Below are 72089 nucleotides of genomic sequence, written 5' to 3'. Positions count from 1 at the left end.
ATATATTTTATTTTATAATGCATTTTGAAAACTAGTCACACAAAAGAAAGGCAAAAATGCTTACTGAAGATAGGTATGTTACAAAAGAGGGAGTGTTCTAATCTTTTTTCTCCACCGTGTGTTAAGTTGCTCGAACAACTGATAGCTAAGAAGTTTCGTGACGTATAAAACGCCATAAATATGTACATCTTTTAAATCATAAATTTGCTGACTTTTTCGTAAAGAAATTACAATTAATTTATTCTAATAATGTTCTAGAGGTTTAAACTATATTGGCACGCTAAAAATTCAAGAAAAAATTGCAATATACAGCTTCATTTCATAGCTTAAAATGACCTCTAAATTATCTTCGACGTTTTGGACCAAAAATGACTCTTCTAATAAATCGATAATTTTTTTTAAACGTAAGGAAGCTTGAACATTTTTTTATTCAATAGTGAAAAAAATATATAATATAATTTTATGATAATTTGAAATTTGTAGGCGCTTATAAGTTATGAGAGGAGTATCATGTTTGTGTTATACTCATTCTTTTACGATCACTGAGTCTCGTCAATTCACATTAGGAAAGTGTAGGTTTCGTGATTCATTCTACGACAGGTACGAAATGTATAATTTGAGTGAGATAATAATAATAAACTTCGTGGGTCATAATTAATACGCAAGTCTTAAGAAACCAGTTCTTAGAAAATGCAATTCAAGGAGAAGACGAATTAAATTTTCGAGAACTAATCTCCAGATTTTTCAGTGAAACAGATTTTAATAATTGCTGTATTTATGGGAAGAGACACTCCATACACAAAGTAAGAGATTCTTTTTAAATCCATATTTTGATTTTTTTCAGACTTTGTAGCATACCTTCTTTAGAAGGGGAAATTATCACCACTATAACTGATTAAATAATGAAAAAAAAAAGAAATAGGATCACACACATCAACTTTTTTTCCTTTTCGAATCCCTATACTCAGTTTTTTCTTTACACAGATCCCTTCTTTATTTACGAATTGCGCAACTATGATTTATGGAACACATTTTACTTCATACATATAACCTTATTGCGCTGATTTTTACATCTTTGAAACACAAATAACATCGTTAACACTTCATCTACCAGTTGAATAAATATTAAACTGTAATTTTTTAAAATAGAATATACACATTTATAGTCCAAAAATAATGATTAGTATTTAATTCAGGGTATTGCCAATTGCTAACTATATATTTTTACCACCTATTGGACAACTTGTGGATACCACGCCAAAAAAAGTGTTGTTCTTTTGAGCTAGACCACACATCCAACCATTTTCTAAAGAAGTGATGCGCGGCTGAGCGATGCAAAAATGTAGTAATAGGTCGGAGCTAAGTCTGGTGAGTAAGTGGCATACAAAAGTATTTTCTAACCAAACGTTCCAATTGTGTCCTTGAACAGTTTTGCTGTGTATGATGGTGTATTATCATAAAGAAAAATCACTTTGGTGTTTCCTTTTTTAATATTTCATTCGTTTTTCATAGAAAACTCTATTCAAATTGATAATTTGTTGACGGTAGTTTTCAGTGTTAACAGTTTCGCCAGGTTTTAGCCTCTCATACTAGATCACATATTTCTGATCCAAACCAAACTCAGAGTATTTCTACCGTCAAAATTGCCACTTTTGAATATTTTAAACCACTCAAAGTAGTATGATTTACCGAGAACAGGATCACTATAGACACGCATTCTATGCGGTTCTGCAATAGTTTTCTTCAAATTATTTTTTTTGTTAAAATCGTAGTTTTCCACTTTCCAGGCACAAAATTCGGCATTTTCAACGATATTACAAATGTACTCTTGTATAAAACTTGTATTGTGGAGAATGTAAAATCTTCTTTATCAGAAGTCAGATCAAAAGGAAATGGTAGAATAACATCGTCTGACGGTAACTAATTTCACATATTAATTCCGGTTTTATATTTAATAGAATCCCTCTTGATCAAAATTTAAATTAAACCGATCCAAACCAAATTTTGATTTAAGACCGGTCCTGACTGAACTTCCTTTAAGGACCAAATTAGTTCAGTTCACTAAAAATCATAACTGTCTCAGACCGATAAACGATTGTAAGACCGAACTCAACACTAATATATACAAACATATAGACCCACGTAGTTTAATCAAATTTCACTAATATAACATTTCCTCCACAGCTTATTTGAATGAAGTACATAGTATGTACCTCTGCAAATTTAACTCATGGTGGGTGTATTAGAAATGGTTTTTAAAAAAATGACATGATTGACAGCAATTAGTAATTGTAGAAGGGGAAGCAAGCATTTGCTCTTTCATTAATAGATTAATCATGATCCATCTTTAAGTTGTACAGGGTGTCCACGATAAATTGGAACTACTTTAAACTTCATCCAGATCCATAATGTGGATATTCGGGGTTAAATCATACTAACATAAAAGGTTGCGTGAACAATACACTATAACTTCCACCACAATTGTTTTGACAACAAACAACAGTCCTCATGGAACATGCAAGGAGAGACGCCATCCTCTAATTGGCTCGCACGGGACACAAGCCCTCTGCTATCTACAAGCTTCTTAACTACCCCAAGACCACGGCGTATCGGGTTTTCAATGCCTGGGAGGTTGAGGGGAAGGTCTGCCACAAGGCCCACAACATGAGAAGTGACCAAATCCGCACTCCCCGCTTCTTTGAAGGTCTCCGGAAGTCCATCAAGGCTTTGCCGGGGACTTCCTTGTCCAGGTTGGGCAAGAACCGTGGAGTGAGCAAGCAGCTGGTCTCCAAGGCTGTGAATGAAGACCTCGGGCACAGGTCATACCGAATGGCCGAACAACACATCCTCATGGCATCCATGAAGGCCACCAGGCTCACCAACGGTAAACGGTAAATTTTGTATTTATATAATTATAAAAAAAACAAAGATTTGTCCAAAAGGCCCTTTCCTAACAATAAAAAATTACAGGCCAGCAGAAAACTGATCAAGTTGTTATTTTTATTTTATCACACAACCTTTCCTCGGGAAGAAACAGGGGTAGATAGCCAATACTTCCTAACTATGTACCATTATTATTCTATAATAATTAAGAATTATACACAAGTTGTAAAACAAGAGCTAATTCGAATTCAACCAATCAAAGTTCAGAATATTCATTAAGAAAAAAAAATCAGAAACATCGACAGCTAACAACAAAATAGAGTGTCAATTTAACAAAAGCTAATTCAAACTAGAATGGGCACTCGGTTGATGCAAAACCTCCGTCTGAAATCAAATTGAGTTATGTATGTCAAGGTTAATAGAAATACAAGGTTAACTAATAACGCGTGTACAAATGATGTTTGACTTCCACTACCCTTTTTAATATTGACGTCATAGTGTATGAGTTGTTGAGTGTTTTATCAAAATCTGTTTTTCTTGCCACCAGTCGGTACGATACATCAAATTGAAAATTCTAGCAATAGTGACGTCATAAATTGTTATTGGTCGCGTGTTTTCTCAAAATCTGCCATCTTGGCCAGCCCCAACTTCCTGGATATAAATTAAGGTGTTGGGAGGGGCTTTTAAATGTAACTTATCTGACAGTAGGGAAATTTCGGCAAAGTAAATGATGCAACACCTGAAAAAAGAATATCATTAAATATTTGGAGCCATGCAAAAAGACTGAAAATGTTTTTTTTTAAATTACCCAATGTCTTAAAAAAATATGAAAATATGGATACTTATAATTTGTACGTTGAATTTATAATTTAACATTTTCTATATTATATGTATAACTTCGAGGTATAGATTGGAGTTTGTGAGGGTACCTTACTATTAGTTTATATAAGGGTGGTGGGGGAAAATATTTAGGGGGAAGGGGAAATGTTTGGATTAAAATATCGTAGAAACTGTTTTTCATATTTTGAAATGAAATATTTTCCGATTGACGTTTTTATGGTTGACATTTTGTCGGTTGACGATTTGTTTGTAGATGTTGTGACCTTCTACCATGCACAATATATTGCACATTTTTTATTTAGTCTGTATGTGACGTATTTGCACCAATCACTGCAACTTAACTGAGAATGTCATAGGAACATGCTTGGTTGTTTTATTGCTAAATTTCAGACTGATCTCAGGGGCGTTCGCAGAGGGGGGGAGGGGTAGTATCCCCCCGAATGGATAAATTTTAAAAAAATAGCCCCATCCTAAAAAAAAAAAAAGAATAATTTATGGGTTGATTTTCTACAAGAAAGGTCATCAATTTTTATTTCTTTTCTAAAAAAAGGTTGTGGAAGGAAAATAAAACCAGCCCCCTCAAAAAAAAAGAAGTCCAATGGACTCCCCTGGATCTGCAGTAGTACAATTTTGGATTTGTTATATGATAACACCAAAAACATACTAATATGAGATATGATAAAAGGTTTTTAGGGGTTAAGTAACTTTTAGGGGTCAAGCCCCCCTAAAAAACAACACAAAAAGCTGTAACCTGTTTTGGAAGGAGTTGGGAATAGCCATAATCTTCCTTAGCGATTAATATTTTAGTGAGAAAAAACAATAATTGAAAAAATAAGAGAAATAAGATGCAAAATGAAAGTTCAGGCTTTGATTTAAAAAAAAAGACAAAAATTCATCTTTTATCGAAAAAAGGAAGTTCAAAATTATTCACAATACAAAAAAATCTATTTAACAAAAAGAAAGATATCAAGGATTAACAATTTTTTTCATTTTATCGTATAGGGGTGGCAATAATTAAATATGGCATCTCTTGTTAAGGTTAAGCTAAACCAGAACTGTGATATCTATATTTACTGCTTAAATTAAGTTGTTCCAAGAGTTAAAACTCATTTTAAAAACTAAATAAATTGATAATCCTTATACTTTTAAGCGGCTAATAATTCACTCTAATATATATCATTATGGTTATTTAAAGATATATTTGTCCCTAACTCTGCAAAATATAATTGACCAACTGAATTCCAGACTGCCATTGACAACGGACTCAATACTGTCTTTGGTCCTTTTCTCCAGTATTTCATGTCAAGATTATATAGAGTTGAAATGTTTGCAATGAAAAAAATGCCTTTAAAAAGTAGAAAAGGAAAAATAGTTCTTGAGTGTGATTTTTTGTCTCTCTGATGAAGAATTTACGGAATGTATAGTTTTTTCACGAATGAATACTCTATAATTCAATTATCGCAATATATGGTAGTTGCTTAAACAAAACAAAAAATCTTAGACATTCTAAACATTGGGGTCGTTTGTTAGTGTCTTATTTTAAAATGAGTCGTTATATTTGAAAGGTTGGGAACTACTTCTCTAAATAATAATATACAGTTGGCAAGAAGGAAAATACTGAAGTCGAGGTTGAGAGTGGCTAAAAAAGACTTTACGTGGAAGACTGCTGAGTTCTTAGAAATAAATTAACTATCCCTCTGTTCATTCATCCGTTTAATGGCCGTCTAATGTGAGATTTTACCTTCATAGAGACATTTAAGAAGAGAAAATAAATTTGAAAAGGTTTCAATTTTCGTAAAAAGAAAGTGTAATATGACCTCCCCTGTCATTCAACTGACCATAAGGAATATGTCACGTAATCTACTTGACAGGAGGTTTGATTGGCATTTTATGATATTTAATATCAAAATGTGGTATTTACCTTTTCTTTTTTATGAACATAATAGATATTATTAAAATGGCTTTTACATAGCGCAATTAGATACATGGGCAATTGTAGGGTGAGCAGGAAAGGACATTTTCTTCATTATATTTGAAGATTTTTTTTTTTTTTAAATGAATTTATTACATTTATATTCTTAAACGAATTGCCATCATTTTCTATCAATAAATTAATCCTTTGTCTGTGCCTCAATTTCCATTTAAAGTATTTAAAATTCCTCGTCACAATAAAGTAATTATATATTTACAAATTTTATTTGAAAGACCATATCTTAAATCAAAAAAAGATTCTAAACTGTAGCTCTAATTCTTGGGTATTCTAACTTAGTCCACAAATTTGAATACACAAGCCTATAATTGACTCAAATATATTCAATATACGAAGAAAAAATATGTATAGGCATTTTCTCCTTTTTAGGATATTTGTTCAAGATTGTTTTTATGTTGACAATCCACCTCTTTAAAAATCTATCCAATTGCGGGGTCCGCAATTGATATCAGGGGCGTATTTATTTGTAGGGTGCGGGGCGTTTAATTAATTTTTTCTGGTGATTTTTTTACTAATTTTTGACTTGAATTTTCCTAATTTTTTTTTAATAAGGCCATGGCATGGGCTAGACGGTGATCAAAATTAGCCATCAGGCCAAGTCATTCAAAAAAAAAAAATTGCCCAGAAGACCACAAAATATAAATTACCGATGTACTTGGTATAATAAAGTAGGGGTGTCCGCAGGATTATTTTTTGGGGGGCTGGTTTTTGAAAAAAAATTCAGAGAAATTTAAAAATTATAATTTTTACTCTGTTGCATAAAATAGTCGAATGACTTTTTTTTCCACAAAGTAAATCTTTCTTAAAAATTCCTTGATTTCGGGTCTAAGCCCCCCCCCTGCAGACACCCCTGTACGGAGACATTTGATTTGCTGTGACTGGAAGGGAACCCCCTATGCAATACCGTTTTATTCAATCAGACCAAAGACACAAAGAGCTCTACGGAATATGTTAAATAGATCGGTTGGTTCTGGAATTGAAATTCTGCTCCGTGCTTAGAAATGTTAGAAAACCTTTCCAACTACACAGGAAGTGAAATATTGCAAAAATTTGTCTTTTAAAAATACATTTGACTTAAAAATCACCCGTAATATTTGTTTTCAATTTGTATTCGAGGTATGAAAGGTTGACACAAGGTAATACTCATTATTTGAGAAACAAATTGTCCGTGTACATATATGTGGTATTTAAGGTACGATATTACGTAGCCTAGCGGGCTCGATTCAGGCCGAGCTAGCGTGTCTTTAGAGCCCTGACTATAGCCCCACAAGCTACCACCTACATGTGCCGCTGGAGGGCGGGGATTTTGGGAAATGTCACCTAAGTCCTTCCCCCTAAAACGGGCCCCTAATGGGATATATCTGGATACCGACTCGTTGAGCATAAACAATGAAGGAAATTCATTTAAATGATTGATCAAAGGATTATACCAGGGGTTCCCAAACAATGCCCTGGAGCGTTCATTGATTTTGATACCAATGTGATTGATATATAAAACATGATGAAAAACTTATTAAGACAGTTATTAAAATTCATATTATAGCACTGTATCTAACAATTCACGAATATATACTAAATAATTCATAGTCACAATGTATTGCAGTTTGTTGTATTAAAAAAATGATACTTAAAAAAATCAGATCGTTCTTTTATTGCTTTTCTAAAATGAGTCACTATATGGAAAAGGTTGGGAACCACTGTATTAGACACAAGTACGTTCTATTTATATAATTTTCCCTGCAATTGAGTGTCTCCAGGACTACCGTCTACGCCTTCAGCAAGTCCGAAGCGTTGGAGAGGGAGAAGGGCTCTATAATAAAGGCTAAACTGGACCTGGAGGAGTTAAAGAAAACAGCCAATGCAAATTCCTTAAAGTCCATGAGGGTCCATGCAAGAAAACTTGGGTATTCACACCAGTCTGTCCAAAGATCTATTAAAAAGTGGGTGGAAAGAGCCTTGTGAGGTTGGAGAGGCCACTTTTGACATAAGAATGAAAGAACCCCATTTGCTCCGTTGTAAGAATCTATTGAATGAGTCTTTTGAATTCTTTTTTGACACGTAACCGCCCTGATACCAACCCCACGAAGACCTGCAGTGACCAACATATAAACACCGGGGCCACAAAGCCAATTTCAGACAGCACTGGGACACCATGACAGTGGACTACATCCGCAGTGGGTACCAGGTCTTCCGCAGCCACCTGTAAGCCATCATTGCTACATTAAGAATTAGAGAGCTCAGCCACACATCTATTTATAGTATTAATTTTGTTTAAATTCAATTATTAATTAATCAATTATATCAAATTGAAGTTAAAAATTTGAAGTGTTCAGATTTTAATCGACCACTCGGTAGATCTAGTTTTTTTATTTGTTTGTGTTGTCGAGAAACAATTTTTCATTTTCTTGATATCCTCAATAATGGATTTTAGGCCTCTTAAGTAACTTTGCAGTCACTAACTACCATCTCTTTATTCACTTTTTAATTTACTACCTCAAGCAAAGCCTATTTTTAGGCATGATATATATGCATACCTATATCTATATATATATATACCAAATAACAAGTTTTAAGCTAAAGAATTTTGTTTTTAGTATTGCTTAAAGTATTTACTTACTGAAATGAGCAATGCAAAAAATACATTAATAGGACTCTTTTCAATTAATTCGCTGAAAATACGTAAAGTAGGTATTTTGATACAATCTCCGTATTATTCCATTCAAGACTCAAGGATATTGCAACAATATCATTAAGGATCATAAAGGTTACCGTTTGGTAGAATTGATGGGATAAAATTTTGACAATATCCTATCTATGTATATCTTCTTAAGAAATATATTTTCTCATATGAATGTACATAGATTTGTGGCAAATTATCATCATTAAAAGAGGTCAAAGGTTCTTTGATTGAGAAGAACAATTATGATCAAAGCTATTTAACAATGAGATATTGAAAAACACCAACATTGATAAGATGATTTATGACGTTAGAGGGGTAGAGTTTTATGGGAATTTTTAGTGGAAATGAATTTGGTTCTAAAATATTTATGTACATAGGGATAACCCCATGTTTTAAATGCTTTTAAAATGTCTCTAATAATCACACATCAGCTTGAGTATTTATACATTTATGACTGAGGAATAAATTTAAATTTCTATATTGCAGCAACAACAACGGGCACAATGTTCTGAACAACAGTGATTATTTAAGTTTAAAAAAGCTCTTGCTAACAGATGTAAGCATTTTCAACAATTATAGTTAAATAACAATTGCATAGTTGTACATAATTTGCTAACTATATAATTAACAACGGATTTTGGGCGTTTTTATGTTTATTTTTAGAGTAAAGGTTACAAGATTCAATAAAGGCAAGGACGTGTCACATTGTGTGTATGTATGATGGCTTAGTAGTGTAAAAGTGAATTCATTTATTTAATTTGCCTTTTAAATGTTTTGTTTTAATCCTACAATATTTTATTAAGATAGAGCGGCGTTACCTCAGTAACACAAAAATGTAAATCATATCAAGTCAGCTGTCAATGTTTCTGCTTCTTTTCCTTTAATCATTGTTCTAATTACTTGTATAAAAATTGAATTAAGTTAAGCTATGAGCAATAGAGACTATATAGTCAATAGGAAGCCCTCTATACAGTTAAACTCTGACTTGATATCATATTTTAAACGCAAATAGGAAGTTGAATTTCATTCCACAAATTGAAATTTCTTCGTTGCAACTTTTTTTTTAATGTAAACTTTGCTTGAAGCTTGGATAATTCACCCTTCCAGAATGTTTGCTATCATAATGGTTATTTAAAGTAGTGCTTAATTTTGCTCTGTGAGTGTGCAAACAATTCGTCCCGGACGTTAAATAGTCCTTATAGGGACTGAAGAGAGGTTGCCCCAATGTTTCTACATCAAACACTTCATATTATTAACAATTATAGTTGGATCATAATTCCTTAGTCGCGAAGAATCGGCCCAGAATTTGCTAACTACCAACTGATGTTGGGTTCTTTTATGTTTTTTTTCTTCCTTTGCACTAAAGGTTGCGTGTTACAATACAAGTTACGACATGATAGACATACATAGGATTGTAAAATCCTTATTTGAACATTTTTAGGGAGAGAACATCTAAGTATAAAGTTTTCACTAGACAAAAAGTAACACTGGGGATTTTTTGCAGAGGTATTAGTGTAAGTCCGTGTTGGTCTCAGAGTAGAATTAAGGAACGACATCGGAATAATTCTTGCCTATATTCTGAATATATAAGTGTTTTTCCTTCTTTTAATAGCTCCTCACAGATTATTTAGTTAAACGCCGCGACAGCAGCTAAACTACTCTTCTTTCAAATATTACTCAAAATATCAGTGTTATTATGTTACTATTTTTATTCATAAAAAACCTTTGAGCAAACTTGATTGATGTTCTTTTTGATTTGATGATTAAATTATGATTTAATTGATTTGTTGAATTAACAACATCCTCATGATGATATTGGAAGAACAGGGAACATGTTATGAGAACTTATGTTATATACAGATACAGTATATTTAGCGACCATAGATGACATTTGTGCTAAAAACTTTACGAGTGGAACATAATATTAAAAAAGATAAAGAAAACGTATAAAATAATATGTAATTTAAGGAGAAAGTTATCCAATCAATTCATCTTGAGGTGTTATATCATTATTTTAATTGACATTCAAGGAATAGGAGCCTTATCCTTCCTTTATCTTGCAAAGTAGTATTAAAAATCGCATTATACATATCAGTGCTACCACTCGTAGGGAATATAATCTGTTGTAGGAATTGAAGAAAAAGTGTTTATTACACCGGGAGATGTATATATTTTAATATTCCTTTAAATGGACAGTTGGAGTCGCAGTGATTAAGAATAACTAAACATTATAGTATTACATTTGCCCCATCTGACATAGGAATTTTCTTTGAAGTCGAATGCAATATGTATATTTCTTTCTCTAGGCATAACCGAGACGTAAACCTATTCAAAAGAATAATTTATTCCAAGTGTGTTGTCTATTGAGCTACGTCGATTTTTTGTCTTCATTTGTTTTTAAAAATGATTTTTTTAAAAGCAATAATATCTACGAAACCTCCTAGTATATAAATACATTATTCACAGAGAAATGAGTTTTAATAGAGTGGCTTGGTAGTTCTGGTTTATTGATGATTTAAATGGATTTTTTAGAACGGAACATTCGGATAGTTAGATATCTGCACCTATTGTTTCAATGAATAAAATTTAAAATGAATTAATGTCTTAGTTAATGTATTTATTCATATTAATCGATAAACACAATTATGCATGACATAATGCAAGCAGATTTTGAGCTTAGGGAAATATAGGGATTTTTAGTTGGAGCCTTGCTACACACAGAGTTTGTACCCAAAACTTGCAGAAGCATGATTAAATTACGAAAAAGAAGATTTTCATAGAATCAAGAAAATACACCTAAAAACCAATTTTATATATGTTTAAATACTATATTTAGTTATATTTTTTATTAAATATATCTTCTTTTACAAGCAATAACAACCTCGACACGCCTGGATAATGAAAGTTGTGCCCATAGCGTCCAACACTGTCATGATGAGGGCTCGGAGCCTATCTAATTTTGTAGAATCGGTACAATAGACATTATTTTCCAAAATACCCCTAACTGCAAAGTCCAGGGAGTTTAAGTAAGGGCTGGAAGAGACAGGTCAGTTCAAATGGAGATACCAACAGTCTTGTAGTATTATTGGCACAGACATGGGAGCAGAGGAGATCGCACACGCATTCCCCTTTTTGCCGTTGCTCCATAATATGGATTCAGAATTTTCTACACGCTACATAATATTAATAAATGGATAACTAGAAACCTGTATTGCCGGGCTGAATCAAGGGGAGTAGAAACAAAGGATGAATGAAGAAGATAAGAGACAGAAAGAGAAGAGATGAGTGGTGAAATAAAGAGAACGTGAGAGATATAGAAAGAAGGAAGGGAAATGAGGTTTATTTCGGTCAAAAAGAGCCTCTTAATGACCTGGGAGGACCAAAAAAGTATCATAGCAACATGCTTGGTTATTTTATACGTCTACTTCTATATTCCAGACTCTTCAACCATTTTTGATTCGATGTGTAATACCATCAAAACAGACATATAAATATAAAAGCATTTGAATTGTATGTATATGAAGTTATTATTTAAGTTTTATAACCTGTTTATTTGAGCAAATGTAATCAATAGAGTGTGTTGTTTGTCGTAAAGATGGTTATCTCTTCGCCTAATGCACCAATTATATAAAATTCGGAACATAACTTAAATCAAAATGTTGAGAATTAATGTATATAAGTAAAAAATTGAAGGTATAGAAGGCAAAGTTAAGTGTTCTATTTATAGCCAGGTTAAAGAAAGGAGCTATTTTTTGTATCATTAATGGCAAGTCAGCGATAATTTACATACTAAATATGTGTATCATGCTTACAAGGAGCCAATGTATATTTTTGTAACTATCTTTCTAGAAAAAGTTATCTAGGGGATTAGGGATATTGTACAATGCTCATAGATATGTAAGTCTTTCGCAAAAACCCCATTTAAGAGTTTTGATAGAATATACCTAATTACATTATTTTCTAGTTCAATCTATTTTTAAATATATATATTTTCGTTATTAAAATGGTAATTTCAATTATATTATTTTTCCCTCTTCTTCTTTTCCTCCTTTATTCATTCTCCCTTCCTCCTATCCTTCTTCTTAATTTTTTTTTGCAAATTAATTGTAAACAGTTGTAGATTTAAAAAAAAAATTCCTCAAAATATTTAATTTTTTGTGAATGGCTTTGGATTTTTGAAATTTATTTCAAAAAAAAAAAAATTAATATTTCAAATTTTTCCCAAAAAAAATCCTTTTTTGTGAATATCATTCCTTTTTGAAAATTGAAACTTTAATTTTTGAAATTATTTTTCCAAAAAATTTAATTTTTAAATTCTTTATCTAAATTTTTTTTACAAAAAATTTTATAATATTTTTATAAACTACAGTTAATTATTTTCCCATATGAATCAATTTTTTGTGAATAGCTATGGATTTTGAAATTTATATATAAATTTTAATATTTGAAATGGTTATAAATGGCAATTATTTAGTTCAAAATTATGAAACAGCGATTATTTCACAAATAATATGCAAATAAAAATACAGCAGATAAATAAAAAACTAATATCAAAACTCCTATTCAACTCGAATATGGCAATTTTGTTATAATATAACCAAATGGAGACGAAATATCTTCACACTATCACACACCATTTAATATAGAAGTTTTGAATTTTTATAAGAAATAATTAGAATCTCAAACTTTAAAGTTTGGTTTCTCCGAAACTATATCATCAATTGATTCGAAGTTTTACAGGATAATTTAGAAATGTGTCAAGATTACAACATGACAACCTCTTTTGATATCTTTGGTTGAAGTACTAAAGAATTGTTGCGACTTAACCTTTAAGTGTCCGACAATCTGAAACGTCCGACGTTGCGTAACTTACTATATATATATATATATAGTATTGTTGTTGATGGCCAGTTTGGGGTCTTAACCATCCAATTTTTTGTAATAATAAGGACCATTTTTTCATTATAGTAAGGAAAATAGTAAACTACTATTGGATGTGTAAATGGAACTAACTGTTAAAAGTGGTTAAACCTTACTGTCTATCAAAAATAACTATATCCTGCTATTGATTTTTTTTTTTGTATATTAAAGCCTAATATTTTCCATATAATGTTAGACATTATTACTGATATAATCATATTTTAAAATTTAAATAATAAATTAATTATTGCAATGGACAGAATAACATATTTTTCTCACAAGTTCCTAATTTTTTTTTTACCTAATCTATCCAAAAATAGATATATTTTTACAAATCTAACTACATGATACGGATTTTTAATGCCTATTAATAGGACATGGGTAAACTATAGAAATATATTATATGCAAGGGTGTGTGATAGATGTAAGTTTGGGAGTACCATAAATATTTCATTTTATTAAGTGAGTACCCTAGGTGGACACTCGACACTTGTGCACTTATACTATATTGATTCGAGAGGTTATGTAATAGGAAAATAACACTCTTTCTAATTGTATGTATCTCAGGCACTTGCGGGTTTTTTTAATTTTTTTAATCAGACGAGAAATGCCATCGCAGCGAGATTCAAGGCTTAGGGTATCAACTCTTCTTCGTGCGGATAACACTCCAATAGAGGTGGCCAGGCTGACGGGAATGGCTCGTAAGACCATATACAATGTTAAGAAGAGACTAAACCACAACAAGAGCATACAGAGGAAGGAGGTCTCCGTAAAAAATCCCATCATTAATGTAAATGCCCTCAGGAACACCACTGATCTAGTTCCTGGAGGGTTACAAGACCACAACAGCCATGTTCATCGACTTTTTTAAGCCCAATCTACTCCCCTAAGTCCAGTTAAATATCTCCATCGTCGTTTTTAAGCAAGATACTGCTCATACTGCAAAAATTACTCAGGGCTTATTAGCCAAGAACATTGCTTTCCGGGACAATTATATATTCTGGATGTCAATCCCCTCGACTTTTTCTTTCGGGCTGCACATCGAGAGGAGGGCATCTGTCACCCAAAAGCTGAAGTCATCTCTTGACAAGGAGTGATCTGCCATGGACCCAAACTTCATTTGCAGTACTTGCAAATATTTTCGGAAGAGGCTTATCGCCATGTGTGAGGACAATGGCGGCCGAATAAAATAAATCAAATTGACATTGGCTTTGTATTGGAAAAAGATTAATAAAGATATTTGTTAAATGTATAATTAAATAATGGCAGGCCATTTTCTTTTTCTTTCTAAATGGGTAAGTTTCAAGTTTCTACCGGGTACATATATTTTATATGATAAAATAGATTCATTCTAGAAACTATAATTAAGATTATTATTTTTCCGCAAGATGATACTACGAGCTGTTTCTTTGTTTGTTCCTTATCCATACCCCATTGGCCGTTATTGTTTCATCACGTCAGTGAAAACACTATACAAAAATATTGGAAATATAGTTTCCCTCGTACGAAATTGTTTTCAACTATCTCATCTATAAAAAAGAATATTTGGTCATGGCCCATGGGTTCATAGTTAAGACACGGATAATCATATTTTCATTGATTAAATAAATTCAATACAAATAATGTATAATCACAAATATTCTATGAAGCATATAATATTATGTAGCTTCATCATCAAGCTCCAAAAACTGATTAAATTTACTCCCTTGATAAACAGTGTATGTAACAAATCCTTTTTTGGATAAAAAGTTAGATCCTTTTATGTACATGAAGTAAATATTATTAAGTACAGTGTCCATCAGCAAATCCTACCGTTTTTGACAGGAAGATTTAAATCAACTTCATCAAGAACAACATGTAAAAAGTATCTGGAGCGTTTCTATTATTTTTGTTATACCTTATACTATCAAGAATAATTTCTCAAAATATCTCCTTTGCAGTCACCATGGCGTCCAGTCGGGCCCTGAAGGCCTTGCATACTTTAATGACATAGTTATTGTACATATCAGCCAACTCCTTCTAAATGGAGGCCTTCAGGAAGTCCACATTGCTGTGGGGAACGCTCGTACGATCCTCCATATTCCATAGTCCAGTGGCGAGCAGAGCAGTGATGAGAGACCACAAGTTTGGAGGCCAAAAATCGGTGAGGTTTTCTTTACACCAAGTATGAGTTGTTTTTTGCCCAGATGCTTTTTTTTTCTTCGTGTTGGTTGATATGAAACAAAGACTTCACAGCTGCTTTCATCCCCTCCTGGTACTCCGTAGCTCCCAGTATGAGCCAAACCGGTGGTCAAAAAGTCTTCAGTGACTATCTTGTTGTGTCCTCTACTTTCTGTCTTCCTTACAGAAAGCTCAAAAGATCCATTCATAATATCCGCGACCTCCTTTACAAAGTACAGGGGTTGGAGAATATCTGCAAAATGTCCCTCATTGTCGTAATTTGTTGACTTATCGCAGCAAATAATATAACGTATAAAAGCTGATCAATACGAGACTTTTTTTAAACCAATTTGGACCAATCTTTTGGTCCAAATCATGGCCGTGTTAATTTTGTCAGCAATTATTAGATGAAATATATTCGTCAAATAATGTTGTTTTTTTCGTTTAAAAAAAAGAAGAAATTAAATTTTTTTAAGCAAGATCAGCATTTTTTATTGAAATAATTATAAATTCCTTAAAAGTAAATAGCCAATGGCCCCTTGGCTTTTATATTTTGGCATCACTGCTATTACATGAAAATTAATGGAGGACACTATATTTGAATATTTTTTGACAAAAACCAATCTTTTTTCTCTTTTCAACAAAAAAAGACAACATTTTTCGTTTATGGGACTGGATGAAGTGGGTGGGGGTTTTTAGTTTTTTTAATACCGAATTTTACTATAAGGTCGGTCCATACCGAATTTGTACCGAGTTAGTTAGTTGTTTTGCTTTTTTTTAATTGGTCAGATGGAGCCGCACTGTATAGGTATAAGTAAACATATTACTATTGCTCCATCTGACCTAGGAATAATGCCCTTGAAGTCCATATCTACAATCTATATTTTCTTTTCTAGGAGTCACCTTGCACCGAACCTACACACATTGAGCTATAGAGAATAATTTCTCCCAATTGTTTTTCCATTGAATTTCGTCACTAAAGAATTAATACGTGAGAATTATAACGATCATAATTATAACATACATATTATATTAATAAAGTCAGAAGAACTCTTTTCATCCATCAAGGATAATTTTAATTATTCACACTCCCAATCGGTAAGTGGTCTGTTCTTTTTTTTTCATTAATATATTTAATGCAGATAGACACTAATATTATCTGGTGCTAGGCCTTTTCTTTGGGGGGGAATATTTTTTACAAATTTCCCGACTGATATTTCATTTTTCCCCACTCTGATATGTGCAATTGTATTTTTGAAAAAAAATTAGATCGGTTCTTTTCAATTTCCCTCCAAAATAATAAAAAAGGCTCACTTTCAATTGAATGATGTTTTCTTTACCATTTTGGATCCCTTTTCCTGAGCAGTATCGAATTTAGTTTAATGACTAAATAACTAGAAAGTAATATTTACACAATAATATTCACTAATAATTAGTACTTTTCTGGAAAAATATATATTTTATTGTTAATTAACAATTTATTTTTTAAGTCACATGAAAAATAATCAAAAATTCCGAGTGATATCCTATTTTTTCTGACCCAAGTACTCAAGCCCTTGCCCCCACATACAAATCACCTATATCTACCCATAAAAAATAAAAAATTATGTTGTCTGTATGTAAACACGTCCTAGGGTTTCTCTCCCGAGGTCCTGTGATCTCGTTTTTCCATGATTTGTCTAGGTTTTACACCTACAGGAAATCCTGCATTGAATAGTTTCATAACATAAGCATCCCTTTGTTACTTTAACTACCTCTGCAACGAATTTGAACGTTGATTATGTTGTTGCCTCTGTGTATTTGTCTGTCACCAGGATTATGGCAAAACTTACGCAACGATTTTGAGCAAAATTGGTACGAAGATTATATATGGTAAAAATGACAGGTTTTGAACTCTACAGAGTCCCAATCTAGTTATATATGCATTCTGAGGTAAATATTAGCTTGCAGTTCGGGCTCTCTATTTCACAAATCTACATTCTCCAGCTCCACCAAGCATTATTTCTTTCATTTCTTACCATTGAAGTTTTTTATAAGGGGTCTAGAGTATTATGGAATCTAAAATAGCAGGACTCTTGGTTTCCATAAAAAAAAATGTTGCACTATTTGTGATAATGATATAAATGATAACCAAGAATATAGGGGAAATTAAAAAAATTAAAAAATTATTCAATCTGCAAAAATAAATACAGAGTGGTCCATTCAAATCTGAACACTTTGATTTTTAAACTTCAACAAGATATAATTTATTAATTCACTATAGAATTTCAACAAAATTAGTACTATGAATAGATGTGTGTCTGAGCTCCTTTAATCATAATCTTGAAACTGAGAAGATGTGTCATTTTCATAGATGGTATAAAAGTGGCCTCTCCACCCTCACAAGGCTCTTCCCCCTCACTTTTTTGATAGCTCTCTGGACAGTCTAGTGTGAAACCCCAATATTTCTTACATTGCCCCTCATGGACTTGGGTGGATTCGCCTGGATTGTTTCCTTTAACTCATCCGTGTCCAGTTTGGGTCATTGACAGAGCCCTTCTTCCTCTCCAACGTTTCGGACTTGCTGCCCGCGTATACGGTAGTCCTGGAAACGGCCAACTGCTTGGAGTGCGCGAATGGAAATTCGTCAATCAGGTTCAAGTCTCATTTTCTCGACTTGTATGTAATCTAGAGAGCTCAAGTGTGTTTTGTTTTGTAACCAATTGTTTATGCTTTAATATATCGAAATATGAATTAAGTTCTATAATTCAAACTTCACTAAGTATGGAATTAGTAAAGATGTTAATGGACCACCGAATATTTAAATCTTTCTCTATATATTATTTGATAGTGGGATTCTATAATTTAAAAATTTGTTTTCTGGGAATTGAGGAACTCTTCTATGTACCTATGACATTGAAGTATTTCTTTTTAAAAAAAAGAGTATTTTTGATACATTTCCTACTTGTTATGCGTACTCAAGTGGACAAGTGATGATGATAACTATGACATAAGAACTGGAATTTCATCTGGACTCTTTTGTTCACTATGCAAACAACTAACTACTTCATTTCTTCTTCCTCCTATCAACTTTTATTTCATCTTCAATGATAATAGTCATAAATTAATTATTATTATCTAGCGGAGTTGTAAATCTTAGTTATAGGTAGAAATGTTTCGGTCCTAAAATTTTAGCCTCTTTATTTTAAGGATGCAGAAGCCGTGCCAGAAAATAATGTTTGCTAAATGACGTAATCATAGACAGCAACGGTGAACAGATGATTCGCAATAGGACGTTTCCCATAATATAAAATTCTTCCATGTAAATCGGATCATGATTAACTATATCCCGAACAATAAGAAAAACATTTAACTCGGTTATTTAAATTTCAAAGGGATAGTTTGAGACATAGCTCTAATTTAATTACACTACTTTAAATTCAAAACAAGTATTTACAATGTTGGACAACCGGAGGAATGCCATCATCGAATTTGCTTGCGTGGAATTCAGCCCATCGTACATAAAGAAGATGATCAGATATCAAAATAGTAAAGTCTACGACGTCTATGAACACTGGAACGAGGAGGAGGTATAAAGGAGAAAAGCCCACAATTATTCGAGTGATAAAAAACGCACTTCCATATTCCTCGTAGGCCTAAAACGTTCCTTGAAATCACCTCCTGATACTCTGATTAACGCTATTACCAAAAAAACTCCAAGTAAGTCGTGTATCAGTCTCCAGGGCCATAAACACTGATCTGAGGATGAAGCCATACCGTTTCTACAAAAAACATATCCTTACAGACAAAATGAAGGTCACTCAAAATGCTCATGGAAGAAAACTCCTGAACGATTTGAAGTCCCATGGTAACCGAATTATTTTTTATTCCAATGAGATTGGTACTGGGAACCCCTTTCTGACCAAGTGATAACTTGGATGAAAGCTGAGACCAATGACCTAAAGTTCCTGGTTCATCAAGACTCGACCTCCTCTCACAAGTCATTCAAACCCCAAAGCTTGTTTAAAGAAGAGAAAGTGTCATTTAGGCACCTCGACATTAATCCCTCCAACTCTCCTTAAATGAATCCCATGGATTACTTCTTTTTGGAGGAATTAAAGAGAAAGATCTCTGCTAATTCACACAACAGCATCGACTCCTTGAAGACCTGCTTTGGGCCTCTTATCGAGCGAATGATTGGTGAAAAATGGGAAAAACATTCAATGAACTTTTTTCTTTTGTATTATTAGAAAGTTTGTAAATAAATTTTCAAGCCTTTTCTTGCTTCCCTTATTGATCAGGATGCAGTTAAAGGTAGTCATGATTAACCTACCTAAACGACCCTGTATATATAATAGCATAAATGCATCTTCCCACTAAAATGGGTCTTCCTTCACTTGAAGTACTTTGTAATTCATTTTTTCAACTCTCATTATTGTAAAGAGGCTTAGTGATCCCAAGCACCCATCAATGCCTAAAGTTTGAGAGGCCAAGTCAAAGTTAAAACTTCAGGCTTAAGACTCTTCGAGTGACTGGAAATTTGGATGAAACCCCCTTTGCTTTACTCCTGGAGGATTATGCAGCAGGCTGATTATTGAGTCTATCCGTAAAGAAAAAAAAAGGTTCCCTTTTCCTCAAACTTCTCAAAAAGATTAAGTTATTTTCCCAATCAACTTATTGAGGCATGTAGGAATCCTGGACGTATCTGAACGTTCGAAGTAGAGGACAAGTACGACTTTAGAAATGATTGGTCGATTTTGTTGAAGTCGATATATGCACCTCTTAATTATTGTGTTAAACAATCTTTGTGTTTTATATGGATCCTAAACCTGTGACAACAACTGAGGCTCTTAATAATAACAAAAGGTTGATTAATTGTCTGATAATTTCAAATTTTGGGCTTAAAAAAAAAATGGAAAGAAGATCGGACTCCAAGTATACGTTAATGTTATGTATCTACATAAATATTCATTTGGACTTATTAATATTTTAAGAGCTTTTTAAATCAGCCTCAACCTTTTTATATTTCCTATATACATATGTTGTGCAGAAGTTGTAATTTTCATAAGCAATTTATACAAATTGCAATTTCTTCGTCTTAAAGTGCCTAATTTAATTACAACATTATAACAAGCAAAGCTATTAATTGATACTATCATTTTACTTTGATCTATTTTCATGACATGGTTATCATGTATTTATGACTTATGAGTCAAATACCTGGGGGCATTTTAATTGTACAATGTGCCATATAATACTGATATTTGAGTCATTTGTATTAAAATAGTGGAATATTGAATTGTTACATTATTATCATATCAATTACCGTAAATCCTTCATTTTAATTAATCTATATCATTTTTTGGTTGATAATTGTACAGTTTACTTCTACAAAATCGCAAACTTGTACAAAACATATAAAGATATACATATTTTTTTTAAGAATTGAAAAAAACTCTAAATTTATAAAGGGTTTATAAACAAAAAATTCTGGTTTCCATCCACAAACATTGCATTAAAAGTCAGGGCCAATATTCAGTTAAAATTACGCCATTGGATCCATAATTAAAGAATGTACCCGTATATGATTACTTATATTATATGTTTATTTTATATATATACATGCAGAGGTGGCCATCGCTCGAGGGCTGAATCAAGGTTAATATAAAGACAAGATTAGACCATCATGTTATCGGGATTGCTAGAATTTTAAATTTGATGTATCGTACGGACTGCCGAGTAAGAAAGTAAGATTTTTGATAAAAAAACCCAACTACTAATACACTATGACGTCAATATTAAAAAGCGTGGTGGATGTCAAACATCAGTCGTACACCTTGTATTTCTATTAACCTCGGGCTGAATAGACCGGAAACAAAGAATGAAGGTAGAAGAAAAAGACAGAGAGGGATGTAGAAAGATAAAGAGGGAGAACAGAAGACGGAAAAAACAGAGAAGGAGATAGATCTAGAATTAAAGAAATAAGGAAAATGAGGTTTTATTCCTGTCAAGGACAGGCTCGTAATGACTAGGGAGGCCCAGAAAGACTGATTTTTTCAGTCATTTTGTATTCCATGTACACAAAAAACGTACTTATTATGTATAAGATATTATTTAAATGAATAGAAGGCTTTATAAACTGTTATAGGGGTTCACCCCCCAAAAAAAGGTGATAGAGACCAAAGTTAATAGAAATACAAAGTTATACCAGAACGCGTGTACGACTGATGTTTGACTTCCACCATGCTTTTAATATTCACGTCATAGTAGATGAACGGTTGCGTGTTTTATCAAAATCTGTTTTTCTTGTCCAGGAGTCGGTACGATACATTAAATTGAAAATTCTAGCTATATTGATGTCATGGACTATGAGTTGTCGTGTGTTTTGTCAAAATATGCCTGTCTTGCCCAGCAGTCGGTACAGTACATTAGATTGAAAATTATTGCAGGCCCGATTACAAGATGGTCTAACCTTGTATTTCTATTAACCTTAATAGCGACGCCAATGTTCACAAAACAAGAGGAGTCAGGAGGATCAAATAAACGGAATGATCTCACCATCAACACCAGATTTGAATCCACGTCATTATAATTTTTGGGGGAGACATAGAGAGGAAGTCCTTTAGAATCCCCCACAAAAATGCTATTGAATTAAATGGTTCCATTCTATGAAATTGTCAAAACATGCAGGTGCTTCCAACCTCGTTTTGAGGCATGTGTCGCCAAAGAATTTTGAATCTATAACATTGTATCATTGCCAGATATCACGTAATTATGCTCAGAAATTATTTAGCGTAGATCGGACTTTTTTGCTTATAAACCCTGTAAATAAGTGCAAATATCTTTATCAAATGTATGTTTCTTATGTAAGAATGAATGTAACTCTTTTAAGAATATTTTATATAGCATTATAACAACATTAAAATAAAATGAAGTCATTATTTCTCATTATATTATTGCACAATTGTAGGTGCACAGTCTTTAATTGATTCAAAGAGGCTAACGGTTCAATTTGTTGTTGCAAAAAAAGATAAAACAAAAGCATAACCTTAAAATGAAGTTAGCATATGATACATAATTAAGAATTTTGATTTTTTTATAAAAATTAGCATTAGGCAAACCCATACTTATGCCTAAAGTCATGGGGAGATTCATGATAATTTCTATCACAATAGCCATAGCATATCAAAGGATCATAACTTTCTTCAACAATACAACAGAACGCTTTCATATGACGTCAATATTGTTAATATCGACCATTTTGGGGGCCTAAACGACCAAGTTTGATTGGCTTCAAAACACTTTTTTATTACTATTAAGAAAAAAAGTGAACTATTTGATGCCAAAATAAGACCAACAAATTAAAGGACTTAAACTTTACTGTCTATCAAAAATCTATCCTTCTAATGCTTATTTCAATGATATATTACAGACTAATATTATGGATATCTGTGGCTCTCTGCTGTCTCTGATTGACAAGTTTTCCTCAGAAATGAGTTCCCTCGGAAACATCGCCAGCTCCTTCGTGTGAGGAGTTTACGTTGGAAGATAAACCTTTATTTTTTGTACGCGAATTTTCATAACTGAAATATAATTTTCTTATATTTTTATGTAGTAAATTGACATAAGATCTCAAAATCTCACGCAAGCATATGTTCAAAAACTTGAGAACCCTGTGTTCAAACTCAAACAAATTATCAGGCTTAACTGGATGATAGTGCACGAAATCTCGTAATTAAATGTCCCAAAGATAGTGGCTCCCGAAAAGGTTTGTGTCGAAGGCACATTAAAAGACGAATAAAAGTTTATTGACAAACCTATTCTAATTAAACCAATTATTTTGATTATTATAAGCTATTGCAGATAATGTATGGTTGTCACCAATCGTACGGCACACTCAACTAATCGAATATTTTATGGACTAGTTAGCCTAATCATTTTACTAAATTTTTTTTATTTGAATATAATTTTAGATCTTTAAGCTTTATTTATTCTTGTACCTAATTCCTCTTCATTTTTTGGAATAAATAATATATATAATTTTCAGGAATTTAATTGCAATCATAAAGAGTTGTTAAATTTAAATACTCCTATACGACTACGAGCGAATAAATGATCGCCGCTCATTTTTAATTGAGCGAGAGTGCACACATTGCTTTTAAAAAACGAGCGAGAGAAAAATTACAAAAATGGTAACTGAGAAGGAGGACGCTCAGGATTTTTTGAGCTGACAAAAGCTTTAAAATAAGTAGCGAAACGAGGACAAAACAATAAACAGGTGAAATAGTCTTGGTTTATAATTTACTTTTTTTGTACGCCAGGAGCCTTTATTTTGCTATTATTTCTACCTTTAAAAAAATAACAACTCTAGTTATAAACTGGAATATATTCATGGATTAATAAAAAAAAAAATAGCTAGATTTGAGTTGCAAGTTTAGGAAGTAGATAATTAGGTTATTAATAAATAAAATAAATATTACTATAGTTTAGTTATTTTAGTGATAATTTACGTAAGATGATAAGATGAATGTATGGGAGTCTTCCGAGAATTGTCTGCTTTGAAAGCTCTACAACTTATCCTTCAGGGGAGTAGATGAGTTTTTTGGCCATATGAAGAGTAATTTTAGAGAAGAACTCTGCTACTTTCATTCAAAATTAGTCTTTGCATCATCAAACAGATCGTCTGCTCCCTTGAAGGACACGTTGCAGAGCTTACAGACTAAAGCATTATCTGAAGACTCCGATATATTATTCTCATCATCTGACATAATTAATTAATAATTAAAAAGTGAAATAATTAACTCAATATAACTTTATAAAGACTAAAATAAACATAGAGCACGTGTTATCATCTTTAGTATAAATAAATGAATGACTTTGTTGGAAAAGCGACATCTTGCGGAAAAATATAAAAATACTGACCCTACTATTTTCTCAGGCTATCGGTCGTGTTTCGTTACTTGGGTTAAAGCTTTAGACGGACTAATGCTCTGGATATCCTTAATTTAATATCGACATGAAACCGATATTCCTTCCGAGGTTGAACTCATTGTCAGATCAATAAGCATTGCAAACAGTGGTTCACAAATGGGGGGGGTCGTTTCCCTCTGGGGAAAGTAGGACAAGAATATTGTTGTGTCGGTTCTTATTTAGGACTGAGTACCGCGGTCCAGTCGAGTCCCATTTAATCCAGTTTTACTTGTCGGTCCTTAAAGAAGGTAAAGTCGATCCCTTGTGACGTCATTGAGGGCGTTTTAAATTATTCTGTTTTATAATCATAGATATATAAAGTATAGAGTGCTTACTCATAAAAATGACGAGGATAATTTATTGAAGTATTCAACTGATGAACAATTAAGAAACATAAGAAACAAATCGTTCAGTTATTATGTCAACATTGGCCTTTCAGTTATCAATAATATTTCTTAAAATCTTAATAAATTAATAATTAGTGATCAAATAACGTTTTGTATTAGGTAAGTTTATCGTAGTGGATATCATTGGAACTTGATGCATTCTTATTTTTAATTCGTAGAGTTCAATGCCTGCTTGCATTGCATTCAATTGTACTTCAAGAACACTGGCTTTTTCTAGATCCCTAGAAAACGATTTTGCTAGTAAATTGTGGAAGAAATGCAAACTTTACCGCAATTATGTATAAATAAGCTTTTCCCATAAGTATATTCATAACTTTATAAAATAAGCATATGTTTTGGCATCCTTGTTAGTCGTTACTTAATTTAATATTCCATATATATTATAATCATCTATTTTCAGATGTCCTAAAATCCAGTGCTTCTAAAGCTGTCGCCAATATATGAAACAAACCAAATGGTCCAGGATATGTTTTAAGTATTTCAAGGCCTCTGACATCATTAAGCACAAAGTCAGGTTCACTTTGTTATTTGTTGATGGAGCAGTGCCCCCATTTTTGACTTTCCAATGCACTTAAAAAAATTGGAGTCCCATCGACGAATCTTAAAGCGAAGAACTTATGAAGAAGACACTACTAAAAAAATGAATTCTGATGGCATGATTGAGAAAAGGCCAACTGTAAATATAGTCATTACTCATTCATATACCCTACATAGTACTATGGAATCCTTGGGGGTGATGAAAAAATAGAGCAAAAACATACTGACTGAAATCAAGATATCAGTTATATTTGATAGTTGTCATATCTTATTCAGTTTAAGAATCAATCATTTGAAAAATATCAATAATAGGTTGAAAGACTTCATTTTATCATCATTTAATATTTTTTTAGAATGAATGATATCCCATTGATTACATGTTTATTTGTCGTAGTTATTCTAAAACATTTCTTATTAAAATAAGTATTTACGAGAACAGCCGAGAATATTAGGAATTTATAAGAAAAAATCAATTATGAAAATTTTCTTAGGCGTCATGCGATTTACAGCGCATTTAAACACCAATTGTGGAGATTCCTTTAAGAGATCATACTCCTTCCTAAGAGTGAAAATTGAGATTGATGAGTTATTTTACAATAACAATGAACTATTTCGCATTTTCCCGATTTCATATTTATAATTGCCACTTTGATGAGTGAAAAGAGGGAAATTTGAACATTGTTGAATACCCTCATTATCCATTAGGCCCCTAAAATCGCATTATTAAGTAAGAGGGAACGGCTATTTACTATATAATATTTGAATGTTTTGATCCTTTTGTTGTTTGTATTCATCAGCTGTCTCTCCCTTCAATCCGTCATAGAGAATAACAAAGGTATATTAATAGCATATAATTCTAGAAATAGTTATGATTATTAGTAATAGTATATTCTCGTTGACGTCAAGCCTTAGTTGAAACCTGTTATGGAATAAACTTGTATTTATATTAGCCTCTTATTTTCGTATTATATTGCATTATAATGAAACAATTAATATTTTTGGCAAGATATGAGCAATAATTTTAACATATATCTCATATATACTTTTGACTTAATACACCGGCGATATTTTTATGAAAAATCCAAGAACTGGTCTGGACTGGACCGAATAAGTAAGGACCGATACAACAATAAACACAATGGAGAGGTCACGAGATAATTTCCAAAAAAGAAGAATATAAATTGAATTGACATCACTATGAGTGAAAAGCTGAAAGAATTATCTGTATAAATATTATTTAGAAATCTTTTTAAATATTATTTTCCAGAAGATAGTGCTGCACAAAAAAACACCAGGATACACCCATTTTACCCTCCACAGACAATCATCTATCGTTTGATATAACAGATGCGCTTAATGAACTTTCATGTGACAAAACACCAAAAGCAGATTTTGATTCTAAAACACTTGACAAATTGTGGATTGTGATTCTCAATTTTAACTTTATTTAGTGCAACTAGAGAATTGATAAGTATAGATAGACATGGTTTCAAGTAGTACATACGAGTATATCTGTGATTTCATATTTAGAATATACTCCATTATTTCTTTGTTGTATTTCTTATTTTTTTCTTACATACTGGTAGGTCATATTTTACGACATTTCATCTCTATAATCATGAAGGAGACTGATTTGTTCTCGAGGATGAAAGAACAATATACATTCTACATAACAATAAATGTTTTCCATATACAAATACCTATTGATTTAAAATCTTTACTTTTGATAAATATAGACAAATAACTTATGTTACTTGTCTCAGGGTTGAATTTTATAAGGTCGATATGGACTTTAAGTGATCTATTTGCATAAAATGTAGTTGAAATTTTATATCGATATCTTAAAGGAGTCGCACATTGTCTAGACACATATTTCAGGGGTCGAACTCAAAGAAGTTTCGGTACCACTGTATTAGACTACTCCAATGACAAACACATCTTGATAATAATCGAGACAGAAACAACTTTGGGATAGAAAGTGTCAATCCGGACTTGACCAGAAAAAATGTGTTTAAGATGAATAGGAATAATAACTACATAGTATTGTGGCATGGATCATCATAAAAAATATTTATTATCTTTTTCGGCAAGGTGATTGAAAACAGAGTTTTAAAAAACTTGGTTTGAGCAGTTTGATAACTTTTTAGCTTAAAAACTTTATGGATGCAATTAAAAATATGTATAACGCGTAACTAGCAGTGCCTCCACCTCTTCATTGGGGCAAAAGTTTCTTAGCAGAAATCATTTTATTTAGGTATGTGAACAGCAGTAGTTGCTGGGAGCCAAATCTGGAGAGTAAAGCACAAAAAATAAAAAAAAACCTCAAGTTTGATGTGGAAGCAATTCGAAGTTCAATTCATGTAGCTTTTCAATAATTTGTTGATAGAAATTGACGAGTATTCGTCGAAAAATACAAAAGTAATTCACACTCAATTTTGATAAAAATCATTTTTTTGTCTTGACAGACCCCATATACAAAATTTGTTAATATTTCGTATTTGCATACCATAATTTATAAGGTCACTAAAGTAATAATAGGTAAAAGACAACATTCATCAAAACAAAATATTTTATCATACAGTTGAGTGATCAATTAAAGTCCATAATCATTCAGACGTGTTGAGATTCGTGGCTATCAATATAGTATTTAATAATACTAATAGTTTAAAAAATATATAAAATTGTGGATTTTTTTGCAACTTTTTGTGAAGCTTCTTTTATCTTCATATCAAGGACCATTACTAATTTTCCCCCTTTTGCATCCTCATAAATCATGCATTTTCTACATTCAACGTAACTCCAGGGCATGACTTCTTCTTAGGAATGTTCATTATACATATAGGTTGTGTACAAGTTACCAGGCTTATACAAGTTACAACTTTTAGAAACAAATTGTACAAATTACAATTTGAGTAATTTGTATCAAAATAGTTAAATATATAGTCCATCATTGTAATATTTAATTATTGCTTCGATGTCTCTTTCTAAATCTATCTCCTTCTTTGTTTTTTCCCTCTTCTGTTCTCACTCTTTATCTTTCTATATCCTTCTCTGTACCTTTTTTTTCTACCTTGTTTCTTTGATTTTATTCCCCACTATTCAGCCCTGGAACGCAGGGATTATCTCCTAGTATATATAAATAAAATAAACCATTTTATAAAAATATATATAATTTTTGGGGTTAAGTCCCACTAAATAATCATAACGACCTTGCTTAGAAACCTCATGATAATCCTTTAAAGTCTTAATGTTGATAAAGTAATTATCGCTTTTATATCTTGTTCAAATATGGCGACTAAAGTTGTTATTACTCCTATTGAGACACCTACCACTAAACTAAATCATAGCCCAATAATCCATTTATTACAAAAACGAATTTACAAAGTAACCCCAGAGGTTAATAAAGTTAAGGGGTGTACAAGTAATGAAACTGGAGTTGGGGCAGCTATTGTAGCTGAAAGCCAAGATCTAAAATATAACGGAACCCTTTTGGTACAAGCAACAAAGAATAACAATAAACTTAAAGATAATGAAATCCTTATTTCCTTAAAAATTTGGTGTCTTTACTTTTAGTGTAAAGTAAATTATAAAAAACAGGCAACATCCTTTAATTAGTTTGTTATTAAAGTTAATCTTACATCATTAGAAGAATTAATGTTATTATAGCAACAAACTAAAGTTAATGTTCAGAAATTTGTTCAGAAAATTATGAGAGTTTTTCAAATTAGTAAGTAAACAAAGAGTCAGAGAGTGACGCCCGCCGTCTATCGCCAAAATAATGCAACTCCCCCAATGATAATATGGCTTCTATGACTCCTACTCATAGAGATATTAAAATAATAGAGTACTGATTTGGAGAAAAAAGCGAGACTGTTCAGCTGTCGAGGGCAAAAAATATTGCGCCCAAAACAAACAAGTCCTTAGTACTTCTCCAATACTATTACTAGTAATAGGAACTTTGTTATTTAAAATTCATTTATCATCCCTTCTGGACTGTAATACTCGTTGTTGGCAAGCTATTCAAATATATATTCCTTTAGCTATATGTTATACTTATTATTTTCACAATTTGTAGGTTTACAATGCCTACTTGCGTGGCTTATAATTTCACCTTCAGAACGCAACCTTCTCTCAGTCCTTCAAGACTAAGAATCATGAGGGTCAGCATTATTCTCAGCATGCTGAGAATGATACTAATCCTTATGATCATGGACTAAAGGAGAGATATGGAAGGCCAATCACGAATTTATTAGTTTTTTCACGTTAGTAAAATTAATATAGTTATATAACCATTTAAAAAAATCAAATGCTGTTTTAATTATTTTTTTCCCCAATCTTTGCCCTATTAATACCCGCCTCTCTATATATAACTGCATATTGGACCACTTTATTGGTTTAAACATATTTTCTTTTAGATGGCCAAAAAATCCAGAGCTTCGTAATTGCTGGTTGATTAACGCCCGGAGAGAAAATTGGAATCCCTCTAAGTGGTCGAGAACTTATTCAAAATATTTCAGGAAGGATTTAATTCCTTCGGCATAAAGTCAAGTGTAGTCTTGCTGATGGAGCAGTACCAACTATTTTTGATTTTCCCAAGCACTTAATTATAGTTGAGTCAAATAGAAGAAAAAAGGGAAGTAATTATCGAAGAAGATATAGACAATGACAATAATCACGCTTTAAATGTACTTTCGGAGCATTTGTACTCTTTGCTAAATTCAATGGATCTCCTGGACGTAGAGAACAAAAAAGCCAAGCTTCAAATTATAACCCTTGCAGAAGAAAATGAGCAGTTCTTAGAAAATTTAACGACCTTAAAAAAAGAAAAAAATAGATTCAAGCAGAAAGCCTTAAGACTTCAAAAGTACAAAATCACAACTTGTACAAAACATAATACCAGGAGCCTCATTGAAATCTCAACACTTACTCATCCAATCATTAGTGAAGCTTGAGTCATTAAAATTGATTCGTATTAAAGCATAAACAATTAGTTAGAAAACGAAACAAACCTCAGCCCTCTAGATTACATGCAAGTCGAGAAAATGACACTTGAACGTATTCCACGAATTTCCATTGAAGCACTCCAATTGTCTCCAGGACCATCGTATACGCCGGTAGTAAGTCCGAAACGTTGGAGAGGAAGAAGGGCTCTGTCAAAAAGGCCAAACTAGACTCAGAGGTCAATCCCCTCAAGTCCATGGGGGCCCACTGCCCATGCATGAGATTTATGGGTGGTTGGAAAGAGCCGTGTGAGGGTAGAAAGGCCACTTTTAAACTTTTTTTTGAAACTTTTGGACCCCCCCCTAACAGACCTTCAGCCGCCACCTGGAAGCCATCATTACCTCTAATGCAGCCACATTGATGATTAAAAGAGCTCAGACACAAACTTATTTATACTACTAATTTAGTTGAAATTATAAGGGTAATTAATAAATTATATCTATTTAGAGTTTAAAATAGTTCCGATTTTAATGAACCACTCGGTATACACATAATCTTTTTTTCTTCAACATAACAATATGAATTTAATTTCCTAAAAAAATTGTGGAAAAGAAAATTATATAAATAGATGGAAGAGGAAGGGAGATAAGCATAGCAAGCAAAAAAGAAGTTTGTACCTACGTCTCAATGTCATCTAGATTATAAAAATGCTAACTTACTTTACCTCCGTCGGTATTGTATTCTTTAGTATAAAATATTTATGTAGAAGGGTAAAACATTGCTCTTGGTATCGCAAGCAAGCAAAAGGGTTAAAGGCGGAAATATTCGTTACCACACCTTCATAGTAGGATTTATACAATACTATATATAAGGAAAAAATATATTGTTACGTAGAATGTATATCGTCCTTTCATTCTCAATAGCAAATCAGTTTCCTTCATGATTTATAAATAGAGTTGAATTCACGTAAAATATAGCCTGCCAGTATAAAAAAATAAAAGGAATCGAAAATGAACGTTTTAATTATGACAAATGGGATTGTTAAACGACTGTACGTTAAGGTGTATGTCCCTAGTATCGCAGCAAAACTCAGTAGGATTTTAAATGATAATTATGACTGAAAACATTATGTGAAAAGCCCAAGCTCATATCAAAGCTTATATCATGAGAAAATGATGTCACAAGAGTCATTTTTTGACAGACATTCAACTTCCTCGTAGTGTTTAAAATTTGAGGTACTGTCCGATTTTGATTGGATATAGCGTGGGTATTGAGCAACCTTTTAATAGAAAGGGCTGCATTGCTACTTGAAATATAATAATGGGGAACAGAGCCTATTAAATTAAATTTTATGAAAAATGGCTTTATAAAACAAAACTTTTTCAATTTTTTTTTTTTTTTCAAATTTAGCCCAAATATAATAAAAAGCAAAATTTAATTTTTCATGGTCAAAATGGTTTAAAAAGGCCAATCTGGTAATTTTGTTCAGGGGCGTCCGTAAGATTTTTTTTTTTTTTTTTTTTGGCAAGGGTTATTTTAAAAAACAATAAAATTTATGCTTCCCTTTATAATTTTTGTTTCCTCATTAAAAAATGTTCCTCTATTTTTGATATTTTCTTGGGTTTTTTTTTTTTTTTTGGTTAAAATATTTTATATATATTATACAATACAAACAGTGCCAATAATAAATACACATATAGGTAAAAAGTAGATCATCTAAATAAAAAGGAACAGGACAATTACGTTTAAAAAACAAAACATAAATGAACATTATAGTTCATATTTAATGTCCTAAAGTAAAATAACCTGATATAATATTAAAAAAAAAATTAGCTAAGGTTGATAAAAAACGACGATGTCTTCCTATAATTGACTTGATGAGATTAAAATATTGCACGGACCTCGAAAGAACAAATTTGATGAGTTTTCCGGCCCATGCCCACGACGAAGATGACAACAGAGGGATTTTGATAGAAACTGCTGCATATCGAGCAACTGCACTTATCATTATAGCTATTAATTCTTCCACATTTAATGGAGAGTCAATAGTTAGTTTTTTTAGCAATGAATGATTTAATAAAGTAAACTTGGCGGCTTTGTGAAGAGGAGAAGTAGTTTTATTTCTCTTATAAGCTCCAAATAATACATTTGCGTTTATTAAGTAAGAAGAAATATCTTTTGTCACACAAACGTTGAATTGGATAAAATATTTGACAACTCGCAAAACCGGGCAATCAGCAAAAGCGTGTAGAATAGAGTTGAACATAAAACCCCAGTCTTTCCACAGATAATAAAATATGATATTGTCAGTGGAAATTTGAAATTGTGCCGTCAATTTGGTCACGTCTGAAATTCCAGAAATTGATCTGAGAATTCTTTGTTCCCATGAAGGAGGAAGATCGAGTAGTACAATAAATTTATCTGCCACAGACTTCACTTCCACCGACAAATTTTGGTAAAAACTACGGTTTTGAAAAAACATTTAAAAGACCTCTCAGGAGGAAGACAAAATCTCCCTCCCAGAAAGACAGATTTCGGGCTTAAGTCATTATAACTTTATAATTTTATGGTGGAGAGCAGTCTTCTCTAATAAAAACAGATTCCCAAACTTATTCATCAAAGGCATTTTAGTCCTATTTTCATGAATTATAGTAATTGTTGAATCTGAATTATAATTAGGCCTTCCTTTCCATAAAATTCCATCAAATTCTCTGAATAGACGCTAAAAGTGGCAAAAGAACTTCCAAATCCCGATTAGTTAAGGGTGTTCCCATTTGGATCAATTCATAATATTTAGAGGACGTGAAATTCACCCTCAAGTCTCTCAACGGGTATACACCTCATTCCTCCACAACCTTATTGTGGCATTTTGTAATTATACTAGATAAAAGGGAGAGGCCACCTTGCCAACTTATTCTTTGGACGCTTTAAAGCAAGAATATAATTTTTATAGAAGAGTCCCTTAAACCATGCATCTTCTTGAATCATTGCACATTCTGCTAGAGAAGGAATGGAGGTAGCTCTGTATAATACAAGAGGAACAATTCTCAAATTGTACAAATCAATGCATTTTTGTAGCGATAAATGACGCCATTTTTGCATATGTTTGTTGACCATCATATTTAATTTTACCCAATTACTTCTTGATACCCCATTGGTTGTCCATTCGATACCTAAGATGTTCACATTCGTTACAACTCTACAACCTTCGATTATTGTAGAACTATCCGGATTCCAGGATCCAAGGGGAAGGATGGGGTTTTTCTTTAGATTCATTTCTAATCCAGAGTTGACCTTAAATTTGTTAAAAAAAGTCAAAAGAACTTTGATCCTATACTGAAGTTGAATTGCCGAATTGGCTTCAATCATTAACGTTACATCATCAGCATGTAGGTCAATTAGATATGGAGTCCCACAAAAAGAGACACCAAATCCCAAATACTTTTTCGAAATTGTCCTTGTTAGTTCATCGATGGCAGATATAAATAGCAAGGGGGCGACTAGACAACCTTGTCTACAGCTCTTTCTTCATAAAATGGGTTCACTCATTTTACCATCCAACGAAATTATAGAAGAGCCGTTAGCGAGTAAAGCTCTGATAGGATATTAAGAGATTCAATTGCTGTAGCTATATTTCGTGAAATATCTGTAATTTTTCTATTTCTTAGTAAACCTTTTTGTTCATCTTTAATGTTTTGGTTTAAAATGGGTTCAATTTGCTTAGCAAAACACCAGACAATATTCTGTAAGCTTCATTCAAAACTGTGATGGGCCTCCAGTGATTGAAATCAGTACCATCACCCTTTTTAGGTATAAGAGCTATCCTTCCTTTTGTAAGAGAACGGGATATTTTTCCAGACTTCTCCATGGATTTTCCTACTTTTAAAAGGTATGGCGCAATTTCTTCAGGCAATTCAGAAAATTCGCCTACCATGGCCATCCGGACCCGATGCTTTGGCATCTTTGAATTCATTCTTTATATAATTTACGATGTTAGCCTTGGTAAATACTTCAACTTTTGAGGGTCTCCTTTTCTTGGGGAAATTGAGTCTCTCTCCGCCTAAAATCTCCGAGAACCTTTTATGGAAATATTGAAATACTTCAGAAGGCTCATCGATTGTTCTATTGATAACAACATTTTTTTGTATTGTAGTGGCTGTATGATTATTTTTGCAAGGTAAATATTTTTTTTCTAAGAATGGGATCGGTTTCACGATCTACTTTTCTTCTCATTTCATTTTCAGCTATGTTAAAGATTCTGTATGAATTCACCTAATCTGTGGTTGTAATTTTTTCAAAAACAGAGTAGCTATTTAAAACTTTTTGAAGACTCATTTGGAACTTATTTGCTTTCATTTTGAGAAATTTAATAAATTTTTGCTCTGTTTTAACAGCAATATGAGACAATAATTTATAAGCACATCGAGAAGGCAGAAAACTAAGACCTTTTAAAAGATTGGATTTTAAATACTTTTCAAAATTACATACCCTTAATATCCATTTTGACACTTTAAATTGATGACTGCAGGGAATAAAACGAAGAGTTATTTCAATAATTTTGTGATCGGTCGACGGATCTGGTCTATATGAAACATTTCTAACCTGCTAAAAAAAAATAGACGATATTAAGGCTATATCGATTCTTGAAGATCTATCCCCACAACTCCAGGAAATAACATCCTCTGGACTGAACTTTTTCGTCAAGTCCACTAAATTAAATTTTTTTATAAGTTCCCACAATAATGCAGCATTGGGAAAAGAGCTCACTGGCTTATCCAGATTTACATTGAAATCTCCAATTAAGAGTATTGAAGAATTTTCAGTAGTTTGGGAATCAATAATAGAATGAAAAAAAAGTCAACGACTTGCAATTTGGCCCATACGTATTGATGACTGAAAAAGTCCAGCCAGACACGGTAACAATAATTTTATGTCAATGACTGTCCATTTTATATTCTTTTGCAAATATTGGCTTTGGAACTCTTTTAGAAACAAAAGTTAGAAATCCTCTCTATCCTGAACCATAAAAATTTTTTGAAATAAAGATAGCAGACACAGAGGACAATTTCCCCAGCAGGACGAGTACACCTGATTCCCAACATCTTGCCGATATAGGATGTCGGGTTTTCAACTCAATAAATGTTTTATTAGACCATGTCTAACTCGTCTATCTCCTCCTCCCCTTATATTCAACGACAAAACAGTAGAGAGTCCAATATTGGTCTTCAGATCGTTTGGACGGGAAAAGTATGTTATTGTGTACTGGAGTTTATTAGTCAGATACATTTTTGGACATCTTCATCTCGTTTGACGTTTGGCAATTTGAGTGTCCATTATTTCTGTTGTTAAGGGATTGTGACCTAGTACAACTGAGTGTGTAGTCGTGTTCTCGGAAGCAACAGAGCCAAATGTTGATCCATTTACAATTGTTAATGGATAAGGTTGTCAAAAGGAGACTGGGATTTCTCTTCTTTTTTATATTTCTTTCGCCGGACGTCCAAAATAATACATATGTGAATATAACAACAACAACGACCAAAGAGGAAGAAGAAGAAATTCAAGGTGAGTTATAAATTAAACCACCGAGGGAGAACTCCCGGGATTATAAACACGTATTAGAATAGACTAGGTAAATAAAAAAAAATCACTTTACATGCTCCGTGATGAATCTAAGACGGGTTCGACGCAATAGGTGAGGTTTGCACGCTTATGATGAATCAAGAAGATTGAAGAGGGGTCTTGCAAACACACTGATGTATTTTTTTTCAACAAAATAGAGCATTAAAACCACACACAATGATAATCACGAAGGGGCAAATTAAAACACGTATGCATTAGTGAAATGCATAAATATTCTAGATATTTTCTAGGTTTGTACGTATTATGGGCGTTTTACACGTTTTGATAATATTGAGACAATTTTTCTAAAAAAAACTTCTTGAAGTGAGGATGAATAGAATGTTGCACTTAAACATTAATCAGTCTGCAATGCAGGTCATGGGTTGGACATGCCACAATCGAAATAAAAGTGGCTATTTTTGTAGATTTAACAGTCTATGCTTAAAGAATGTCTGGGAAGAGAACAACATAGTTGGTATGACGTCTTATTAGAGTGGATGGAAGTATGCACAAATCTCACTCCATATTTTGCAAGGACATGTAGGCAGAAATTACACCGTTAACGATCCTCAGCTCCTCCAACAAGGACTTGCAAATAATAACTCCCAAACAAATCATCAGTTTTACACTCAGTAACTCATGAGCACACTCAGTAGTCCTCTTTTTCCCGGGATGTTAAATTTTTTTAAATGTTAAGGACAAACAGTTGAAGATGAACTTGTAATGAAAGAAAAATAAATTAAGTCCCAAATTGTGTTATATATAAATAAAGACACAAAACGTAATTTCCGAAAAAAACAATGTTATCATTATTTTAAAATGTTTTTTTGGGGATAACCAAAATAATGCATAAAATAAAGAAAACTGAATATTAGTCAAAGGGGATATACTCTACCTCTCCATACGACTAAAAGGGGCTGACATACCACAATTCGAGAACCACTGTATTAGATCAGTAGTCAAACTTATGTTCTTCGGGATCCATCAACAAATTTACATGCAAGTAATTCTCTCCATTTTAACCGACATAAATTGTGATGCATAGTAGATAAATAATTATACATTATATTCAATGTAATTATCCTCTTTCACAAAAATGAAAAAGAATTTATTAAATCATGAAACAATTAGTAAAATATTTTACTATTAATTAAGAGATTAACTATTACTACAACTGATTCATTATCTCGTTATTTGAATTGTTTAAATAGTTTATTTCAACATAATGCTTTGATTCTTTAAAATTTAAACAGACATTTTTTATATTAAAAAGAGCAATTGATATGATCAAAATTACTAAGTAAATGAATATTATTTTTTTATCTAGAATTGAGATTGCACTTTCATCGCTATTAATTCTTTGGATAACCGCACAATTGAAAATATTAGTAGTAGATGAAGCGTTGAACAACTTTTTGATTAAATCTCAGCTTTTCAAAATGCTACTTAGGAGGTTGATTATGTAGCAAATTGACAAAAAGAGCAAATTCGAAGGGGTAATAAGTCCTCCTCTATTAATCAGCTCAACTAAACTGTTTTTCTCAGCTTTTTCTTCAGTGGTAGCTTGAATATTATTGACATCGAAGGACCCCTCTCTTTAATTTAAAGATTCTTTCAGCTGGAACAAGAAATTTTTTTAGAGACCGACCTTGCAATGAACCCACCGATGTAGTAAAGAGTAGCATTGAGAGCGGCATCTTCATTGGTAAACCCAATTTCGGTGTTACAGAGTTCGTTGCAGATGTTAAACGCCAAATCTAAGTCTCCTTCACATTCCAATTCATTGGTGTCTTCAAATATTCCGGACAACTCGGTTATTGAAACTTTGGTATATTTTACAAAAGCTCTCAAGCGAAGTGTTTTTTCTGCTTGAAGAAGTTGTCTAATAGAGATGAAATAGTTTGCCCTTTCCATCATTCGATGTCGTCTAAATCACTGTTCAATATGGTGAGATTAGAATTTCCGTGTAAGTAAAAACTCAAATCCCCAGGTATTAATCAAATAAAGAGCCAATGAATGAATTTCTTTACTTGCAAGGCGCACTGAGAAGAACGTTTGATGTGCCGAAGAAAATTTATATGAATCCTTCTTCTTCTCCGTTTTCTTGACTAATTCTTCCCAATCACTTAAGAAAGAGGAAAAATCTTTCAGAAAAATTACCGCTGAAGAATTATTTCCATATATTGTTTCTCTTGTAGGATCTGGAAGTCTTGTGGCAGCACTTAACTCTTTCACATTCAAACGGTTCCAACATTCCCTAATAAGGCGCAGAAAAGGGGCAGTCTGTCGAAAATGAGGGTAGCCGTTATTTGCATACCCTTCTAGCCCAGCAAATGTACTTTCATGGAATACCGCATTTGTCAATTGCATAGACGTTTTCTCTAATGCTGTAGATGCGAGACATTTTTTTGTTAGTAGCCGAGTAATTTTGGCCCCTTTTGTAATTTCAATATTCTAGAGTTCTGGGATAAGAGAAATCTTCGGTGTCCCCATGTCCTTCGAGCAAAACCGCGGCAAAAGAAACATTCCGGAGGTCATCCAATTGTTATAGATGGATTTGAAGAGATGAGTTAGGTCAAAAATTCTGAAAAATTCCCGTTCTGCACTGATATGATGGGAGAAAACTCCCTTTGAAGAATACTCTTTTTTAACATAACTGCGATTTGTCGCATGATTATCCATTCCAGATGAAGAAATCAAATTGCTTCAAGTTCACAGGTCAGTTTATCAACTATTCCTTAGAATTTTTTCACTATTCGAATCGTCACCCTCTTGAATACAGCAAATATTATTAAAGGAACCACCAAGAGAACTTTGAATCTTTGTCACTTTATTTTCAGTCAAATCTGTAACTTTTCCTCCAGAAAACTCTACTCTTTGAGCGTAATAAACTTCATCTAGAAGGAGGATCACTACACGCTCTCTACGATTAAGGTTTTGTACTCTACGCTTCAAGTAAGCCTTCGTATGTGGAGGAAATCCAGTTCCAACTTTTAAAGGCTGCATCCATCGATCAAGTGTTCTGGGAGATGGGAAACTCATACATAGCTCATTAACCAGAGTTATGTAGCACGCAGAAGAAGTTATTTTGAGAACTGCCGATACACCTAATAAACTTGGCGAATATTTTTTGTCTCCGAGACCCAAATTGCATTGTTCCATCGCAAATTCCAACTTCATCTTTTTTTCATCAGAAAGAACGGCCACTTTTACTTTTTATTCAAAGTTATTCAATGCATCTTTAATAAGAAATTCTTCTTTTTCTAGTTCAAGGCTTTTCAAAAGAGACAAAATGTTTGGAATTAGCCAAGTCTCTGCAAGTATTCCATCTTTCTTAACTAAGTGCTTAAGACGATGAGTAGGTACAATGAAACCTTGGAGAAAAGCTTTGAAGCTCATATTTTCTTTTAGAACTATTCCTCTTTCTACCACAGGGAGTCCATTTCCACCCTCACGAAATTGGAGAATATCTCTATTTTTGGGTTTGATTTGAAGAACTTGAAATCCTCTGGGTAGAGAAATGATCCCTTCTGAAATGAAGAAAAAGAAAACGTGAAAGTGATTCTAAACAAAAAACAGAGATGGAAACCAGATTAATGAATTACATTTCAATAAGGAGATGACAGTTTCAAATGGAGGGATTTTGTCAGCTTGGAAAAAAGCTTTAGACCCTGAATCAATCCTTTCTTTCTCCTTCTCAAAGCGAGAAGCTGAAGTGGCCGTAGATGATCTTCTTCATGTTGAAGGAATGGATAGATAACTAGGTAAGTTGGGGGTAAATGCAAGGAACTGCATCTTCTTTTAAGCGAGGCTTTGACACTTTCCCACATTAGATTTTCTTTCTACTAGGATTCATATCCAAAGACTCATAAGAGACATCATCGGGCTGAAAATGAAGCGACCATACAACTAGAACATTTTTTGAATCTTCTTGATAATCCGAATTGTTTCCAACTTTTTTGATGGCATGAATCCACTTTTGTCCTCGAATGGGATTTGCAGGGAGCCGGTGGGTTGAAACGTGAGGCGGGATTTACTTCATCGGCTGACCCACAACACAACCAGGGGCAATACAGGCGTTTGGCATTGTTAATTAATCACATTAATGATTAACTAAGGTATCTTTCAAAGAATCCAAATGGATGGCACTTGAATTTATTTAGAACTCACGTTCTTGTCAACTGTTGAAGAGAAGAAGAGACAACTATTTTCTTGCACAGGAAGAGTAGAGGAAAAAAGGAAAATACTCACTATTCCAGTTATATGATTATTGATTATATCGCCTTCCTTGGTTATTGCTTATTAATTATTATATTTAATAATTCAAAATCACGTCACAAATACATGTCATAATCGACAGCTTCTTTTAAATGTATCCCATCAATAATGTGAGCTGCATCTTTATACGCATTCTTTCCCTTCCTGAAATCCAGGCAGACACTTGATGGCACACATGTATCGTCTTAGACTGGATGGTCATGGAAAAAAGAAATTTCAATCACAAAATTCATACTCACGAGGTGAATAGAAATGAAGAGTTAGTGCAAAGTCCTTGAGTATGGCTGAATAGTGGTGAGATTTTCTGCCAACTCCTTCACGGTCTGAAGTCTAACATCCTCAAAATGAGTCAAGACTACTACTCCCTCTGATTTCTGCAAATTTACCTTTGCATTTCTAAATTCCCGATTCGCTTTCTTTGCTTTATTTAATTTCTGCACTGCACCTATTTTACACTTTAAACAAAGATAATTCGAATTATAAGTAGGATGCAGAAATTTTAACAATGGTTTTTAAAAAAATTGAACCTATGCCTTTAAAATATTTTAACATAGTTTATCCTTATCTTCAACACTGAGGGCTAAACCAGCTTTGAACCTTAGAAATAGCCGAAAATAACAAAAAATGAGGCTATGAGAGAAAACATATAACAAATTTGGAATCAGGGGATCAAACTGTACTAAGTTAAGCATATGCTGTTCTTGTACATAAAGAAAAGTGTAGTTTTGATGGATAGTGTAATTAGCTCGTATAGCATACGTTTATTTATATTTGATTTATTTGTGTGGGGATTCTAAAGCTTCGCGAGAGTAATATTCCAATATGGTTAATTTAATTTTTTGAAGAAGATTAACGATTCAATAATTTTGGGAATTGTAACGACTAAGATATTCCATTAGACGTCTACAGAAGTTAAGATGTCACATAAATATATATGTCTTAAATACATAATCACTCAACAGCTCAAAATAACTATTTATATATAATAATATAATAGAATATACACTACATACTAAAATATCGAGAAAGGATAAGCACATTATTTCTAAGAATCTATAATCATCTTCCACTTGTTTTCCAATGATAAAGGTGACTCACAATTAATTAATACATAAATGGTAGTTGATCTCAAAGCGTTTAGGCTGTATAATTATCCATATAGACTGTACATCACAAACTCCACATTATAAATTTAGTTAATTACTTGATTAATAGTATTGATATTATAGTACACAGTATTGTGTCCGTACCATTTTCATCTTTTCCCTGAATATTATTAATTAATTTTACCCTATCAGATATTTACTACGTTTTTTTAAAAGGCTAATTCTAAGATATTCATCAAATCACGTATTTTTAATATATTATTTTAAATTATGAAATGTACAAATCCCAGGATTTGTATATTTTTGAATATATGATACACCAAAATTACATTTAAAAAAACTAAATAAAAACACTGTAATTATTTATTGCATATATATATGCCGGAAAATTTATGGTTTTTATATGTGCAACTCCTTTTTGCCTATGATTTAATATATGAAATTATTTTTTTAAGTATTATTACACAAACTATAATTTAAAAAGATTTTATCAAGTTTTTCAAAAATGGTTTGCTGTTTTTATATGTAAAATAATAGCAATTCGATTATTGCTGAACAAAATGAGGGGGGGATATCTTCTAACAAAAATAATTTCCGGATTTAATTCTTAAAATTTAATTCTCTATTCAAATATTTCAATGATTATTACCTTAAAAAATTATAATTGTATTACAAGAAAATGCAAAATAATAATGTAAGAACCCGGGTTAATGATTTCTATTAACCTCAATAAGATAAGCGAATGTGAAACAATTAAACTATATACATCTTAGTGTGAATTTGAAGAGGTAATTATAAATTACTTTTTCACATTTATCACAGATTTAACGTATTTTTACAACTATGCTATTATTATATAAAACAAAATTAATAATAATTTTCAGTCATGAGATGAAAATGGCACGGACACAATACTTTCTACTATAATATTAACATTATTTATCAATTAATCAGCATTCAATCCTTTGATCCTCTCTTTCTTAATTCTCTATTAAGATTTACGTCATATATATTGCACATCTTTTTGTCAAAAAAAATGACTCCTAACTTTAACAGATAAAATGTTGGAACTAAACTATACTTTTGGTAATTTTTTTGTATTTGACTTGTAGAAAAATGTTAAAGGTAATATTTTTATCAGTCTCCGATTGAAAACACTTACGCTATGCAAGTTTTTTAATCAAAAACATTTTTATTTCGGTTCAAAAATGTTGTCTTGGTGGAAGATATATTAATTGTATCACGTGACTTCACATAGATTTTCTGATGCTGTTGAAATAAAAATAGAGTAATATTATACAAAGTCAATTAGGTTTTACCATTTGATTTTTAATGATAAGAAATACACATCTCTCTACATGAGGTTAAATGATTGGCCCGTGGTTCACTCTAGATATTAGTAGAACTCATTGTTTACACATACAAAAAGTCAACTCTAGAAAATAAAAAAATAAATAATAATAATTAATAAAGATTAGATGTTTTTTTTAAAAAACACTGATCCAAACAAAGTTGACCAGATAATCATCTTGATTTAGCATGATCGACAGACTCAGAGTGGAAAAAAGGGTTCGGGAGAGTGATATAGTAAATTCAGGAAATATAAAACGGAGATCATTGATTAAAAGAATGTGCAACATGATGATTTTAACGACCTTTTGGCATAGAGATAGTCTTAAGTAGTTTGTCCTCATAAGATTCTTTAGTGATTTCCAGCTTCATAGGGAAGTTGAGCCAGAGTCTACAAAGAATGAAAGAATCAGTAATAATATCGTAATTAATAAAATATAATATTACAGAATAGCATCAGACAAAGGGCAAGTGAGATGAATCCAAGAAAAGAAATGCTCCTTCGTGAGCTATTTAATCTCGTTGATAGTAAAAGTAGACACGGTAGAGAAATAAGAGACTACCTACTAGAGTGTATCTTATGAAACCAATTTTTACCAGTCCAAAATCCGTTTCCACCATGAGTTGAGGTTTAGTATGGGTAAGAGTGTCCTGTAATATTTTTTCCCTGCAGCAAAAATTTGAAAGGCTACTTTCGGTCAACAATTCCGTTTAGTTATAAAAATTCTCCAAAAATAGTTTTACGCACACAATAATTTTCTTATATTATCTAATATGGGTGTAAACACATATTTTATTTTATTAAAAAAATCGATGTGTTTGTTTAAAAAACGGTTTTCTTTCATGACACTTTTGGACCTTATCAAAGAAATATACATAGTCTTGAGTTGTATAAAGTGCATTTCAATTTTTCTTCCTTCGTTTACTTATTCTCAACAAATAATAGTAAATGAAACTATGTGCAATATACATATATGAATATACTATGTATACATATGCATATATTTGTTAAATAAGTTATATTCGCATTCTAAGCTTTTAAAAAATAACAAAAACATATTAGATAGTATTATTTTTGATGTGTATAAAAATATCAAAAAGAGTAACAGTCATAATTAGATATCACTATCCAAAGCTATAAAATCGGACTTTTGAAGGTTCTTTGATATTTTTGACTTTAAATAATGAATTGTTAATAATCTATGATGTCTAGTTCTTTCATCCGGTGTCATTTTAGCTTTTTTAGTTGTTGATGCGACACATCTTTCCACATTTTGGGAATGTCACGGCATGTCTCGTAAATCCAAAAGTTATCCTTCAATGAACTTCAGAAATCCTTCTTTTTTTTATATTAAAAGTTAAAGGAGGTTCCGTTAAAAAACTATTTGGAATCGATGGTAAATCAACTAGCTCCAAATTACTTTTTGCATTGAAGTTTAAGTAATCAGTTGGACGGAAATATAAGATAACTAATCCAGTTTGTCTTTTTTCTCTGTTTTTCATGGATATATTTACTACTGTCTTGGTATTTTTGTCCGAGTCAAATGAAGCGCCTAAAAGTATAGCTTCCGGGTGTGCAACGAATGTGTTAACTTTGAATGAATTTACAACTACATCTCGTTCCACTTTTGTAAGATACTGACACCCTTGATGCAAATCAAATAAATAGTGCTGAGAAGCATATCTAAGAAGATGATTCATTTTAATGTATCCGAATGTTGGTCCATAAATATTAAAAATGATCACTACTAATCTATTAGCTTCTTCAGATGGATTTCTGGTCTGGATGTAGAGTCTCAGAAGAGTGGATGCTGTAGTAATCCGGCTAGTATTGTGGACAGTTCCTGGATATTTTTTGGGAAAGACTTTGTGATTGAATGTGGTCCGTTTTGAACATTTGTGCAAATTTCTATGTAGTGCTTTTGATCCCTGCTAAGTTTGTTAAAAGGATCATTTACGTCTGGAACGCAGCCTTCGATGGCTTCATATTTTATTGGATCCGTTAGGCATGAAAAGTTTGATATAAACATTCCTAATTCTCCACTAATTGTATTGGGTCTGTTGATCTTCCATGATACAATTCAAATAGTTTTTTAAGGGTAATTCATTAAAATGGAGCATGCAAGTAACCCATTGTCAAGGAGTTTCTAATTTTTGCCAAGAACCCAAATGATACCACCTTTGTGCCCTGTATTTACTTTAGTTCTATAACATCTAATGGTTCTGATAGAATTAAGACTTCGAGATTAAGAAATTAAAGAGAATAATTATCTTGCTATGTGTTCTGCTTTTCCAGAAATAGGGGGAAATAGCTGATTTATTTACTTTCAGGATCTACAAATACTTATTTATGTTCCTCAAATATTTCAGATCTTTGTGATCCGGCAAAGTTTTTGTAAGATCTTTGCGCCTATCAAACTTGATACAAATGAATTCTTTATTTTCTTCAACAATTTGATTAATATTATTTAGATATTTGATGTTGAAAGTAAATTTTGGGGAGTAGCTTGCTTCAAATCTGTTAATAATGCATTTCCATATGCTGCAGCAGAACGAACTGAAAGACAATACCTAATAATAATTTGGCTAGATTCTTGGAGTTCTGTACTCTGTACTGCTGGTTGGCAACCTTGATTATTTGGCGTATCATAATCATCCAATTTGCTTCTATAATCACCAAAAATGTAATCTTGTTGTTCCAAATCTTCTTTTTCTTTGTCCAAGTAGCTATTCCTTCTTTTTCTCTCTCTGTTCTTTTTGCTTTTCATGTTTTCTTTCTTGTCTTCGAACAAACAAATTTCGTATAATTATCTTCATAGGACTTACTTGCTGCCTTGTCAATGGATGAAGCGATCATAAGTTTCTAAAAAAAAGTTCTGATCCATGTAGAGATTAAATTCATTCTGTGGTATTTTTTCGAAGGAGTCACATGTACAATTTTTTAGTTTGAAATAACTTATTTTCTTATTCTTAAAGCAAGAATATAAAGCAAGTTCAAGTATAACTAACCGGAAGTGTTGAACGGAAGTAGCCCTTCGAATTTTTGTTTCAGGAAAAAAATATTATAGAACATTCTTATCCATATTAAACCTCAACTCATGGTGGAAACGGATTTTGGACTGGAAAAAATTGGTTTCATAAGACACTCTCTACTTCCCACCACCTTTGGTCAAAAACTATGATTCACCATTAAATATTCTTTAATCCTTTCTTTCTATCAATGAGTTTTTGAATTGCTCTTCTAGCCTCAACTACGGCCACGACTATGATTCATTAACGTTCCACAAGTCAATGAGTCCTTTCAAAATAGACTCAGCATCCCAGATCTGTGATTTCTTATTCTTTTCCTTATAACAGTAAACAGTTTACAGCAGTAAAGTTCGAACCGATAATAAAAAAAACATAAAAAGTCGCCAAATATGTCATGCGACAAAATTTCCTCGAGGAAAAATTACCAGCGGAAAAAATGTAGGGGCGAAAATGTTAGTGACAAAATTACCTAGAACCATTTCAAGTAACCCATCCTCCTATCTTCATATTTTGTCCTATACGTATTTTTAAGTACAATTGCAATTACGTACTAGAAATATAAAAATGGTGTACTTGCTTTTATTGTTTGTATTAATTAGTTATTATTAGTAAAGTATGCCACTTTTCTACGTTAATAAAAATATTATAATTTTTAAAAAAATATATGTGTGTTTTAATCGTCAATTTTGTATATTTGTATACTTATATCTTAATTTTATGACGAATATACGCTGAGATGATAATATAGCTTATAGATTGAAATGAAAATTGTCAACAGTTTGTAGAAGGGCCTGTGTAGAAAGTGAGTAAGCAATTTTTTTTACATTTGTTGTTGCCTTCCTCATGAGGAACTTCAATATAAAAGAGTGAATTTGCTCCACACGTTTTCTACTTTCCCCACCCTTCAGCTCGGAAGATTCAGTACCAAATTTTGCTCTTCTTTTCTTACAACCCTTGCACAAAATGTTATTTTTTCATGGAGTTAAAATATAGGACGTTTTGATTCCCCCATCTCCTTATATATTTTATAATTGGGGTTTTTAAATCAAATTAAATATTTTTTTCGATAAAACAAAACGTGTTCATTTTCTCATGTTAGCTTAAAGCTTTTTTTTGCTGTTAGATTGCTCTCTAGATTTGCTCTCTTTTAGACCTTAAATATCTTTATAGTTTTGGCACATAGTTTGTGGTGCAGAAGATCCTGATTCTTTTTCTCTGAAACAAACAAAAGTTATACTAATATTGTAATAGGCACTACTTACAACTCTATATAAAATATATATGAAATGATTTCCCAATATTGCATGACACAAAGTGAGAATCAAAAATTCAAGTCTCAAAACCTGGATTCCCTGTTTCAAAATTTGCGGATTCAGTATTGCCAACATAGATTTTTCTTTTTAATCTATATTCACAGGGATTTAAACAATTTCCACCTCCCCACATATAATAATATAAGAGGATAAAATATATTAGACATGAAACAACTTCAACTACTTTGAAAACATATTTAATTCATTTCTATCCATATGTCATACTTTAAGACATGAATTAGGAAACACTATTTATGGAGCAACTTTTATTATTGGAGGTTTATGTCTAAGAAAATTTTTTAAATACGTATAAAATATAGCTTCCCCCCCACCTCTCCCTTCTAATAAAAAAGTTCCACTTTCGCATCCTATAAATGTTAAATCATTATGTAAAAAACTGGTGAACGTAATCAACAAAGATATTACATATTATGACGGACGGGGGGAGAAGGGGGTAGAGTCCTGATTATCCAACAATATGTCCTGTTCCCAAAATACGTCTGCCCATTCCTGTTTGTATTCAAGGAGCACTATCTATAGTTAGTCATGTAAATCGTGTGTATTTTTGTGCTAGCCTGTTTTTTGGGAATTGGTAATCTGATCTGAAGAATGAATTTTCCTTTCAGGAGTTGTCATTATTATTTAATTCCTGGGTAGTGAACTTCCTTTCCTAAATAAATTAAATTATATTCAAGACCTGATTGAATATTCGTGTATGCACATAAAAACTGAGAGTAACCTTGAGGATTTGTTGCGGAGTTATAATTGGAAGTCCTTGTTGGACTCAGAGTAGAATTGGAGATTGACATTGGAATAATTCTTGCCAATGTACTTGTTTATTTCCTTCTTCCCCTCCTCCCTTGTCCCAGCTGATATGTAGAAGATTATCCTCTTTACAGCAGTAATTCATTATCCCCCTCTTCCCAAAAAAAAAAAAAAAACGATACTAACAATGGTCTTTATTCAGTATTATCATAAGTTAACACTACAACGACCTATTAAGGTAAGTAAGAAAGAACGTGTTTTTAAAACAACGTTTTTCTTTGGACAAATAGTAAGAAAGAACAATGAGCATGTGCAACAGCCGTGTTTTACTTTTCTAATTTCTAAACAACATTTTTCTTTACAAAAAAGGCATCCATAGATCTACATGAGGGATCATTATATATGTTGATTCAAATCGTTTGCATTTTGGATAGTTAGTTAAAGAATAATGACAAAAGCTAAGGAAAAGAAAATTCATTCTTAAAATTACCAATTCCAAAAAACCAAAAAAATACACGCAATTTCCATAACTAACATAACTGACAGTGCTCCTTAAATACAAACAGGGCTAGACAAAAGTATCCGGAAAATATTTTCAAGTAAGTTTAAATAATAGTAGATGGTCATTTTAAGACAAAACTCATTACATATGAAATTTAAATTGAACTATTAGGTGTTGTATCATTTAATATGATCAACCACAGTATTGATCCTCAACTGTAAATGAGCAAAAAGGCTGAACAGGTCTTTTTTACATCTTCCATCTTAAAGCTGGACATATATATCTTCACAAAGAGCTTCAGGGATCTCAAAATTCTATGAGGATGTTCGTTTACCTTCCTTCTCAGTTCTGATTACAACTAGAAATCACATGGATTGTTAAATTCCATTCATCCAATAGTTCAAATTACATACACATTACAATATAGATAAAAGTTTTTATTTTTTATTTATCACATGTATGAAAATTTAAACTTATTCTTATGAAATCACTGGGAATATTATTAAAATAAAATAACAAAGCATGGACCAATAAATTGTCCTGTATTTATAATCCACAATATTTTAATATTAAAATTTGAACATTCCAAATATGGAAATATGGTTCATAACTTTTGACATTGAAGTAAATATTTGCAAATTTTCAAAAATCAATATCGAATCTTTGGTGATATTTTTACAGATTTTATATATTCGTTCTTGTGACACTCTTTTACTCGTATCGGGATACCATAGATAGCATTTTTCTCCTTCCGACGTTTCTCTATCATTTCATATACCAGAACAATGATGGAAAATATGATTCCAATAATAGTACATAAAAGCACCTCCCAAGGATCGTAGTGTAATCCCTTCAGAGTCATTCTCAGGTTCACATTCATCTCTCCAGGGGAGTTCCAATATTCATTTTCGAGGTCATTGAAAAAATTATTATTTCGTAGAATAATTGTTGCTTCTGAGAGCTCTCAAGATAAAGTACTTCCTTGACGAACAGCTATTGCTAGAGGAATACTCACCAAAGGTTTCACTTATGGAGGAGTAACTGCAATTTGAATAAAATTGATAATGGACCTATCAGGTGGGTGATAGAATGACAATTATTATTCCATTGAGGGAGAGAAAGTTGAATATTTACGTTGTACACATCATGGATGAATGCAAAAAGTCAATTCTCATCCTTTAGAACCCTTTCAAATCCTTCATCCTCGTTACTAACTGTACCAGCTCCCTCTATTGCCTCTAGAAGTTGTTGAAATTTTTGCTTCACTGGATAATTCCAAACGCGTGAATAAATATTTTTCTTACTCTTCAAGGAAATGTCCTTCCATGCGGTATAAATATCATCCTCAGCTTTTGCCAAATTCAAAAAATAACCATGTATGGTAGAGTTCCTCACTACAGAAAAGTTAATTTTGGATTGTTGTGCAAGTTCGTCCAAATTTTTGACTGATGTTTTCATTCTTTCAACTGTTAAAAAAGCTGCCAGATTCGCAGTAAAAGTTGCAAGGATTAGAACGACAAAGAGCCAGTAGGTAGATGATAGAATTCGTCCTGATATATTTTTTGGTAAATCTCCTGATTAAATTAAAAGTAAGTTTTTACATAGATACATACATACAGGAGGCAAATCCTTACCTCCTCCCTGAGGTGTAAATGAGGTTGTTGCAAACCAAAAGGATTCCTTAAGATCAAATACTCGTACAGGCTCATTGTATTTTTCCAAATTGTTTCGAGCAGAAAAGGGTGAGTATTTTTCAAGGAACCAAAGGAGAAACGCTGTTAAAATAAGAGCACCTAGAATAGAGACCCAAACTTCACTTTTTAGAACTTCCATAAACTTAAAAAGGGATTGCTCTCGAACAGGGTTCCGAAAAATAATCCGTATTTTGATAGTAATTAGGAGTAACAAAGTCAATTACTTCCTCACGTTCCAGGGTTGTTGATAGATCTGAAACGACCATATCAACATTTTCCTCTATTAAGAGGCCAATGAGTCCACTCCATGTCTCAGACTCTGGATTACTTCAATTAAATAATTACCATTAATACGATGTAAAAAATATATATGTAATTGTCCTTACCATTCTCCATACCTCTTTGAGAAAACCAATTCGTACTCAAAGTGCCAATTTGTTAATGGGCTCTATCAAATATCCCTTTAATATTTTCCCTCCTGTCTCTGGGTCCTGCAAGGAAGGATAATTAATTGAGGAAATTGTTAATAAATCTTCTATTTCATACTTTGACATAATTCCCGTTTTTGCTTCTTGAAAAGAATAACCAAGGATATAATAACCCCAATTCTAAAACTCTTCTTTAGATTCACCAAGTCTGTCGTGCCCTTCCAAACCCAACCTCTCTGCATTTTCATCTTGCCTACTTTAATAGAACTATTCATACTTTTCAACACGATTTGAGCTCCCATTGAATAAGATAGAGAATTATCCATGTAGGAAAAAACCGGCAAAGAGTCTGAGGAAGAAGATTGGAATAACGAAGGATCAATCAGATCTGGAAGGTTATTCTTCTCCGTCTCATCTCGACTCATATCAAGGAATGAGCAGTTCTTTTGAAGTATTGGTAAATCTGTTTTTATTGTGTATTGAAGATATTCTCCCATAGCGGATATTAAGATATCTCGAAATCCTTGCTGTCTTCGTAACTAGGAACTATTGAAAAGAAAAATGTTTCTGTAGGGGTAATTTTTCATAATCATGTGTAAATTATACATAGTGTTGTTTTGGCCCTTATTTAGGACTGAATTCCTAGTTATGCCTAGTTCAGTCTCATTCCGGTTCAGTTTAGTCCTGTATAAAAGTACTTAAAAACTTCCTGTATTGATTTTTTTTTTCAACAATTAATATTATTTTTATTTTTTAAATCATTTTTACTCGTAGTATTGAAAGTCTTAAGGACTGGTCCAAAAGACCAATAGGACTTGTCCTAAGACTGAACTGAAATGGATCAAATAAATAAGGACCAACACATAACTAATTATACATATACAATCTACATATTAAGATGGTTCTTATTGCCAAAGTTTTCTATTTTCATTCTCTTACACTCTCAATCGCTTTTAATAGTTAAAATATGCTCCTGTGCCAAAAATTGTATCATTTGTACAACATTCAGTGGTAATCGTTGGCTCTGAAACTCTTGACTAAAATTGTAAATTTATCAATATTTGCCGACATTTTTATTTTTATACGCAGATGAAACATAGTATAGATACAAATTTGACCATGTCCAGGAAGAGAAAAGTGCACCATATAATGATTCATTTTGTAAAAATAGTACTTTATAATACAAACAATATTAAATAATCTAATTGATGTTAAAAAGGATTGAATATTAAAACTACAAAAACAACTAAACCTATAAAGATATTGGTGTTATCATAATTTTTGATAACAAAATTTGTGGGCTAGGGTGAGATCAAATAAAGAGTGAGTTTAAAACGCTGTATTTCAGTTTTCGGCTTATAACTCTTGATTTTCAAGTATTTATTTTAAATACTTAAATGTTGCCCATACTATAAGTTTAATACAATTTATATTATTGATTATATATGCTGTCGCTGTCTCCAATTACGAAATGACATGTGTGCAAACATATCGAATGTACCCAAAAAGGAAAAACACTCAATGACGTCACGAGGAATCAATCTTACGTTATTTAAGGACCAAAAAGTGGGACTACTCAACTTCAGTCCTCTGTTCTAAATCAGGACCGACAAACTACTAGTTACAACTGTCCTAAGCTATCAGGAGAGCTGCAACAATAATGGAGTCAAAATTGAAATGCCGTATGTGGAAAAACCAGACTGATATAGTCTTTGAATAGATGAAAACAATAAAAAACATATTGTATAGTGTTGAATTCATTCTTTACGTGTCTTAGTCAAAAGTAATATAATGGCAAAAACATAAATTGTGGCAACAATCCCCAACTTACCTTCCTTGCATATCACTACTGATATTTTAAGTTTATGATTACTCACATGAACTGATATAACATAGGCAATTTGTCCATTGAAGGGTATTATTCGAGAAAGGATCTGGGATTGACGACTATCCGTTACAACAAGATTAACCTGTTCCGTTATCTTGACTTATTTATCTTGGATTTTTATATACATATTGAAGGGTATTATTGAAAGTGGGAACGACTATCCGTTACAACAAAGATTAACCGTTCCGTTATCTTCTAATTTATACTATGGATTTTTTATACATATAAATGAAAGTGGAAAGAATATAATGAATAATTAATTGATCAGTTTATATATTTATAATGAGATTGTGAGCCTGCTTTGATATATTAATGCATAATGCATGTAGTACAATAATTTCAAATGTCAAAAAAACGATTCCAAGGAAAATCACCAGGAGAAAATTGCCAGACCAGGAAATTGCCACTAGAAAAGTTTCCCGTCATTTACAAACCAAATCACAATACCTCGGCCCAACACTTGCTTTGTAAAATGGCAGGGCCATCAAGCAGATTAAAAACTACTACTGCCACTTCAGATATCATTTAGGTCCTCTCCATATCTTCAAAATAAAACCTGAGCACAGGGGTTGTTTAAGACACCGGCAGGTTAATTCCGACCGTCTCTACCTCACAAAGTATTTAGTCCCCCTCCATAACTTAAAAATGAGCTAGATCCCATGTGTTGTTTAAGACTACGGCAGGTGCACCATACAGGTTAAAAACCACTGCCACTACTTCACAAAGCATTTAGGCTCCTTCCAAAAGTTCCAACATAACCCCCAGGATCAGAGATTGATTAAAACTAGGGTTGATAAAGGCTACGGCAAAGACAACAAGGAGGTTGAAAACTATGGATCCAGGTTTTAGCTTGAAGTATTTATTTGAGGGACTTTATGATTTGTGAATGGTTAGTGGTGGTTTTTACCTTCTTGGTGTATTTGGCGTAGCCTTTATCAACCCATGGGTCCGAGAATTATTTTGAAGTATTTGGAGAGGGTCTAAATGATTTGTGAATTGGCGGTTGTGGTTGGTTTGATGGACCTCCTCAGTCTTAATCAACTTATGGACCTGGGATTTATTTTACAGCTTTAATCAACTTACAGACCTGGGATTTATTTTGTAGCTTTGGAAGGGATATATATGCTTTATGACACAGCGGCATTTTTTTAAAAATCAGTATGGTCTACCTCCCGTAGTCTTAAACAGCCTATAGTCTCATAGCTCATTTTGAAGATATGGAAAGGGCCTAAATGATTACGAAGTAATGGCAGTGGTTTTTAACCTACTTTATGGCCCTATCATTTGACAAAACATGTTTTGAGCCGGGGTATTGTCATTCGGTTAGCAAATGACAGGAAATTATTCGAATGAAAATTGTCCACACTTGCAATTTTCTCCAGGGCAATTTTCCCACATGTCAATTTTCCACTGGTAATTTTCTAAATGGCAATTTTCAGGGCACGCATTAAAACGTATGCTTATTGAAAAAATAAGTTTATTTTTAATATCGTACATTGAAGTAGTAATAAAAAGTATGAATATAGAATGTAACTAATTGCTACTTGTAATAGCAAATCCACATTAATATTTATATGCAATAATAGTTTATGCAATATTTTATGCTTTTTAAAAAGGAGATTTATGCATCTGAGAGTGAAATTTCGAAACTTGATGCCAAATCGCTTTGATCCTCTTCAATCAAGAGTAGTATGTGTCCACTCCCTCGAATTCCTAGTATAAATACACATAGGATCCCTGATAAAAAGACTCTCATTATTTACTTTTGAGTCTAAATCCCTTGCTTGAAACACTTTGAATGACTCTTTTCAAATAGAAAACAATATTATATATAATTACTTATGTTTTTAATGGTCTAGAAAAAGACTTTCATGTTGAAGCATTGAGTCCTTTTTTTATTTTAATAAAAGGTGAATCTTGATAATAGTCAAAAATGGTGAATAAACTAAATGAAGGGTAGATCAATACATACATTGTGAATGATTTTTGCTCTTTGTTCCAACTTTACACGGTTTTTCTCTTCCACACTCTTTATTGTATCTTTTAGCATGCAAGTTAGACGGCATAACCTAGAGTAATTAGGCATTGACTAACAGACAAACTTTGTTTCAATAATAGGTAAGATAAATCCCCGACAAATCTTCATTGTTACTTTTTGTTTTCCATGAGTGCACTGAGTGTAAGAGGTAATTCTTTTAAACGTTTGCAATTCTCTCTGGCCTCATCCGATCCCCCTGCAAACACACACTAATGGAGAGTAAGTGCGGTTTTTTTCCCTTCATTAGTAGGCAAAAAATATTCTGTACCGTTTAAAGTTCCACAATGTCCCTAGATATAATTATTTTCAATTTTAATCTTATTTGAATAATTTATTTTGCAGTAACATATTAAAAGATAAGATTTACAATTACGAAATAATATCAGAATTCTAAGAATTATTCCAGTTATTATAATTCCGCCACAAATTTCCAAAGTTAAAGTTGAATATAGTGCGAAAGGAAGTTCGCTCTTCAAGGGATAAATAATAAGAGATAAAAATAAGGCCAAAAAGTGAGGATTAAAGCCTTAAGCCAAGCCAAGTAGCAAAAACCAATCGTTAGCCTGAAATAATAGTATGATTAATTTTTTTATTTTTTCTGCTTTTCCTATGAATTCATTCATTTATTTATAATGAAGACAGTAACACGCGTTTTTTGTTATATAATATCTTATATTGAATCATATTCTAGTCTTTAAAGAGTTATAATTATATTACTATGCCCCCAATTATTTGTTAATATAATGAAAGAATTTTCTTTCCCTTAGCAGGTGTCATTACTATTTAATTCCTGAGCAGTGAACACCCCTTCCTAAATAGATTCAATTATATTCAAAACATGTTTGAACGTTCGTGTGTACTCATAAAAGACCCCTGATGATTTGTTGCGTAGTTATAATTGTAAGTCCTTGTTGTACTCAGAGTAGAATTGGGAGTCGATATCAGAGTTAAGAGTAATTTAGTATCAAATGTTTGTTCATATCCTTTTCTCCTTCCTCGCTTGTCACAGCTGATCTAATGAAACTTCATGACCATTATTATTTCTCTTTTCCAAAACATTTTTCCAATTGTCAGGTTTAACATGCTGATTTTTGAGCTTTCTCTTGTTAACATGCCTATTTTATACTGGATTTTTATCATTGATTATTAGGGTTGTAAGTAGTAAGATTATTAGATATATAACACGGGGGTAGGCTTAAGCCCCAACCCAAATTTGGTTATATTGGTCAAATTCAGACAGTATTTTTGGCAAAAATCATTTCAACCTTTATTATTGGAGGTTTAAACTGTATTTTAATACAGATTTATGTCCAAGAAAAATATCGAGTACCTATGAAATGGAGCGAACAGCCTCTCATTCTCATATCTTGTGAGTGTTTATTATTTATGTTGAAGACAAGTGAACGTGATTAACAAAAATTATTCTATTTAATACTGTGAAAATAATTTTTGATTCAAAATACTGCGTTATGGACAATCCGTGTTTTTTGAAGCCATGATATGTGATGAATTTTTGTATATCGAGCGAACCATTACTATTAAGATATTTTAACATACAAAGTATTGAAGTCCATGGGATGATCCTGGGTGAATTAGTATACAGAGTTAATTAACTATTAATACAGAAAATATTATAATGAGAACCACACGGGATTCATGGCCTTATCGTTGGATGCAACCAGGGCTAACATCATGAATGAAGTAGGGTGTTTGGTCGTGGAGACATATCGGTGATCCTCGGTTACATCTCTTGGGGGTCAAATGTCCTCGCTAGGGAGTAAATATTAAAGTGGGGTGTGCGTGCAAGGGTTAAATCCTAATAACATAAAGATATTAAATGTTTAAGCGTAAGCGATACTGTCGACCCTAAAGAGAAAATAAAAACTGGGCCTCTATTGTTGGATAGTAAATAAAAACTGGGCCTCATGGTCTTAGACTTCATGAGTTAAATCTAACTAGGAGATGGGCCATTACCTCTTCAAATTGATTTTGTTCGTATTAGGGGTCAACAGTAAAGGTCTTCTCATCAGAAAAGATCACTTTTCTTTGCATGCTCCGTACGGACTTTTCTCTACTCTTGTGTCAACAGTTTCCTCACCAGCTTTTGGAAGAGTCTAACTTAAGTAAATGATTTTATGTGACATTTGTCTTTATAAATGACTTATAGACCAGGCTCTGCACAACCTTTTTTTTTTTTTTAAAGGGGGCAATGTGTCAATATACTGGGATGTAAATCCTATTTATTTTTGTTATTAAAAAAAGAAAGAAACCGAGGATTAATATTGCAACCTTGACAATTTGAAGAAATTTTGAGAGAAGACTGTTATGACCTCGTATCACAATAATGGAATTATACTGTTTCACTTTCAATTTAAACTATGTTTATATTTCAGTTGGAGGAGGACATGGATCTCTAATTCCCCATCCCAAGTAGCTATGGTACTACCTACTGTGTTCAAACAGCACTAAGGTTCATGCTTTTGTTATTCATAGTATGGGGTTCAATCATTAGTCCCAAGTGTTGGTCTATACATAATCACAAGAAAGAAGAATCTGGGAGACTGAGTATATCAAAACCAGACATGTTTAATGTTTTATTTGATAATGAAATTCACTTTTCCCAATATTGGTTTATGTACAAATTAACTAGTAATATATTCACTTTTGATTCATGTATATTGTAAATCTCCGGCTGAAAGAATGTGTTTCTTTTGTTTAGAAGTAAGAGTGATCCTAAAATATTTTTTAACAAGGTTTAATATCACAAGTGTAACTTTGTAGGTACAGGTCCCATATAAAGCTATGTATTTTCGTTGAGCCAAATATTAAGATATATTTTTAATATTTTAATCATTTTTACCTATATTCATAATTCTCATTAATTATTTTGCATCTCCATTATGAATCCTCATCATATTACTTATTCTAAATTGTAAATATAATTAAAGATAAGAGTAAACATCCACTAGATCCAATATTCAGAGCTGTAATTGAGTCCACCTTTTTAGTGTTCAGGTCAAGTCCAAATCCTCATGCTCTGGGTCTTTCTGGTTCCAGGTTGTCATGTATATAAAATCTACTCTACTTTTGATCCTCTCTTCGACTTCAAATTCAAGGGGTCTTGACTCTTAATGTCTTACTCGGTGGATCTCATCCCTTGAATAGAAATAATCCTTCATTATGCAGATCCCTGTTCACATCAAGGTCATATTTTAATCATTGTCTCTATGCGAAAGAATAGATACATCCTCCAGATCTTCTACAGAATCGTCGTATACTTCTTAAATAAGAAATAACTAATAAGGATTTCCATAAAAAGACAGAATACCCGACTGAAACAGAGAGAGTCCATTCACAGCTCATTCATTGAAATTTTTAGTCCATTCCTCTAGGTATGTATATCTGAATTTCGTCGAAAACAATTTCCTAAAGCTAACCTTCTGATACCCATATGAAAAAATATATTTTTTCTTTCTCATCATGAGAAACGAAAATTCAGTGCTCATTGAAAAATTTCCTTATCTCCACCACTAATTACATGTTAGGAAATTTGGTTGCTTATAATAATTAATTTTGCCATTGCTACAATACTATCAACATGGCCTCGGTATTTGGTTGACGGACACTGCAGCCCTTCCTATACCTTTTGGGTGCATGTCGAGGGGGTTGACATCAGGGCTGAAGGGTGGACAAAATTATCAAAAAATAGTTCAAAAGACTCATTCAAAAGAGTCTTGCAACGGTGGAGAGGGATTTCTTTCATTTCTGTTGTCAAAAGGCTCTTTCCACCCACTTTTTTGAAAGCTCTCTAGACAGTCCAGTGTGAAACCCTGACTCTTACATGAGGCCTCTGGACTTGAGAGGATTCGCCCAGAACATGCAATATCACAATGAATCTGAAATGAACATTGCAGGCCTTCCCCTAGAAAAAGTATACATGTTCAAATTCTCAAAATCGAAATATTAAATATTTAGCACGTGGACATTGCCGTATCTTGGATACCACTAGAATTCTCCTTACTATAGTTCATTAAATTATCAGCAGAAATTATCTAATTTCAAATGGGATTTTGGTTCAACAAGAATAAAGATTAGTTACATGAAAAGTAATGAACTTCTCATGTAGTGTTGACAGGTGGGCTTAAGGAAAATCAGTTATAACTACCTCTACAAATGGCCTAAAATTTTGTTATAATAATTTTCTCATTCTCCGAAATTATTTTTTCAATCAAACACAATACCTCTTGTGCCTCTCACAAACTCTTCCTATGGTTTCTAGTATATTGTGTGAGACTTGTGAGCTCTGGAGTGTGGGAACTATTTTAGTAATATATTTGACATTTGAGTATAACAGAGCTCTAATACATTATTAGTGTTTAACATTTTTAAAATGCAAAACTACAAATTTCAGCAAAGATTGGTCTTCCTCACATTTTTTTAACTACAAATTTTAATATTAAAAACTTTTAAAAATTATGGTACGATAATAAGTTGCATACGATGCAACTTTGAGGCAAAAGTTTACTTTTGCCTTTTTTGAACTCCCAGATTTAGACGTATAGGAGGCCCAACAGGGATTTAACAACCTCTACATTCTGGATTTAGTTCCAGAGCTAACTATCATCATTGCTGCCTTCAAGGCATGCAGGAGATTAAACAACTTCGTATTGGCAATTCGATTCCTTTTGAACAAAAAAAAAGTGTTCCACTCACGAATATATGATTTGGGCTTACATCATGAATAAATTGGCCCAACAATGAACGAACTCGGCATTTCCACCCTAAAAAAGTTGGAATTCATGGATTGGTTTAGGATGATTTGTTAATTCTATTTTCTCTTGTATTTTAATGAAAAAGTAATTTCTGTCAAGTTTCAGTCTTCAAAAAGGCGTTTTTTGACCTCTATAGCCATTTTAAAATGACTTCTTTTAACGATGTTCACCATTTTTCAAGGGATTCAGAAGTATTAATTTTAAATTTATGTAGGCGAGTTGTTTTATTGTTTGAATTTCAAAGTTATGTTGTTGAATTAAAAAAGTTTAATTAAAGTTCATTTTCTCAAGTGATACATAAGAATATAATCCTCTTTTCTTATTTTGAAGAAAGCAAATTGTAACCCAACGAAATACTTTGGATATTCAAACCATCAAAACCACTGTACATTCTTCCGATTAGCAACATCCCCAAATTTTTTATACAAAAAATTAGTGACTAAATGTTTTGGGCGTGAATTTTTTTTCTATGGCGCCTAAAAAATATTTTTGCATCCGAAAATTTGGGTTTTTCTTTCAAAAATAACTTATGTTGTAACAAAAGAATGAAAAAATCAAAGCATTTTAATATGCCAAAGTTCGTTATATTCACTGTATGGAGAAGGAGGGTCGTCTAAAATCTGATATTTTAAATATTCATATATTATTATGAAACAAAAATAATACTTTTTTAATTTAAAAAACTTGTTTTTATACCTTTTTAGAAAAAGGCAGTTATGTTGTTGTACCTTTTATATCATGGTGTATGGACAAACTGCCGACCGATCCTGAACTTGCATTGGTTAATCCTGATAGAATTTGATAGGCTCCATTTTGTAGTCACTCAAATCCTTGGATTTGTGTATCTAGAATTGTGAGTGTATACCTTCAATGAGTCTCAAGCCAACTTATGAGTTAATTCTTCAAACGAAATTTTATGTGTATTTTTTCTATTATGATAAAATTACATTTGAATATGTAACTTCAATTCCAATAATTTTCCTTTGTGAGTGTTAAATTCCATCAGCTAATCCATTTATTGAATAAATGAATATACATATTTAATTACTATAGAAACGTCTTTAAAAAATATATTCGACACTTCCTGTAAATATCTAATTTGGTCAATTGCAGTACGTATGTTTGGGGCCCACTCTATGGGAAAATGAAAAATCTTGAAAAAAAGAAACTGAATATTAAAGCAGTTAACTTGACAATTTGGAGAAGAATAGCTCAGCTGTCATGACATTTCATTAAATTATCCGCTATGAGCTATAAGTTCAATAAAATTAACACAAACCCACAGCGTGGACAAGGAAATCCAGAATAATTTTAACGACTATTTATCAGACTTGTATAGGAGATAGAAAGATAATTTTTATAAATTTGAAAGCCACATTAAATTTAAAATCCTTATTCATTATGAAAGCCTTTGTTCTCGATCCCGATCTGTACACGGCACCTGAATGCCTTGCATGTCTTTGCTACCTCGTGCGGATCAATGCCCTTCAATGTATTGACGATGGAGGCCTTCAAGGGTTAAACTGAGGTATAACTATTCTTGCAGGTGATCCTCTCTACCCTGCCCGATAGGTAACAACCACAGGTATTTAGGTCCGGCCTGTTGGCTGGCCAGTAAAATGGAGGTTTAAGATCTGGCTCATTTTGTACTAAGAGGTCTTGGACAATCTTGGCCTTATGAGCAGGTGATGAGTCTTTCTGGAATATAATGGCTTCCCATCAGTGACTTAATTCATCCATGGGAGGGCCATGTCCTTTAGAGCGTCCTTGAAGACTTCCTTGGTCACCTCTGGTCCTTTTGAAAGAAGTGGGGGCATAACTTATCCCTCCGTGCTGATGACCGCTAAGACCATAAGCAAAACCGGTAATTTTTTTTTTTTTTTTTCATGACTGGTCGGACCTCATCAGGGTCTAGAAAGATCCATCTATCGTTTTTATGATTCTGCTTGGAGTCAATGGTGAATATTTTCTCGTCCGAAAAAAACCCGACCATAACCACCCTTGCTCTTCATTTGGTTTATAAGAATTTTGCATATGCTCATTCTGTCTGCCTTATTTTGCTCTGTTAGCAGATGTTTTGAGGATCTGACCCTAGACAAAAAATGTATGTTAATCCTGAGGGCATTTTAGATTATCCCTTTGGTCACGTTCTAGTCCTTGGCCCGCATAGTAATTGGTGTGTCTGGATAAGTGTCAATTGATCGTCTAAGCCAACTATGAACCTTTCAGGGTGGATATTATAAAATCTTCTTGAATGAGCTGCTCTCTCAGTCTTTCCCTCCTCATCAAAAACCTTAATCACGTCATGAACTGTTGATTTTGGATATTTGAAGAAGGAATTTATTTCTAGTGCAGATTGTCCTGCGCGGCATGCTTCGATGATGGAAATTCTCCTGACTATTTCCAGCTTGAACGACGAGATACTCAAAAAATATGTTATTTAACTCAATAGCTAATACATTTAGATTGTAACAAGTATGAAATATTATCACAAAACCTCTCCAATACCTATAATTAGTCTTAAAGTTACCTTGTCCACCATGTACAGCAATCATATGGGAAGAAATTACTCCAATAAGGTAAAGTAGGCAGATCAGATTTGGTTTGTTTTGTAACTAATTATTTATGCTTTAATATATCAAACATAAATAAATTTCAATTACTCAATCTTCATTGATTGTTGAATTAGTAATTGTTCAGATTCAGATACAATTATAACTCCCTAACAAATCCTTAACGTTACTTGAGGTTTTTTATGGACTAACGATTACTTTATACTTACCGTACTTTCTTCAAAATGAAATAATAATGATTGAAATATATGAGTGGCATTATATGATAACATTTTTTATTATTTGAACATGCGTAAAGGAAGAGTACAAACTATCAAATTAACATAAGATTTATTTTTAACTAGTACAGTAAACAATTTCATTTATGTTTATATGAAACTCGAGTAAATATTTGACATGAATAAAAATTTCAATAAAGTTTTTATAATTTTTTTAGTATCAACGACCACAAGGGAAACTATTTATGGTGCACTTCATAATTTTGAATTTAATTCTTGACCATAACAATTTTGCAATGGAGAAGAACTAAATTATTAATGGTATCAACACAAATTATGTAAAAAAAAATCGTGTCGACGACTTGGAATTCGATAGATAAACTGTAAACACCCGTTTCTTGTGCATAAGATCAACTCTTTCCATACCTTTGTTCAGAGCATTACTATTATACATGAATTACTGGATATATGAATGAGTAGAACTTTTATAAGTCAACGAAATCTCAAAGGCTCACTTTTTTTCTATATTAATAATAGCAAAGGAAAAAAATGTTAACTCTTTAGTAGTCCTTAATAAATACATGGAATGATGACATAAATAAATAGTTGTATTTGAATTTTCAAACAGGGAATGATCTACAAGTCTTACATTGAATATTTTGGATTTAAAAAATTAATATAAATATTTATATACAATATAAATATAACTGACCATAAGTATCCGTATAAGTCTTCTTAATTCATTTTATACTAAATTTTAGTTTTTATAAAAAAAAATAGATGCCATCTACATGAATACTTCTATTTTGTAAAATTAGAAAAGTTGCTTAAGAAGATGTTAAAGAACATAAGAAGTTTCTTTTCATTGATTTCCTAGCAAAAATGGAGAGCTTTGAAAGTAGTAACTTATTTTTTGTTTTTTAGAATAATATCAAAAATTTAATTATTAGAAAAAACTTTATTATACAAAAACTATCAAACACAAACAACAAGAAATTTTACAATATGTTTCAGTTTTTAAAAATTGTATTGTACAAGTATAAAGCATGATCATCACTATATTATACACAAGTTTCCTTATTTGGTTAGGTTTTGCAGTTTAAAATCAAATAGTTAGATACTATTTAGAATAGACTATGTAAATAGTAGGCTTATAGTGGAGTTAATATAATATGAACACTAAATATGGAAACACTAAATCTTTATGTTATAATCCTCTTAATACAATATTTCAAATTAAGGACCTCACAAATACCATAATCTCATAACATTCAGCATTGGATTTTTCGTTTTCTCTTAAATTTTAATTCTATAATATTCGAAAAAGTTGGAATATCGAACTTATATCATTAGAAGATAATCAATTGGCTCATAAAATATATTGCTATGAGGCTTATGCCGAGTCAATAATGGGATCAACTGTAAAGGAAACGATAAAAGGAGTTGCCATATGAACGTTGCGTTTTAATAGGTTTTGGAGTCATTGCCAAAGGATGAAGCCCAGGTTTGGAATGAATGGGATAAGGAAAATGACCTAGGAAGAGTAAATGACAGGCTTATTTCAATTGTGGCAAGGGGAAAAATTAACATACATTATTAATTCTTCATGGAACTTCTAATCATATGAGGAGTCATCTGTAAGAAACAACAATTAATTACATGTAAAATATACACGATTTCAATTTTAACAGGGTTGTATAACTCCTTTTAAACTGTATTTCTGCAGATGATTAAATGACGAAACTCCTTAAAAATGACTTAGTTAGTACAAATTGATGCTGTTAAATATAGATAGAAGGTTACCCTCAATGATCTAAGAAAAATATTTACCGCAATATACTGCTACAAGTACTGAAGAAGTCACTCAATGTTGTTAATAGCTCTACAGTACACATGCCTATATTTTGGAATATTTTTAACCAATCACCATTGATTATATTTTATACTTTATATTATATTAAAATATCCAAAAATTTGAGATTGAATCATTATAAATTATCCTATTTATACAAATGTATGCTCTAGGTATAGTCTTATGACTCAACCAAACTTCTCTCTTATATATATTTGGCATTACATGAAACATTAGAAAATTAATAAGTATGTACATGACAATTCATTATAAATTTGAGTCAATGTAAATGAGCTAGAAAAGATGGACCTATTGAAATAATTTTGATTCGAACATATTTGTCCAAGTAATTTAAGATTATAAGAAATTAAAACACAAACATGTGTATTTTCAGGACAGTAGAATGGATTACACATATTTTTCTATTTATTATAAATTCTTGGAGTTCCTAAATTTTTGAGTTTAATTAACATCATACATATGTAAGAGTTTGATCTTCTATCAAAATGACCAATTCATGTTAAGAATATGATTTTTAAAGATTTCTTGATAAACAAAAATGACCTTTAGGATTTCATCCTCTCTTAAAGATTAATGTTTTAAAAAAGATAAATAAAAAGGACTTCTTGAGCCGAATCAAATTCATGAGATTAAATTTAAAACAAAATTATAGCCTTCGAATCAAGTATTTTCAAATTAATAGTTTTTCTCGTACAACGGGGGACGTATTGAGTTGTGAACCCCAAACACAACGGCGTGCCTTTTATAACTTTGTTGTCGAGTTGCTATTAAAAAGGTATCTCACTCTCCAGATAAAAATCCCAGAACGAAAGGGCCAAAGAATAAAAAAACTTCAGAAAATAAACTAAATTAACAAAAAATTCAATATGGAGCTCACTTCCTTCACTCGCTATGTAGAGATGGGGAAGGCCCAGTAAAAAATTATTTGAATTGAATTTGAGTCTATTAAGATACCTCTCTAAAAAGAGCTACTTGAAGAAAAAGTCTTCAGAAGCACACCCTCCATTCAGAGGAAAATGATCCAAGAAGCTTGACTGCCTCTTAACAACTAACGATATTTAAAAAAAAATGAATATTTTTTTTTCATTTCATTTAATTTTCAACAAATTATAATTTGAATTTTTAATAGTTATCCTAAAAATACTTAAATACATGATATTAGAATTGATATTTAAGAAAAATTCTGTGTAAGGAGATCAAATCTTTCTCTCTATATATGATTTAGTATGTACCCATGGGCCATTACACATATTGGTATGTACAATATACTAACCTATATGTATATCTCCATCCATGTACTACTACTAATCCAAACACATACTCTTAATGTTTATCTATTGTAAATGAGTCCATTTCAAATACCAGAATTTAATAATGGCATGCAGTATTGAGTCTTCACTTTCTTTTTCTAGTCGGAAATCTATTATTGTAAGATAGTTTCGAGTAAAATAGGACTCCATTCCAAGTAAAGTTTCGAGTCCAAGTCCCCATCTCTGGATGTAAGTAAAAATTGTTTATTGTACAATATCACTCTATCCCATGCTAATTCAATAGCACCAGATCTTCAAGGTGAAGTCTCATGGTTCTGTAAATGGATCTTCTACCACAACAAACATAATTTTAAATGAGAAGCAAAGTTTTCAAATTAAAAAAAAATGCCTGAACTAAGTGCTAAAACATTTGGGTTCTACGAACATTTCCTCTAACATTTTTCTTCCAGAAAATATCACAAAATTGACATAAATTTATGCTTGTATGTAAAATTTTAAAACCGGATTTCCTCATTTATAGCATGACTGAGAATATTATTTTTGAAACAAGTCTGAACATTGAAGGCTAGTATACATAGTTAATCATCGAAAGTTCAAAACAATTCAATGAAGAACCTTGCTTGTTTGTTTTTCTTTTTATTTATTTCATAGTAACATTGTAAGCAACACGAAAAAGTATTTTAAAAGTTTAAGTAAATATGTTTTTTTTACAGGAAGATATATAAGTATAAGTTTTTTTAAATATTGTTAGTTCAGATAATTTAAAGTCACAAACCAGACATAAAAATGATTTATAAATATATAAACTCTTAAATATTTGTTCATTAAAACTTATTATCTCAATAAATTTCTTAGTGATCCGTGTTATATAATGTCAAAATAGTTTCATTTTAGTTTTGGAAAATGTTTTCAACAAATACGTCGATACGCAAGTCCTCAAACAACTCATTACTAGGTCAGAGGAGTGATCAAAATTATTTAACTCAGAATGCTAACTTGGCCTATTTTAAAATACCGATGGGGAATCAAGATAAATCGTGTAATTCTTGTAAATTTGTTTGAAGTCAATAGACCATGGGAAAACAAAATAAGTTTCCATTTGGTGAGAACTAATAGATATTATACAAAATAAAAAAATGTAATGTGTTTGAATTTAAAAAATTCAAACTTACTTTGATATATGTGTTTAATAAAAAAAAATCAATAAAAGTGACAACCCAGATAAGTATCTTATTTGCTAGAAAGTCAAAGGTTTGAAATTAGAAACATATATTCAGAAATTGGTAAAACATTTCCAATTGAGATTGTATTTTCTGCAAAAATGAATTGATCAAAACATTTTGACATTCTCCTCTCCATCATCAAATGCTATGTGTTCCACAAAAAATTAGCAAACATTATTAAATCTTCATGGAACTTCTAATCACAAAAGGAGTCATCTGTTCATCATAGAGATGAAGTCATAGCAAAAAGTATTATATGAATAGAAAAGTAAATTTATATAAATATGTGGAATCTGTCCGATTTATTCCTATTTACATATTGTGGAAATATATTGCTACGCAATATTGGTAGAACCCGGGACCAATTCCACTTAAACTGGCGTTATCACAAACGCTTGATTAACAAAATTTGATATTTAATAGAGGAACTTTTAAAGAAATATTTTTATATCAAATATAAAAGTATAATTTTTAAATTAATAATTAAAGATACTCATAGTTCAATTTAATACTTAAATATATACACATATTTTGAAAGGGGTTTCTGCATATGTGACCCTTTAACATACATACACTGGAAATAAAAATTATTTTTTTCCCAAAATCGTGTTTGATAAGATTTGTATTCTTCAATAAATTATCGTCACTTTCAAATAAACAAATTATTCTCACTAAACCATTAAAGACAACGCAAATTGCACTTAAAGTAACCAAAAAATCATTGTCACAATTGAAGAATTAGAAGTGAATAAAATTTTATTTGAAAGAGGTCATACCGGGAAAAAATTAATTATTATAAGTAAAAATAAATGCACTATATCAGGGCTGCAGGGTCGGCTCATAAAATGCAGGAGTCCAACTCCAGTATTTTGAATGTAACCAATTTCTACTTTAATACAAAATATTTTAGTATTATATTTAATAACCTATATAGAAGTCATATGTGTCGTAAGACTATAAATATAGATTTAATTTAAAGCTATAGGTAGTTATTAGTTATATTTAGTAAATAATTGTACCAGGTATAAAGAAAATATAAGATATTTAACAAGATGAACAACAAATGAAATGGATCAAAATCTATATATTATCAAAACATCAATAGTTTCTGAGCATAATTTATGAATTCGTAATCGAGAAACAACCCTACAAAGAACTTTTCACTCCAAAGTTATACTTTACACTGATGATATTGACTATTCACAAGACTTAGTAATTCACTAGAGACAAAATAGGTAATACAATTAGTAAAATAAGAAAAATAAAAACATTTAAAGACGTCAGCAATTCGAATAGAATTACTTCTTTGTTAGTAATTATGATTTAACATGATTGATTATACATACTAGAAAAGGCTCACGGATTGACGAACAAGCATAACATGAGGTAAGAACGAACATTTAATGCATTTTATAGTAATAGATATTACATTTTATGATTTAGAAAATTCAAAGGGAACATCAATTTCAACCAAAAATAAACAATGGCGACGTAAAAAAACCTCATTTATTTATATAGTAAGGTGAAATACCCTCGAAGCAAAATGGTTTAGAGGCAAAATTACAGAGCAACACTATTTATATATATATAATATAAATACTAATTAAATGTGAGTCCCACTATTTATTGAATTTTGTTTTGAAAAACATTTGTGAAGGACTCAAATATATTCTAAATTTTAAGAAGTACATACTTAAAAGTGAATTCAATAGGAGGACCTCTTTGCTTGTGAATCAATACCTTATTGATCAATATATTAAAAAAGTGTATATTAAATCAAAAAATTCCTAATGGGTTGAGTTAACAATGTTAACAAATGAGCCTCCTGAATTACGGAATGTAATTACAGTATCTGTTTGAATATATTCAGAGACACTTTGTCCTATATGCAAGTACAAGCTCAAATTTTTGTCAAGGTACTAACGAGATAATTGTTATAGGAGTAAAGTTAAAGGTGAACCCTTAGCAATAACACATTATTTTCCAGGCCTATCCTCGGAGGAATTGCCTATAAAAGTGATATTTGTTCATTAGTGGAACTAATATATTAATACCTAGAGGAAGAAGAATTCAATGGGTAGAGATAACAATTTTCACCCTACGTCATAGTTACTATTTCCAGCCGATTTTTGTAGAAAGAGAGGAGTTTCCAAAACGGACAAATTGAAGTTTGAGTAACGATTCGGTCATTATTAATTGTACATACAAGAAACAAAGAGTCGTTGTGGGGCATTGACCATTACCATAATGAATGCAAGTCAATGAGAGATAATCCTCCTCTGGGCTCATCCTCAGTGCATGTATCCACTCCGAGTCCTCTGTATGCTTCATAAGGCACATATTTAAAAGCTCCTCCATATAATAAGACGTTTTATTTATTTTGACGATCCTTGTACCCAGCCAATACATAACGTAAGATTAACGAAAGAATATGGTTAAATCAAGGTTGGTTAGAACTTTACCAGAAACTAACATTAACTTTGCGTTGACTCATGGTTATCAAAATAACGAATCTATTCGTTATTTTGAATACCCCGAGACAACTTAATAATGTCATTGACCGATCATACTTAAGTTATTATTACATTGTATCAGGATTATTAAAATATCAAACCCAAAATCGATGATGTGATATAACGAACGATTATACGAGTGTATACTCCTCAATTGCGCATTTGCTAAAAACTATTGTAATTTACTCATTTTTTTGTGCTAAATCCAAATCTATCATCCATTTTTTGATTTGAGCAGCCAATTTGGAGAAAATTGTTACTGTACAAATTTAGAAAATTGTCCTATTATTATATGATTATCTACTTGTATTAAAACTATAGAAAAAAATATTAAAATGACTTTTTTCTACATTAATTCAGGGGGGAAAATATCAGTTTTTAATCATTCCGTTGATTGAAATCAAGAATAATGCAAGAAGAGAAAAATAACCCTGAACGACGATAGCCCCAAATTACTATAATCCCAGAGTTATTTCTGAAACATAAATGAAAAAAAAATAAAAGAAAAAAAAGAGGAACACTACCTACTTGGATCACTAATCACTAGAGGAGTCTTAACTTTAGTAAATGAAGGTAACATCTTGCAATCTAAGAATATTTTTTTCTTAGCGAGTGCTACAAAATTTGTTTTTGCAACGGTGATGGAGTATTCAATTTAATTAATGCATATGGGTCTTATGAAAAATCTATTCCCTAAAATCAAGAATTTGTGGATGACCACGTGGATAGTTTTATACCACTTATATTGATTGGTGATGTTAATTTTGAAGTTGATAAAGGTCCTAATATCTATAGGTGAATGAGGAATACGACCTACTGGTATTACTACTAGCGTAGTGTACATATATTTGATCAAAAAGGTCAACACTATTAAACATTACAAACAAGGTTTTAAATTTCTAATTAAAATATAAACAAATATGGTTATAATGATACTAACACTTGGATAAATAACCAGAACCACATTAATAAAATGATAAAAATTAAATTTCGGTATCAGCCTCAAAACGTTCGTTTTAGGATTCCGAGATGGATTATAGAGATTCAAGAAGAGAACCAGAAGCAATTTGAGAAAGGGACCTACCTCCACCTACTCTTCGGAAACGTTAGTCGATATTTTTACAAAAATAGTCCGGACAGTAACATCACAAGTTTTATACAAAAAACAAAGGAACTCCAAGATTAACCAATTTAAAATAGAATTATGACAGATTCAATTAATTCTTGTAGAGTCACAGAGGTTGTGGAAGCTAAAATGGAGGCTAAATCCATTGTTGAAAATAAATGTCAAGAAAAATAAATTATCAATCTAAAATGAAAAAAAGCTCAGCACTTAATTTCAAGAAAATAGTTTTTGATGGAAAAACCCTAACTAAAACTTAAGATATTATAAGCTACTTCCATTCTAGATTCTTGTAAATTGTCAGGTCTGGAAGACTGAAGAGATTATTGGGTTTACGAAAATGCCCAAATCAATTTTTTACAATGTTACCAAGACTTTCAAAGAATCTAATGGGTAGAGCCCACCTGCAAAGAAGACGCCCCATACTTCCTGTAGAAACTGCAGGAGATGATGAATGACGACTTCAGCATCTCTATGAGGAACCTGACTGGCCTGATGATGTGTGAGGCCTTAAGATGTCAGGGATGCGGAAATAAATCCCGTTTCAATTACTCAATTTGAAAAAATTGCACTAATTTAGAATCTTAGTATGATCCCAAATTCGGTAGTACTAATTTTAGCTCACTATCATCGTTATCCCTGGAATTATTTGTATTACAAGAACTTTGCAAATTTCAAATTATGAAAATGAATTCAAAAAATCGTTTTTTTTGTACATTAGAAATAGAAGCATTTGACTGATTTTCCTCAATCGTATCAATAAAACGCACGAGCTAAATTGCAAGTAGTTTTATTTCATAAAATTATCTGTCAAACAATTATTTGATGATATTTATTTCATACGGCAAACTTACGTTTTTCACTACTCCAACGCATGATGTTTGACTTACTGTATTTCCAAGAAAACTTTAGACTCGTTTCTCTAGAATAAAAGACCCCTTACTTCGCTACTACTTTAACAGCCTAATGCCTTACATATAAGTATAAAAAAATATATATATTGGCAAACCCTTTATTTTTTGAACAAATACACACATAGTTTTCTAAAATGAAAATATCAATCATATTTAGAAAAAGTCATATAAGATCTTATGTAATAAGTACATATGTAGTAACGTCTTTTAGTCCAATACAATTTATTTTATGATGACCATAAATAAATATATTAAGATTCCATTAATAACAAAATAAATTATATATATTTGAAACGTGAGGTAATTAACATTTTTAAAGTTTGGGGGTTGTTGGATATTTTTTTGGAAAAAAATTTCAAAATTTTAATTTTTAATAAAAAATTTATTCGAAAAATTTTTAAAAATCCATAGTTATTCTCAAAAAAAAATCAAATATGAAAATATATTTTTTAAATTTGGTAATAAATATTGGCCTTTCCCCTAATGCTTAAATGTTAGGACAAAAATACTCTATGTTTTTTTTTTCAGGCATCGATTCTGTTGTCACACTTGATACGCCATGGCTATTTCAAACTTTTTTTGTGTAATACATATAAACGATGTAATTTTAATACTATATCTTGTTTTGAAATCTATATATTTACATTTTTATATCCTAAAAAATTATAAAAAACGACTCTTTTCAGATAAGCCTACTAGCTTATTCATTCTGCATAGTGTTGTGTCTAGACGAGGGAGAGGAGACACAAACTTATTTATAGTTGGAGAGATCCAGGATGACCGAGAGACATGAGGACAAGGAATGGCGCTGAGGAAATAATAGAATAATTATTTATAAGATCATCTGTATTCCTTATAATACAAAAACCTACTCTAATTTATTTACAAAATACATGACTATTTATACTACGTAAAATACAGTACTTTTAATACATATATATATAAAAGAAAATACAAGAAGATAAGAAGAACAAGGGGGAAGGAAATATGAAATACATTACACATAGTGATGACTAGGAATATCCTAGCTCAAATTATTTAAAAAAATATCGGAAAAAATGTCATGATAATATTGACTATTTCCTAGTACACCCCTTTCAAAAATGGGATCACTACAAAATTGAACAAAAATACTTAGAGATCATCATCATTTTTTTAGTCTAAAAATGAAAATATATCGAGTTCAGAACAAGATACAAAATCAATAATATCAATTTTTCATCACAAAAACACTTTTACATAACTTTTATCTTTTTAACTTTTTAATTGATAGAATTTTATGAGAAAAGTT

At 31.8% G+C, this 72089-nt stretch overlaps 1 protein-coding gene and 1 long non-coding RNA gene across 4 annotated transcripts; both read right to left on the bottom strand.

Annotated features, from left to right (window-relative positions):
* Positions 1-36179: 36179 nt before the first annotated feature.
* Positions 36180-42479, bottom strand: LOC121124152 (uncharacterized). Of its 3 annotated transcripts, XR_011781699.1 has the most exons (4): positions 40178-42479; positions 39532-40107; positions 36822-39456; positions 36180-36643 (listed from the first exon to the last, which is right to left on the bottom strand). It is a non-coding gene; the product is annotated as an uncharacterized lncRNA (long non-coding RNA). The 3 variants fall into 3 exon arrangements; XR_011781698.1 differs by lacking the exon at positions 40178-42479 and having other exon boundaries at positions 36181-36643; positions 39532-40133; XR_005866247.1 differs by lacking the exon at positions 36180-36643 and having other exon boundaries at positions 37120-39456; positions 39532-40191.
* A 6215-nt stretch (positions 42480-48694) lies between these two features.
* LOC121124712 (ionotropic receptor 25a-like) lies at positions 48695-51454 on the bottom strand. Its single transcript, XM_071891176.1, has 5 exons — positions 50511-51454; positions 50351-50455; positions 49905-50291; positions 49405-49844; positions 48695-49340 (listed from the first exon to the last, which is right to left on the bottom strand). The coding sequence occupies exons 3-4, from the start codon at positions 50101-50103 to the stop codon at positions 49435-49437; spliced, it is 609 nt and encodes a 202-aa protein (XP_071747277.1). The 5' UTR covers positions 50104-50291; positions 50351-50455; positions 50511-51454; the 3' UTR covers positions 48695-49340; positions 49405-49434.
* Positions 51455-72089: the final 20635 nt, after the last annotated feature.

Source organism: Lepeophtheirus salmonis, chromosome 9 (genome assembly GCF_016086655.4).
Source record: "Lepeophtheirus salmonis chromosome 9, UVic_Lsal_1.4, whole genome shotgun sequence".
NCBI classification, from domain to species: domain Eukaryota; kingdom Metazoa; phylum Arthropoda; class Copepoda; order Siphonostomatoida; family Caligidae; genus Lepeophtheirus; species Lepeophtheirus salmonis.
The sequence above is the reverse complement of the archived record's forward strand: the minus strand, read 5'-3'. Positions and strand labels throughout refer to the sequence as shown.

Excerpts from the sequence above, each read along its gene's own strand:
- LOC121124712 (XM_071891176.1), bottom strand. The coding sequence starts at position 50,103 with ATGGAAGTTCTAAAAAGTGAAGTTTGGGTCTCTATTCTAGGTGCTCTT. Across the intron at positions 49,845-49,904 it reads ATTTACACCTCAGGGAGGAG|GAGATTTACCAAAAAATATA; the intron begins GTAAGGATTTGC and ends TAATTTAATCAG.